We start from the raw sequence: 72,089 nt of genomic DNA, 5'->3' as shown, positions 1-72,089 counted from the left end.
ATCATATGCCGCTATGGGGTACCTCATGAAATGATCAGTGATAATGGAACGCATTTCCAAGCCGAGTGTGCAGAACTATTAAAGAAATATCATATCAAGCATCACAGATCATCACCTTACAGGCCACAAACAAATGGTGCGGTTAAGTCAGCCAACAAAAATATGAAAACTATCATCGAAAAGATGACGGAAAATTACAAATATTGGCCAAGTAAGCTACATTTCTCCCTTTGGGGTTATCGAACCTCCGTTCGTACATCAACGGGGGCCACCCCTTTCTCTTTAGTCTATGGAGTTGAAGCTGTACAACCAATAGAGCTCGATATCTCTTCTCTCCAAATCGCGTTGGAAAGCCAACTAGATGAAGTCGACTAGATTAGAGCAAGATATGATACTAGTCTTACTTGACGAAAAATGCTTGGCAGCTTTGCATCATGTCCAAACCTACCAACAGCGTATGGCGCGACATTTCAATAAAAAAGTCAAGACTAGAAACATCAAGGAAGGTGACTTGGTGCTCAAGGCACTTCGCAAAAATGTGTTAGATCCAAGGGGAAAATTTAAACCAAACTGGTCAGGTCCATACATTGTTAAATCCATTTTGTCTGGCGGAGCGGCACAATTGGTAGACATGGATGGCAATGGTTTCCACAATTTAACCAACTTGGATCAACTCAAGAAATTTTATGCCTAGTTGCATGGGTTCATGACCCGATAGAGCTACGTTTGGCCTGATTCCTCTCTAAGGATACGTAGGCAACCCCTCAAGGGGGCCCGGCCACTTTAAAAAATAAAATCCTTCCTCCGTCGCCCAAGTAAACACACAAGACAGCAAAACGAAGCTAAAATCAAGAAAATCATACATTGCGCTAGCTCAGCATTCACCGCGCCACGGCAGCCGCCACCGTCGCACGACAGGATATCCCGTGGCACGGCAAAAAAAAAATATAAGCCGTGACACGGTGCCTTCTATGTGTCACGGGGGCTAATTGGAGCGCGTTTTTACCTGCAACAGTACTAGAGAGCCTTTCCTGATGGCTTTCCGGTCAGCTTTTTCTTCGTCAAGGCCACGCAAAGTTTCTCCAAGGCAAGTAGGCATAGGAGATCTCCCAGATTCAACATGTTCAAGCACAGACGCTAAACAAGCATGTCCTACCCTACCGTTTGCAAATAAAAGCTTTCTAAACATGCAAAAAATATAAGCCCTTCTACGGTATACATGATAAGACTCAGAGACAAGATAATTGAAGTACAAGTTTGCAAGATTTTCTAAATCTACTTCATTACCACACACAATTTTATTTAAATCTGGATCTGTCAGATTCAGATGGCGTTCAAAGTCTTGGTAATAATACTCACGTAGGGTAGGCATTGCAATGAGATTTCTGGTAGGAAAACCAAAGATGGCACCAAATTCCTCCGGTAGGGGACAAATTTCATCATAATCAAATTTGAAACAATGAGTTTCAGAACTCCAATAATCTAAAGCTGCCCTAAGAAAATCATGTTCAATTGCTACATGCCTTAAGGCTAATAAGCCTCTGACATGAAACAATTCCAGCTCTCTTTTGTCAGCATTGGTCAAAGAATAAGACCAGTCGCGCAATGTATTATCAAAATTCTGAGACATTATTATTGAAAAATGAAATTCTAAGTATTTTATGTTTCGTAATTATGCATATCACGATAAACTGGTCCTATTTTATAGCTAAAACGCTCGGAAACACTCAAATTATATCTTTCTATGCTCGCAGACTACACTGCTGCTAAACACACGCACCGTGACACGGGAAATCCTATCGTGTCACGGGAATTTGTGTCGTGTCACGGCATATTTTGCCATGACATGGTATTTACTGTCGTGTCGCGGTGTCCACGTGTTTTCATATTTTTATCCTTTACCCATTTTATCCGGATTTTTATTGTTTTTCCTTCATCGTTTATCTTCCAATCTTATTTTTCGAGAGTTTTATTCCTACTAAAATTCTCTCTTTTTATTTTCGAGAGTTTTATTCCTACCAAATTCTCTCTTTTTATTTTGAGAGTTTTATTCCTACTAAAATTCTCTCTTTTTATTTTATTTTTATTTTTATTTTTATTTTATTTTATTTTTCTTTTTGGGAGGTTATAAAACTTGTCCCATTTTTTTTGTTTATTGTTATTTTGGGAAGTTGTAAAACTTATCCCAATTTTCTTTTTATTTTATTTTATTTTTGGGGAAATTGTAAAATTTACCCCATTTTTATTTTGTTTTGGAGAAATTGTAAAACTTGTCCCGTTTTTATTTCTTTTGCGGCAATTGCAAAATCTGTTCCATTTTTCTCTTTATTATCATTTTCTTTTGGCGAAGGTCGGTACCCTCCACTTATGATCTTTGTTCGCGTCATTAAGTCACAAGCACACTAATAAAGGCATAAACTGTGAATAAAATATACAAAGTGAGTCATGATGCATAAACAGTGTCAAGTGTCATCAATCAAAGTACATAATAAAAACCCTCGGTCAAAACTCTCCAGAACCAGAAGAGCTTGGATCAGTGTCATCTCGAGCCTGCGAATACGAAAACGACGGACCAAAGAGTCCCTCCATCATCCGGGTACGAGGAGTAGTATCCCTACTAGTCCCTATAGCTCCAGTAGAAGACAAACTCAAAGCAAAACCTGTCTAGTTGGTAAATGGTGTAGGCTGACTCCAAGAGGTTGGAAGCGTCGATGGAGGCATTGTCCCAGACAATGGAACTGAAAATAGGCCCTGCAGCGGTGGAGGAAACGCCCCAGACTATGGAACTGAGTATAAACCCTGGTCCATAGGAGTAATGACTGGCCTTAACTCAAGCTGCGAAGGCTGGGAAGATGAAGGCCGCTGCCACTGATCCTGAAAGTGCTGGAATGGCTGAGAAGACTGAGGCTGCTGCCGTTGAGCCTCCTGAAACGGCTGAGAAGGCTGAGGCTGCCGCTGAGACTGAGAATGTTGAAGAACCTCAGGAGATCGTCTGCGGCGACTAGGCTCCCCCTCGTCCAAGTCTCTGTGCCTCGAGCGCGAGCGAGACCTCCGTCGTTCCTAAAAGACACAAGATGAAAAGATGTCAATAGTGCAAGATAGAACAAAATGGCAAATATGGGAAAACAGGTGAATATACCTCAAGAACATCGCCAAAACTGCCCTGACAACTCGCACCACGTCGAAGCTTGATGATGCAGTACTTCAAAGCATCGACCAACTTCATAAATCCTATCTTGTCCGCGTGCGCAGGCTGAGAACAAAGAAAAATCAGTAACAAGCGGTATTAAAAAGGGTGAATAACGTGTCAAAAAGCTTACCGGCTCTAACACATCAGGCATAGACTCCTGTGCCTGTCTAAAACCCTCAGGCACATCAGCAATATAATCCTCAGTAATACCGATCGGTCCCTAGTAACGGACAGATTGAGGCGGGACCTCAATCTTCCCCCTATGACGAGCAATCGTCTAAAAATATGATCGAATAATCAGGTTATTCGACGGTTTAAACAGAGACTAGCAACAAAATTCTCAAGAGAAATCTTAACTCGGGAAGACGGGGCGAAGGAGCCAAAATAGGAAGCAAATCCTGTGAATAATCACCCCCATACGCACAAGCTCCTGCCAAGGAAATGTGTAGCGCCCCCCCTGTTCATCAACGCCCCAAGCAAACGTGAGTCCAGCATCGACTCCGGTGGAGGCAAAGGCACCACAAAGCGGTCAGCGCTGTGCTGACAGACAACGCGCTCCCCAAGATACCAAACAAAACGTGCAGTACCAACAAAAATAGTACGGCACGCTGAAAGCTCCAAGGCCTCGGGAAGATCAGTCATCCCAGCCAAGGCCGATACTGGATCTCAACAGCAACCTGAAAACCATAAAAATTTGCAATGAATGCCGAAAAATAACACCAAGGTAGAGAATAACATGCTGCAAAATCAATTCTTACACCAACAGAAGAGGTGCCTCGGCGTAGCAGCCCGCGCAGCGTAGATACGGACTCCACTCGTGACTCACCTCGATCACGCCAGCGGACTCCGACAAGGAAATCATGGACCGCTCCGCAACACCGTCGAGGGGCCAATCTCGGAAAGTACTCATAGAACCACAACTGCAATGAAAATTAATCTCTAAGCACGTGAGTTAAACATGTTAAACAAAACAGAAAGAAGAAAGATCGTCACCTCTACAACTCTCCATAAGCCGTAGACAGTGACAGGGGCCTGGTCATTCAGCTGCCTACAGCCATGACGTAGCGACGAGAGTAGATCGGCATATCCAAGGCTGGCCCAACTATAGGATCCTATCTCGCCGATTCTAACTAAAGAAGGGAGGTAGCAAACGAGCGCGCGTGAACTCCTATCAGGAGAAAGAGTAACGGAAATGAGAATCAAAATAAAGATCCGCACTCGCTGCTTGGGTTTCGTCTCAGCCATGTCAAAGTCATGGGCAAGAACAGAAGCCAACTCTGATCGCCCACTCTTAGGACCACCTCGAGGCAACGACTGAGTCCTGATATGCTAAACGATCGGACCTAACAAATCTACTACCTCAGCCGCCCCTCAAGTGAGGTCAGGAATCTGTCATACGGCCCGCTCAGTGAAGCGTAAGCCACTGATCATGCTAAAATCCAGAGGGGTCATTGTCATCTCCCCCCAAGCAAAGTGAAAGGTGTTGTTAGTATCCCAGAAATACTCCAACAACGCACGAACAACTGTCGAGCCACAACCCCGGGGGCTGCGAAATCCTACGACCGCTGAATAGAAATCTCCTAAACCAGCAGACTCCCACAAGGCGTTAGTGACAGGATCCCTCGTGATAATCCCGTATAACCGAGGAATCAAATCTCCAGCTCCGGATCCATGATGGCAAAGCGTGCCATCGACTATGTCGGCAAGTGGACGGTGAGAAACGTGATTCTCACGACAGAAAACCAACTCGTCTGGTGTTCACGGAGGTGGAATCCACCTACCCCTACTCAAAGAAGGGCGAGGCTCGGTCTCTAGGGCATCGTCTTCCATGCCCTCAGGAACCGTGGGAGTGTCCTTCCGAAAAGCTTGACGCCGACCACGAGTAGAAAGATCGCGATCCCGTTGTCTAGGCATGCTATTACAAAAATAAAAATCTAAATGCTTAGCATCATTTCCTAAGTTATTTAGTTATTTATTCAAAAGCGGCTTAACAGCCACCTCAAGTTGCATTTTCTATTATACGCAAAATTTTTACCTCAAGGCTAAAAATTAGCAAAATAATAGAATTATTTTTAGTATTTAGTTTCTCCATGACGAACTAATACTAAAATTCTCCTAATTGCATGATACTATGTTCTCCATGATAATATAGTACCTACATAAAACAAAGCATATTTCAAAATTGCACAAGAACAATAGATCGACACATCATGGCATATTTTACAAGATCTACAACCAGTATATCACCATTTCAAATACAAAGAAATAACATGAACAACAAGAACACCATTTCACACAAGTAGTACCAAAAAATGGTGATTTACTCAATTCTACACCGAATCACACAAACTTGGTCTCAAATTGCTCCCAAACAAATATACATTCATATATAAATCAATTCATAGCATGAATTTCGACATGGAAGCTCAAAATCAAAAACCCCCAATTTGATTTTTTTTAGGGTTTCAAGCAAATATGGAATTTACACCAAAATTTGAGACAAAAGCAAAGGAAACTTACATAGATCCTTGTGAGAAATCGAAAATGAGGAAAATAGCAAAAAATTGGAGCGAATTTGGTGGAGGTTTGAGCTCCAAAAGCTCGAAAAACCGCGGAAATGCTATAGTGCAGTTAGCGCAACCACCGCGACACGGTGGACAAATGCCGCGCCACGGTAGAACTTCCCCATGACACGGTGAGACCCTAATGGCAGCGGTGGACTTCTGACAGCAGCGGCGAGAAACAACGACCAAATTGAAGCAAAAACAACGATTCAGAACAGCCGTGCAGCGGGAAAAGACGTCGTGACACGATAAAGCTCTCCGCGCGCCGGTGCTGGGCTCCGTGGCATGGTGATCAGAGAGATTAAAAAAAAAGGAAGGAGAAGTGAGAACAGAAAGAGATCGAGATTGAAAATGGTAGTAAATGGGGATGCAGCACCTTGAATAAAACCCAAAAATATAACCGTTACACGACCCCTTTCCCGTGCCACGTAACCCATTACCGCGTAACGGCATTCGCGCGCAAGGCTCGGTGTTGTAATAGAGGTGCGTGGACAATTTCAGCAGAAAAATAATCTCCCGCGTCATGGTGTTGTCCACCATCTGACGGGGCTAAAGCACCGTGTCGTGGGATTTGTCCACGTGGCGCGGTGCCCATCTTGTGTCCTGCATCTTTTTTTAAACCTCCTGGCGAATATTTTTGGTATTTTTAACTAAATTAGAATGATTTTCCGCAACTTTTGGGCAGTTATTTTTCTCACCGGAATTATGCGGAAAATTCTAATTGGTATTTAAAAGGTTCCAAAATTACCGGTTTGTCCCTAACAAGCATTAGGGATGCATTTTCGACATTTTAAACACCTAATACAGTCGGATAGTCGACTTGAAGGTAAATCATCTGCGGCCCATGTTCGGGGATAATCAAACCATCATACACTTGCAAATTTCAGCGATTATATCAGTTGTCAGTTTTCCTCAAGTATGGAAAGCGTTATCAGTGGATTTTTCTTCAAGTATAGAAAACCGCCAAGTCGGCTTTCCTCAACAAGGAAAGCGTTATCGGTGGATTTTTCTTCAAGTATAGAAAACCGCCAAATCGGCTTTCCTCAAGCATGGAAAGTATTATTCGGTTGATTTCTTTAAGCATAAAAAGACGCCAAAATCATATGCCGACTTTCCTCAGGCATGGAAAGTATCGTCCGGTAGGTTTCTTCAGGCTTAGAAAGCTACCAAGTTCATCAGTCGACTTTCCTCAGGCATGGAAAGTATTTCAATAAAAACGTCATCCGGTGGATTCCTTTAAGCATAGGAAGCTACCAAACTCATTTGTCACCGATACACTGGTGTTAGATAAGCATTCTATCCCTTTACTCTTTTATCTGCAGAACTAACACTTTTCTTCAGGCATTGGCGTATACAGAGTGATTTAGGATCGCAAAACGTCTTAAATCATTCTCCGTCCCAATTGAATACTTTGACTATCGTTTTCAAAACTGACGTTTCTACAAACTCAGTCAAAGTGGGGGCTTCTGTAGACACCTAAAAATGTCTCCCCGAAACCAGACCCGATGATGAACAATCTTTCGCCGCGATTATTGGTCGGGTTCAGTATTTAATCTCGAGAGTGCTTAAAAAATCGCATTTAATTAAATTCAGTTTTTAATAGTCCATGGATCAGTCTTGATGTTTAGTCAAAGCATAATTTGTTTTTAATTTTGGCCCAAACCTTTTTATTTTATTTATTTTTCTTTATTTTATTATTTTGGCCCAAACCTTTTTATTTTATTTATTTATTATTTTGGCCCGATTGATAAATAATAAACCAGAAATGGCCCTAAATTATCAATCGACACTTAAAAAGGCTGAATGAAATTAGGGTAAAAATGAATTTAGACGAAAAATGGACGCACAGTTTCCCGCGTCACGGCAAAAAGCACCGCGTCACAGGGCTCAGTTCTGCGCCACGGTGTGAGTTCCCGTGACACGGTGCTAGTGCTGTGACACGGGGCATCTCCGTGTCCATTCCGCGTAAACCCTTCACGTGTTTTATCTCCCGTACCCTAATTATTTCCCGCGTCATTCTGTTTTCCACCGTGTCACGAGAGTTTGCCCCGTCTAACGGTGTCTGGAACCGTGTCACGGTGTCCTCTGTCATGTCGCGGTGTTATTTTTTAGGGTTTTCATCTTTTTAGGGTTCCGTGTGTTCCCTCTACTCATTTTCCCCATAAATACCCCCTCATTTCTGATGTATGGGGCATCGATTAATTCTCTTTTTCTCTCTTCTATGCTCTAGCCTAAACACTAGCCTACCCTTCTTCTTTCAAAATTCTCTCTTCAAGCACTCCAAGGAGTCCATACTTTACTCAAGGTTATGTTCTTAAACCAAGGCGTGAAAGGTAGAACTGTTTGCGGGTTTGGCCCCAAATCAACTCTATTTAATTTAATTTAATTTAATTATTGTTTGATTAATTTTCCTTGAAGTTACTAACTCGTTTATTATTTTATAGTTTCAGGAAAACATAATCAAAGTAAGAATTATGTTCCTTTTATTTCTATTATTTTTCTAACGATTTTATATTGTTGGATTTATTGCAAATTGCTTCCAATATTAATGCTTATTATTTATTTATTGATCACCATATTTCATGTTAAAGGGAATATGTAATTGAAAATCACGCCTAATAAGATATTTTGGACAACCGGTTTAGGTTCCTTCTTAATCTTGTTATTAATTCAAGTGATCACTAATATTTTAGAATTATATGCTGCATTAATATTCAACCAATTTAGCCTAATAATAGTTTGGAGCGAATTGAATCTTTGTTTGTATGCCTTTAAGATCGCAGGAATCACTTTTTACTATGAGAATCGAGTAGAGGCCAATATGGGCGAATGTGACTCCATGACTCACTTCGTACCATCATCCCCGATCCTCCTTTCGTGGTTCCGAACCATATGGAGTTAGTAATCTCATGGATTATGAATGGGGTGTAACCTTCACGGGTCAATCGTTGTTGCCTATCATTGTCCCTTATTCGTGGTTGCCTTTTATGATCCGTGAACGGTTTACAAGTTCCTTAAAAACTTGTTGGCGGCTCCCTACTTTATTTGTCCCTAATCGTATTATGTCAATTCCCACTTCCTATGAGTGCCAAGCATATTCACTACATGCTTTAAAGTAGGCGCACTTCGAGCGACGCTTACAACGGGGTATTGATTTTATGGGGCCATTCCCTTCCTCTTATGGAAATCAATACATCCTTGTGGCGGTCGATTACGTTTCAAAATGGATTGAGGCCATTGCCTCCCCAACCAATGACCACAAGGTAGTCATGAAGTTGTTCAAGAAAGTCATATTTCTAAGATTTGGAATTCCTAGAGCTGTGGTAAGTGACAACGGGTCACATTTCGTTCATAGTGCTTTTCAAATGATGCTAAGAAAACATGGAATTCATCAAAGGTTCGGTCTTACCTACCATCCACAAACTAGTGGACAAGCGGAAGTGTCCAACCGTCAAATCAAGTTAATCCTTGAGAAAATGGTTGCAAGGAATAGAAAAAATTGGTCGGAAAAGCTTGATGATGCTCTATGGGCATATAGAACGGCATACAAAGCCCCAATAGGCACAACTCCATATCGTCTAGTGTATGGAAAATCTTGTCATCTTCTGGTGGAGCTTGAACATCGAACTCAATGGGCCATTAAGAAGATTAACTTCGATTTGGCTAGTGTAGGAGAGCAAAGATGGCTTGATTTACATGAGCTTGAAGAGCTAAGATTGGAGGCCTACGAGTGTGTTAGCAACTACAAGAATCGCACAAAAGATTGCCACGATCGCAATATTGAAAAGAAAACATTTCTTGTAGGCGATAAGGTACTTCTCTACAATTCTAGGATGAAGTTGTTCCCCGGAAAACTTCTATCAAGGTGGAGTGGTCCTTTTGTTGTTAAGGAAGTGTTTTCTCATGGAGCCGTGGAAATCACGGATTTGGATGGAACTAGATCTTTTAAGGTCAATGGGCATCGCCTCAAGCTTTAATACGAGGAAGCTCATGTCGGTTTGGTTGAATCACTACAATGTAATCTTACCTCCTGAGTGTGGAGGTCGTCAAGCTATTGATGTTAAATAAGCGCTTTCGGGAGGCAACCCGAGTTAAAAAAAAAAGAGAGAGAGAGAAATAAAAAAATTGAATGAGTGAGATAATAGAGAAGAGAGTATTTTACTTCTGACTTGGCTAACAATTTAGTTAAATTTATGTTCTTGTTGCTTGTTATAGGCATTTGGAGCCAAAAGAAGCAACAAAAGGAGTAAGTGAAGCTGTCAATATCTTGGAGCGGGCGCTCTTATACACTGCACGCCCGCTCCAAGCTCAATCAGAAGAATCAAAAGACTTCACCCTAGGCAAGAGCGGGCGCTCCAAGTAACCTGCACGCCCGCTCCTAAAAGCTCCGTACAAAACAGAAGCTTCAGGTACCTGAAGGAGCGAGCGCTCCTCTAGAGCTGCACGCCCGCTCCTTACTAGAATAGAAGGCAGAGGGATTCAAAGCAGGTTGGAGTGGATGCTCCTCTTAAGTTGCACGCTCGCTCCATTCTAGGCTCTTAAAGTAGAAGCCAAGAACCAAAGTTGGAGCGGGCGCTCTAGCCCTTGAGCACACCTGCTCTAAGCCAAATGCTGTAGCTAAATTTGAAATTAGGAGCAGGTGCTCCAGGTGGTATGCGCGCCCGCTCTATATCGACTAAGGCAATCAGGAAGTATTTTCAGGATCGGGCGCTCCTACTGACTAGCACACCTGCTCCAAATGAAGAAAAAAGAGGCAGGAACTTTCAGTATGATTTGGAGCGGACACTCTAAGTAACCTGCACGCGTGTTCCAAACTGGGGAAGCAAAATAGGAGGAAAGTTCAAGACTAGGAGCGGGCGCTCCAAGATATCAGCACGCCCGCTCCTGCCCAATGCCGTAGCTAATTATATATTTGGAGCTGGCGCTCCTCTCTATCTTCACGCCCGCTCCATTCTGAGATGCTGAGTTAGAAAAGGAAATTAAGTATTGGAGCGGGCGCTCCAACGTAGATGCACGCCCGCTCCATTCTGGATCAGCAAAGTCAGAATGTTTTCTAAAGGCTTGGAGCTGGCGCTCCTAACCCCCTACACGCCCGCTCCATCCAGCCCGGGTAAAAAAAAATATTCTCCTCCACCTTTTTATCCTCTTTCACCCATTTCTCACCAATCATTCAACATTTACACTCTCTCTCCTCTTATCCATCTCCTTCTCTCTTTAAAAAAACCTCCAAATACTCAAACTTCTCTCTACAAATTCATCATCAAATCTCAACATTTTTCACCAAAAATTCACAAAATCCTATTCTCCTCTAAATTCTCTTCCAACAACACAAAATTTACCCAATTCCAAGAACATAAATTCCAATCCTAGAAGACCACCATTGATAATTTAAGAAAAGATTGGATTTTTCAACAAATTGAAGCTAAGAAAGTAGGAATTGATCAAAGCTTGGAGGTTTAAGAGTATTTTCATGCTCTTGTGGGTATAAATTCTCTCACTCCCTCACTCTTGTTCTAAATTCTTGTGATTTTTCTTCAAACTTTACATTTCTTGATTATTTTTGATAAATTGTGTGGTATGATTCATGATTTGTTGGGAATTTGAGAATTATTGTGTTTGAAATTAGGTTAAACTTGTGGTAAAATAATATTGAAATTTAAAATTGTGATTGTTGTGATTAAGGATTGTTGTGAGTGGATTGGAATTATTATTGGTTGTGAATTTTGTGTTGGAAATATTTGTTGGTTGTGTTGGAATATATATTTGAAATTGCTTAAACAGGTACCTGGATTTAATCGGGGGTTTGAAGTTAAGGAGGTTGTTGTGGTGTGTTTTGGTGTTTCTGTGAGGTGTGTTGAGTGACCCTTGTAAACCTATTCTCACATTTGTCAAAATGGTTCTTCGATTATTTGGAGGTGCGAGAGGAAAGAAGAGAAAGACTTCCGGCATCCAAATAACAGAAAATCGTTCCTCCGAAAACCAAAACCAAAACCAAAACCAAAACCCAGGCCAAACATAAAATCAAAACAATGCTCCTCCTTCAATTAAAATTCCCGAGAAATTCAAAAGGTATCACAAAGAGCTTTCAAAACGAAAAATCCTTCCAACAAGATTCTATGACCAAAAAGCTTGCCAACTCTTAGGTATAGATGATGGAATTCGGCGAGTGGCCGAGAATTTCGGATGGTTAAATTTCCTCAAAAAGAGGGGAGCTAACCTACGAATTGCTCACTCTCTAATTCCTTTCCACCCTTACCATGCGCCGAATCAATAGTGAGGGAGAGCCTATTGAGTGCGAAATTAAGTTTAAAATGTTCAATCAAGATAAAACTTTAAGCTTAACTCGCCTCAATGAGATTTTCGAGTGGCCCGTGTATAATCAAGTTGACAACCTTGATAGTTTCTACCTCTCTAGTGATGAGGAGTATAATTGGTGGAACACTATCGCGGGGTACCCCAATTTTACAACCCGGTCTAGCCACCCTAGCCACATTATTCACACCGTACTCCGTATATTCATGAGAATTATGGGGTATGCTTGCTTCTCGAAGCAAGACCTCGGGAAGCTAACCAAAGAGGAGATAAAATGCCTCTTCATAGCTTCACGATTTGAGGGGGATCTTGAGGGTAACGTGAACATGAGGTACATGTTTATCAAACGGTGCCTAGAAATAAAGATGAGTACGGAGTTGAAAAGGGAAATAAAATGTGGTGGGATGATCACAATAATTGCCAAGGCTTTGGGCTTCACCAATTGGGTTGACCAATTGACCCCGATGAACGGGTTCAATGTCCTTGACATTCCCGGACTTGCCTCAATGCACATGCTTGTGGAACTCCGAGGTAATGTGACCACCTACTCTTGGTTGGTCAAGGGTAAGCACCGTTGCATTCTCCCTAATGCGGCGGTAATGAACACCGTGGGGACCACTTGGCAAGTGCCAATTGAGCCACTCCCCGCGAATGTTCCCGACCTTGACCAACCATCTCAACCCTGCCGCCATAGCATCTCCACCATTCCTAGATTTATGGGCGGCCCCTCCTCCTCTTCTTCCTCCTTCAACCTTGAATCGACCTTTCACCATCTCAACCTAACCAACCAAAGAATTCTTCAAGAAAATGAATACCAAAGCTATGTCTCTCAAATGTCCTATCAAAACCAAGTTGAGAGGGGAGATTTTCTCTCCTATGTCAACTATCCTCACCGCCTCGTCCAAGAGGGGCCGGTTGCGGGTTAGAAAAACAACCAACCCACCTGCTCTTATTAGCAAGGACCTCGTAGCTCCATTTCGGAGTTACGATCCTTCCCTCCCTACGATTATACACAACCCGGGGGTTGTGATTTTAGGGGAGACCCTTCTTATTACCACGTCCCCGAGACATGTGGTAATATGACTTCCGAGGAGATCGATAACCACCTGTGGTACCTGGTTTTTAGTGGACAAAGATTAGTCTATAAAAGGTTCCACTTAAGTGTCTAATAAGACTTATAATTAAAGACTTAGAGTCGCCACATTATTTTTATCCGAATAAGGACGGATTTTAAAACAGTTAATAAAAAAAACCAACTGTTAACTCCATAAAAAGAAATAAGGCACAGGGTTCGGGGTTTAGGTTAAGAGAATCGAACGTCTGGAACTCGTCTTCCCTTCCGTTCTAAGGAACGGGCTCTTACTATTGCGTTGTTAAGAATCAAGTTTTAAGACATTTAAACCACATTAAAAAAAAAATTAATATAAGGTAGGTTTGAGCACCAAAGTTGCACTCTGTACCAATCATAGCGAGATTTTGAATTCACTCACGGATCAAAACCTTCGTAGTTCGGACAGATGCCATGTTTTAAATAATCAATTCCATTGGGTTTTTAATTTGGGTAGTTGACGACTTAGTGATCTTAGTGATCTTTGACGGATTCACTCATAAAAGTAAAATGAACCACCTTGGTTGAGGAAAATCACCCCAATTAGTGATCACCAAAAATGTATTTTTGACAAGGGAATAAACGCGTCGTCAATTGTCTATCCCTAGATCAAATACAATTTATACAACCTAAACAAACCTAATACGAGTATAAGGCAAGCATAAGGGTCGAACCACAGAGAACGGATAAACACCACCAAATGGTATCGACAATTAGGCTAGTCCGGAATAGGAGATAAATAACTAAAGACTAAATATGCTAAAACAAGAAATAAAACATTAAGGGAAATGGTTTAGGAATAGCATTCACTTGAACATAAACAAAGGCATAGAAATTGAATTAATTATGAACTAAACATGCTCAAATATCGAAATAAAGGATCCAATCTAGCCGCCTTCCGGGGTCAATTGAATTGGCTTCTCCTAACATAGCCTCTATGCTTCCACATTAGAACCATATACTAGGAGGTACTATTAAATAACAATCGATAATAATGAACCTTAGCTAAGTCAACTTCCGTTCCTTGTTAGCAAAGATTCACCTTTAATCAACCAACAATGTGCACTTGCAAGAAGATTGAAGAATATCAAGCACATAAAGACTTTAATCACAAATAAATCAATTCTAACCTAGAACATGCTCAAGATCCAACTACACCACAACCATCCCCTTAATGGGGAAATTACTCACTAATCATGATAACAACAAGATTAATCAACAAATAATCAAGAATCAACATGATTGACAAGCAATACCAACAACAAAAACAATAATCAAGAGAAAGCAAATAAAAATAGAGGAGAGTGAGTTAGAGATTCTCATTGATTGAAGATGAAAGTCTACAAACAAGATGATCAATCTTCTTCTTCAAAATCCAAGCTCAACAATGGTGAAACCCTCACTTTCTCTCTCTAAACTACTCTAATCCTAAGCAAAACCTAGAGAGAGAATCTCTCCTAAAACAAGGGAAAAAAAATCTAAAAGAATGAAGTTCTCCCGTATAAAACAAGGCCCGCAATATATAAAGAATCGCGCAAAAACGCTGAACAGGACCCGCTGTGCGCCCGCGCAAGGATCTGTGCGCCCGCGCATGGTAGTTGTGCGCCCTCGCAGCGGTCTGTGCGCCCTCGCAGTGGCCTGCGCTCCCTCTCAGCGGCCTGCGCGCCCGCGCATTTGTGGGTTGCGCGGCTTGTGCTTGGGTGTGCGCGCCCGTGCTGCTGGATGCGCGCCCGCGCACCGTAGCTGCGCGCCCGCGCGGTGTGGGTGTGCGCCCGCGCACATGTCTCGCACAGGCCGCGCAAAACTTTATGCCTCGATTCTGCAATTTCGCCAATTTTGCGCGGGTTCTCACAGGGCTGCGCGCCCGCACATTATTCGCGCCCTTGCACCTTGCTTTCTTCGATTCTTCTCTCATGCTTCCTTGGCTTCTTCTTTGCAATCCAAGACTTCAAATACCTAAGCACAAACACCAAGGGAAGCAATAAGGTATAGGGAACGGTGCAAACACGCAATGAAGGCAAGCATTCAACAATATACGCGATTTTATTAAAAATACGTCGAGACATGTATGCACGCATTATTTGAACAAAACAACTGCAGAACACCCTAAGACAAGCTAAAACAAGGCATAAACACTATCCTAGGAGTGACATAAAATGTCACTCATCAAATTCCCCCAAGCTAAACCTATGCTCGTCCTCGAGCAAAGCTAGAGCAAAAGAGAACAAGACGAAATTATTGGAAGCAAAAGAAACAAAATAGAAACAAGGAGAAAGAATGTACACTAACTCACTAACGTAGGAATCACGGTTGTTTTTAGCTACAACAAGCCCTTAAAACCCCAAAGTCGCCTATGAGGACGAGTGAGGTCTCGTGAGGGTTTCCTAAGAGCTTAACCCACAACTCTTGACAAAAACCAAGGCAAGGCAACAAAAGGAAAAGAAAAAGAAACATGAAAAGAAAGAGCAAAACACAAGTTCATATATGGACAAGAGATAGGGACAAGTACTAGTGAATGCAAACCTTTCTAAATAGACAAATGTATGCACGTTCCAAGATGTCAATGGTTGATTGAAACATAAGACATGCTAAGCATAGAGAACTACTTAGGACTCAATCCACCCTAGCCCCAACCAATCGGGCCACGTTCTCTCCACTAGCTTCAAATCAACCCTTAAGCTAGCTTCTCAAGATTCCACGAAGGAACCGGAAAAAGATAAAGAAATGAAAAACTTTGAGAAGGTAATCCCGACGTCTCAACTATGCATACTCTTTCCATAGGTTTGAAGTCTATCTCCCTCCACCGTTCTTTTGACCTAACCCACTAGAGTCTAAGGGTCTTTTTATTGGTTGTAACGTAAGGCTAAGGGTTAAGGCGGGGTAAAATTTTAAATTTGGTGATAATTCCTAAGTGAAGCAAAAAGTGCGGCCGACACTCAAAAATAACTCAAGAAGTCTCTAAATATCAAGCAAAAATACCACTACTGCCATTCCCCCAAGCTTATTCAACACAAACACACAATATTCCCCCCAAGCTTGTTCAAAGCATTGTCCTCAATGCTTAAACTAAGGAAGAAAATAAATCCATCTAAAATATTTTTGTTGTTTTGCTTTTTTTTTTTTTCAAATTTTTTTTTCTTATTTTTTTTTATTTTTTTATTTATTATTTTTTTTTAACTTTATTCATTGTCTTTGCCTTTTTTTAATTTTGGACGGCTTTTTCTTGAAACTTCACTTGATTTTCATAAATTTGCATATTTCTTTACAAGCTCAACTCTAACCAAATCTCAAAATGCATCTTGTTTATGATCAAAAACTCAAAACTCAAACCTCACATGACAATGCTTCACAAACTAAAAGGGTTGGTAAACATAGGCCATTAGGTTTGTAACATGGTTTAAACAGGAGCGGGAAACATAGGCTCAAATTGGTTAGCAAGTAGGTTTATGCACAATAGAAAATCAAATTTGTAACAAAACAAAAAGAAAATAAAGAAAAATGAGAAAGGGAGCCCTTTTCCTCCCCTAGAGTGCTTTGGTCACGATCTTTGGAGCTATAAGTCAAAACAAGGATCAAGATATGCATAGCTAAGGATCCAAATGCGCCACACAATAAAGTGATGAAGGCTAGAACAATGTTACCTCACACGGGATTATAACTAAGCAAATACCAACTAAGGGTGCCAAATCCACTATAGAGAGCAACACCATCTTACCACATACCACGTGAACTAGGGCTTCATGGATTCCTAAAAGTTCTTAACCCGGCTACCTTAGCATGTAATATCCTAGAGTCAACCAATGACACTCTCAAACCGTGCACACATTAACCACTTAGGAAGAAAGGCATTCAAGAGTAAACAAATCCAAAAGATATAATGTCCAATTAAGAACAAACAAAACACAATTTTGCTAAACTTGCCTAGAAGTAAACCAAAAATCTTTTAGGATTTTCCAAAAGCATGAAAAACATGGAAATGCATATACTCAAGTGCATGACATATATGAATCAACATCCCACCAAACATGATAGAATACCCTCCCCCAAGCTTGAATGAAACCAAGCTCTCAAATCATAAACGATGAAACCAAGGAGGGGAAAACAAGGAAAAATTAATCCAACATTACCAACACATGATCTTCAAGTCACAATAAGTAAGAGAGAGAGGGAAAAGAAGGATATTACCGGATATGGGATAAATGCTAAATCACAAAAAAAAAAACCCGAAATAACCTCATATGAGCCACAATCTCTACAAATAAGGCTTGAATTCCACATGATAGGTAAGTTGAGGCGCATTTCCTTTATTCTTGATCATCACCAATGCGCAAGAGTATATCAAGTTGTGTACCTAGCAAGGAACACAAACACGTCCATGAGAGAAAATTTAATCTAAAAACAAAAGAAAATGAAAGCAATAAAACACGGGTTACTTCCCGCAAAGGCTTGCTTAACGTCCAAGCATGACCAATCTAGTAAATAACCCGACAAAGAACGCAAAAGCTTGTCATATGCACCGGCAAACATATCAAGAAATAGAGCATACGCGATGCTCATATGACAAGCAAACATAAAGTACAAGGAGACTTTATGTTTGAGAGAAGGGGGAAAAGAAAAAGTAAAAGAATCAAAAGAAAAATCAATAAAATAAGAAGAAAAAGAAAGATATGGAGGCAAACTATCCTCACAAAAATGTTTTTGGTTGGCATTATAACTCTTTTCCTCATCAACAATAAAAGAGTTGGGGGCTTCGGAAGCATGGATAGGAAGAGGATTCCTAAGCGGTTCTTTGAGAAAAGAAGGGAGGAACGTAGGATAGTAGGGGATATGGTTAAACCTTTGGGAGAAAGGTGTATGAGAAAGGGGAAAAGGGGTAGCTATTCCCTCACCAGAAGGTGTCACATCACTAATGAAGGCATGGAAATCAATCATGGAATCCTCAAATGAAGAACCCTCACGATCTACATCTCCCTCAAGCTCAAAAACTCCAAATGATTCAACCTCAACCTCCTCTTCGTCATCTTGAACAACATCTCCCATACATTTCTCAAGTCCTACCATCTCAAATCCAAGAGTGAATGGGGGCAAATTCCTCTCAAACTCATCTCTTTCTAATGAAGCATTATCAATGAACTCACTCAAAAGGTTATGGGCTTTCGTTTGAAACGCAAGAAATATTTGGGCCATAATCTCAAATGAGTCCAAATCATCATGGATAGACGAGTCAAAAGCTTTCTCATTGGAATCATCCAGGGAACTATGGGACACACCTTTAGAATTCATGCAAAAATCGGATGCAATATGAGAAAGAACATGCACTTCATCATCATTAGAATGTACCTCATTACATTGAGCTATAGAGGGAGGGGAGTTGAAATCATGCATTACATGGTCACTATGGGGAGCATCAAGCACATCATGGGAATTCATATTAGACAAATCATGACAATTAGCATCAACATTAAAAGCATGAGAATCCCGAACATAAGTCTCATGATTGGCCCTCTCCCAATCATAATTATCCCTAGCTAACCATGAATAGAAATCCCAAGCTTCATCCGAAGACATAGTTTCAAGATCACCATTTAACATATTATCAACCACTCCTCTAAAATGCTCATTTAATCCCAAATTAACGATTTCACAATAATCACCCTTGGTAAAACCCTTAACACCATCCAAGAAATCCTCAAGTCTATTAAAATACACCCAAAACGGCTCATTATCAAATTGAGGAATAGAAATACAAGCCATTTTTTTTTTCAAATAAAGAAACACAAATAAAAACCAACAAATAGAAAGATAAATATACACAATGGACTAGTCTCAATAAGATAACACAATGGTAATGGAAGCCGTTCCCCGGCAACGGCGCCAATTTGACAAGGGAATAAACGCGTCGTCAATTGTCTATCCCTAGATCAAATACAATTTATACAACCTAAACAAACCTAATACGAGTATAAGGCAAGCATAGGGGTCGAACCACAGAGAACGGATAAACACCACCAAATGTTATCGACAATTAAGCTAGTCCGGAATAGGAGATAAATAAACTAAAGACTAAATATGCTAAAACAAGAAATAAAACATTAAGGGAAATGGTTTAGGAATAGCATTCACTTGAACATAAACAAAGGCATAGAAATTGAATTAATTATGAACTAAACATGCTCAAATATCGAAATAAAGGATCCAATCTAGCCGCCTTCCGGGGTCAATTGAATTGGCTTCTCCTAACATAGCCTTTATGCTTCCACATTAGAACCATATACTAGGAGGTACTATTAAATAACAATCTATAATAATGAACCTTAGCTAAGTCAACTTCCGTTCCTTATTAGCAAAGATTCACCTTTAATCAACCAACAATGTGCACTTGCAAGAAGATTGAAGAATATCAAGCATATAAAGACTTTAATCACAAATAAATCAATTCTAACCTAGAACATGCTCAAGATCCAACTACACCACAACCATCCCCTTAATGGGGAAATTACTCACTAATCATGATAACAACAAGAGTAATCAACAAATAATCAAGAATCAACATGATTGACAAGCAATACCAACAACAAAAACAATAATCAAGAGAAAGCAAATAAAAATAGAGGAGAGAGAGTTAGAGATTCTCATTGATTGAAGATGAAAGTCTACAAACAAGATGATCAATCTTCTTCTTCAAAATCTAAGCTCAACAATGGTGAAACCCTCACTTTCTCTCTCTAAAGTACCCTAATCCTAAGCTAAACCTAGAGAGAGAATCTCTCCTAAAACAAGGGAAAAAAAATCTAAAAGAATGAAGTTCTCCCGTACAAAACAAGCCCCGCAATATATAAAGAATCGCGCAGAAACGCTGAACAGGACCCGCTGTGCGCCCGTGCAAGGATCTATGCGCCCGCGCGTGTGCCCTCACAGCGGTCTGTGCGCCCTTGCAGCGGCCTGCGCTCCCTCTCAGCGGCCTGCGCGCCCGCGCATTTGTGGGTTGCGCGGCTTGTGCTTGGGTGTACGCGCCCGTGCTGCTGGATGCGCGCCCGCGCACTGTAGCTGCACGCCCGCGCGGTGTGGGTGTGCTCCCGCGCACATGTCGCGCACAGGCCGCGCAAAACTTTCTGCCTCGATTCTGCAATTTCGCCAATTTTGCGCGGGTTCTCACAGGGCTGCGCGCCCGCACATTATTCGCGCCCTTGCACCTTGCTTTCTTCGATTCTTCTCTCATGCTTCCTTGGCTTCTTCTTTGCAATCCAAGACTTCAAATACTTAAGCACAAACACCAAGGGAAGCAATAAGGTATAGGGAACGGTGCAAACACGTAATGAAGGCAAGCATTCAACAATATATGCGATTTCATTAAAAATACATCGAGACATGTATGCACGCATTATTTGAACAAAACAACTGCAGAACACCCTAAGACAAGCTAAAACAAGGCATAAACACTATCCTAGGAGTGACATAAAATGTCACTCATCAATTTTGAACAAGACAATTCAACAAATGCGTCCCAATTGACGACTTTTTAGAGGGTCAAGGTATTTTTTAGAGTGAAACTGTAAGGGTTCACTATATAATCTCACTTTGGGTTTAAAAACACTCAAGGGTAATTTTTGTAAGGTTTTAAGGGTTATGTGTTCTAGGCTTAATGGAATTGACCAAGTAAAACACGACACCTGTCAAGGCCTTACTTCCAAATAAAAGGGAACAATAAACTATTTAATCATATCCGGTTGTCAATTAATTAATCGGGTAATTATAATAGGACATAAGCTTATTTTTTTGGAGATGGATAATTGTTACAACCTTATACAACTAAATAATTAATCTTAACCTCATGTTTGGAAATGAGGCCATAACCTTATATTAACTATCATTAATTATTAGAAATAAACAAGCAAAGTTATGATTTATTCTTGTGTCACAAAAGGGTTTGAAATAAAAAGGTTCACGAAATTATAAAATAAAATAATGTTTGTTAAAACTTTATTTCTGAAGTCATCTTAAAATAAAATAAAAGATTCTTAAAATAACACTTAGAATTAAGTCTGGTTAAAACTCTTATTTCTAAAGTCATTTTAAAAATAAGATTAAAGACATTCTAATTAAAACTCCATAAGTTAAGAAGTATATATATAATATAGTGTAATATAGGTTTCATACCACCATTAGTTCTTTAAAAATAAATTAATACAATTTTTAAAAAGCAATTAAGAGAAAAACGTGCATATTTCATCTCTTTGATAGCTTGAACTAAAAAAATCATTAAAAATCATAGAAAAATCGAAAAAATTATTGTGAGAGATGGTTGGAAAGATCTTGAAAAGTTCTAGCACTTGAGCGTAAGAAATGGAACTGATTCTAGTCGTAAGGGTTGTTTCACAGGCCATCTTTGGGTCGTGGTAAGTAATTCTTTACTCTTGAACAACCTTTGCTTAAACTCTTAATTCCTTAGGTCTTTAAGCTCACTTTAAGAAATAAATCATTCTTTGAAATATATATTAGGCAGTCACATGAATGTATTAACCTTTCATATTTAAAATGCATTATAAAGAGATGCAATGCAAAATGCAATTAACCCCCCTCTTTGTAACCTATCACCTCACCAATAGGCTTGGCTTTCTAATGTGGAGTAATGAGAGATTTAGGGCTAATTTAGCACCTAATATCGTCATTACCCCTATTGGTAACATCACATGAAAACAAACACATTAGTTAGCATAATAATAATAATTAAGGAAATTAAGAAAGGAATAAAGATAATATCTCGAACTAGATGTAGCAATTTTTTGGATAAACCTTCTTACTTATCAAGGATGAAAAGATGATCACTCCTTAATTAAAGTGCAATAAAAGAGACTAAGTGATTTTTTTTGGAGTTTTGAGATATTAAAGGAAATTAATGCAAAAATAAAGCTAAAGAACTTTTTTTGATTTTCTATTAGAGAAAATAAACTTGAAAAATAAAGCTAAATCTTGAGAAACAAACCCCTTTTTTTTTTGGTTTTTAATATAGACTTACTAATATTTTTTAATAAGGATAATAAAAAAATAATGCTTGAATTTGAAATATTTTTTGTTTTTTTATAGGAATTAAAGATGATAACAACTCTTAAATAAAAATAACAATATCAACTTAATTATAAGATGCTTTTAATAAGCTAATAACTTAAGAATAAAGCTAAATTAGAGAGATTTTAACTAAAGCAAAGATTAGAGGAGAAAATTTTTTAGAGAGAATTTGTAGGAATTTTTGGTGTGTCCTAAACTTGAAAATTAGGGGGGTATTTATTGGAAAATAAAGGGATTAATTTGTAAATAAAAAAAAGTAAATAAATTAAAAAAACAAGGATTATTTTGGTAAATATCAAGATTTTGATAATAATGAGAATCTTGATATTAAATTCTTTCGTTTTATATGTAACAAACTTACTTAATCTGTTTTGCAACACTTAAGCTGATGAAATAAAGAAAACCGTAATAAAATCAACTCTAATATTCACATAATAAAAAGGCTCTAAAATGCCATGGTATTAAAAAAAAAGAAAATATATGATCAAGTTATGTCACAACTCAGTAATACTCACATGGTATACGATAGCAGAGTGCCTAAATTTATTTAGTGACTATTATACTTAGCAAGGTATTAAAACAGCACTTATAAAATAAATATCAGCTCTGAGATGTCAGCTCTATAAGTTACACAAAGACATTAGATTACAATATTAATAGGATTGGACAAAATATTTCAGAGCTTATATAGAAAAAGTAAAAACAATAACCCCTGCCCTTATAAGAGAATACATATAAATTTACCCAAGAACATCTAAACATACGGCAAAACCTTAAAAGTACGAGCATTAAAAATAATAACCCTTACTAAAAGTATAAAGTAAGGTAAATCATATAAAATCATAAGATTGACATGGTCAAAGTGAAAATACACCATGTAAAATCATACAATATTAAGTCATACGACATAAATTTCTCAAGAGTAAACTATATTCCCTTGACCGAATGACTTTAAAAAAGGGTAAACCCTTATCTTGCTTTACTCTACTAAAACACAAATTTATATTTATCATAGTCGTAAAAAAAAAAGATAAAAGATACAAAACTAGATCAAAACAACAGGAAAACAAATAAAACAAAAGATCAAATTCACGTCGGCAACGTAAATTAACATAACGGAAATTACTATTTGGAATAGTGTCAAATAGTGTTTGCATAGTGAAATGCAATATATGACGCGTATGAAATCCAGCTATCCCAATTAGCGTAAGATAAATATTGATACAATTGATCCAAATTGAAATTTATTGGATACAATATTAACCACGGGGGATAAAAAAAAGGTAACGTTAATTCACTATTGACGATTGTACATCAAAAATTGACAGAAGAATACACTAACTAGACTGAATAAGCAAAACATAATGATTGAAAAAAAAAATAAAAATTAAAAAAAAAGGAATGTCAGAGCCATTAAGTATGTGGAGAGCGAATAGAGGTAAGATACCAAAACTGAAGATAATCATGCAACATCATTCACAGAAACTCAATACACGATCCGAATTTTCAGCTGTCTTTACTATCCATACATACTTCATTACTACGCGTTATATTCACAAATATTTCCCGTTTACTCTCGTCCATACAATACTCAATTATCCTTAGATAAATATCGATGGGTTTGGTCCGAACTTATATTTATCGGATTAAATATTAACTGCGGGACAAAAAGACAAAGACATTATAACAAGCGTACATAAAAGGAGGTCCCTTTAGCACTACATCATATAGTACCCATTTAGGTGTGGGGATGTTTGTCATTTCCCTATATTGGTTGGGCATGAGTCTTTAGAGTTGTGGACTTTACAGCTTAGGTAAACTGGTCATATAATAGAGTAGTGCACAAATCGCAAAAATCACTAGATAAAATAAAAAGAATAAAACTTACTCTAGTAGTTTAAGTGAACATACGAATACTTATTATACTCTAAAGGAGTAAACAACGCTTGTTTATAAAGAAAATGACATATTCCCTTGGCGAGACAAAAAATATTGTACTTTATACTATACGATTATTATACATATACGTATAAAAATACGGTCTAAAATACTCACTTTTTACTATAAAAAGAAATTACCCTTATCCAAAATCTGCACTCATTACTTAATTCTTATCTTCTTCCATCTTCCTCCTTACTCGAAAAAACCAAAAAAAAAAAACACCATTAAACTCGGCCACCATGTTTCCAGAAAATCGGGAAGATCAGCCTGTCTTCACCTTTGAAGAAGACATGAGGATGATAAGGGTGTACTTCATGTACATTGTGGGGCTAGTGGTCATCCTAATGGCTGTATTAATTTACTTGTTAATCCACAAGTAAAGCCCGAAAATTACTTCGGTGGAGTAGGGTAAAAATACATGTAGTTTTAGCTGTACTTCTATATTTTGTAATTTAGTAGTTTAGAAGTACAAATTGTAACATGTATTTTGGAAATTATAAATAAAAATCATTATTATTACTTGTTTTCTTCGTTTTAACTAATAAAACAAACGTCATTAAGTTTATAAAATATATTTAGCAAAATAATAATAATTATTTGCAAAAAACGATAACTATAATAATAAAAGATAATTAATAGTGACAATTACAAAAGTAGGATCAAAATTTGGTGTCTATAGATTGCCCCACATTGATTGAGTTTAAATAAAACGATAATCAATGTTTGAGAAAAGACACGAAATTTTGATGTATGTTTCTGATAAAAAAGAAGGAAAATCCCAAAAGATTTTCATTTAAACATTGGCTTTGGTGCAGTTGAAAAACTGGCTGAAAAATAGAGTGAAATTCTCACTCAATTGCAACACTAGTGTTGGCTTGGGTGCAGTTGAAAAACTGGCTGAAAAATAGAGTGAAATTCTTACTCAATTGCAACACACATGTTGTCTTAGGTGCAGTTAAAAAACTGGCTGAAAAATAGAGTGAAATCCTCACTCAATTGCAACACAAATGTTGGCTTGGGTACAGTTGAAAAACTGGCTGAAAAATAGGGTGAAATTCTCACTCAATTGCAACACAAATGTTGGCTTGGGTGCAGTTGAAAAACTGGCTGAAAATAGAGTGAAATTCTCACTCAATTGCAACACAAATGTTGGCTTGGATGCAGTTGAAAAACTGGCTGAACCTTGCTCTAGTTTAATTTAGATAGATGTTTAAAAGATCAAAATTCCAATTTTCACGAGCTTTAGGGAAGATAATAATCATAGTTTATGGATTTCGGATGCAAAAATATCAGGTAGTTTGTACTGAGTTTTCAGAAAAGTAAACTCCTTCGACCTTTTCTTCCTAGCACCATTATCACCACCACCCCTATAAAAAGGGAGGTGATACTCATACCAAATCAATTCCCTCCTTCTCCTTTCAAGCTTCTTAAGTCTTATTTCTTCTCTCCTTAATTTTTCCAAGAAAAAATGAATGCAATGTTTCAAGAAATCAATGAAATCAGTGGAGCTAGAAAGCTCCAACTAAAAGGGGTGGTAGAAAACATTTCTCCACCTCGTCTTTCCCCTTATACAAGTGTCTTTACCAGAACCATCACCCCTCTCCTATCTATTCAGCCTCGGTATGATATGATTCATGCTGCTGTTGAATTTTATGATGAAGAACGCCATGTTTTTCGCTTTGGAGAGATGGAAATGACCCCCCTTCTGGAAGAAGTGGAGGGTTTATTAGGTCTTCATAAACGAGGCCGTGTGATTACACCTGCTGACCCAAGGGCAACTGATGCAGTCATGAGGGATTTGCTAGGTATACCATTAAATATGGAAAGCAATTATCGCCTGCTTGACATTTTAATGTTAGAGAATTTCCTTGAAACTTTCTCTTTACCTCATTGGGAATTTGCCAACAATGAAAATTTCCAAAAGTGCCAAGAAAGAGCTTGCATCCTTTTATTGCTCGGCCTTGTTTTACTCAAGGAATCATTATTTTCCTGTCATGTTCGCTGCCTTTCTTTGTTGTCACAGATTGAGTCAGGGAACCGTTTAGGGCCTCTTATCCTAGGGGAACTTATGATGGGGCTTGACCATCTGAAACAAAATCCAGGGGGTTTTGTCAAAGGATGTCCAATCATGCTTCAACTCTGGTTATGTGAGAAATTCAAGCTATCTAGACCACCTATTCTAATCCTTTACCAAACCCGACATATTCGGGAGAGAGGTTTTTTTTTCTATATTCCGTCAATGTTGCAACCATGGTGCATGGACAGACCTTTTCGCCGCAGCTGATGTGGAATGGATCATTTCATTTCTCAACATAGATTCCATAACAATTAGCACTAGCAGGCGCAGAGGTGTCCAACTTCCAAGATTGTGTCAAGTCACCTTTTATCTTCCTTGAAGATGCTTGAGACAAGCGGGCCAACTCCAACGACTCCTAGAGCTCCATGGGCTCCCAGTGGTACCTTGTACCACCTATGAAATTGGGAATGTGGAAGCTCTTAGGGCATCATCTTGTGTATGGCAATTTGCACGAATGCTCCCAGCATTTTCAGTTCTTAAGGATAATGTTCCAACCGTGTCCTACGCAACATGGTTGTTGGAAGACCTCGAGGGTGATGCTTAAATAAATCCTTAGAAGGATTTCCTTATTGTATTTCAATACTTGTACTTGTGTTTCCCTTATTTGTGCATTTTCAATTCCAAAAGAAGAAATCATATCCGAAGGCATTGGTTTTTCGGAAATGGTGTATGTGGTTGTTGTTTTCGTGGGTTTTTTTTTTTAAAAAAAAGGCTGTAACCTCGCCAAAAAGCGAGAGAGTTTGTGTTATATTTGAGTAAAAAAAACTGTTTGTTTGTTGTAATCATATTTTGTTAAGTATTGATTTGATCATGATCTTTTAATAATAATGAATATTTCTACATGACCCTCAAGCATGCAATGCAAACATGAATGAAATCTAAACTTTAACATGATACACATATACCTATCTAAAGCTAGTAGGAGATTCACGTTTTTTTTTGTTTTTTTTTTTTGCGAATCTCACAAATACAACACTGTACCAATCAAGCATAATACTTTTTCAACTGATCAAGGTTGGTGAAATGAACAAACTCATTTCCAGCAAGATCCATTAATTTTAGTGCTCCTGCTGGTGTAAGATGTTTGACCAAGAAAGGACCAGACCACTTCGGCTTGAACTTTCCATGTGGATCATGAATCGGTGCTTGATTTTCCTTAAGTACCAAATCTCCTTCTTGTATATTCCTTTCCCTGACCTTTTTATTAAAAGCCCGAGCTATGCGTCTTTGATAAATTTGAATGTTGTAAAGGGCCTGTAACCTTCGTTCACTTGCCAAAGAAAGTTCATCGTATCGTTCTTTAAACCATTGTTCTTCAAATATCTCGCTTTCATTCATTACACGAAGCGATTGAATCTCTGTTTCGATTAGAAGAAGTGGATCCATTCCATATACCAAAGAATATGAAGTAGTCCCAGTTGGCGTTCGAATGGAAATTCTATATCCCCAAAGTGCATAGGGAAGTTTATCAGGCCATTCTCGAGCCCTATCTGTCATCTTGGCGATTATCGTCTTGATAGTTTTGTTAGCTGCTTCAACAACTCCATTGGTTTGAGGAAGATATGGCGAAGATTAGTGATGCCTGATTTTGTACTTCTCAAGGGTTTCTTTAAGATGGCCTTCAAATTGTGAACCATCGTCAGAGATAATTTCAAAAGGTACCCCATACCGACATATAATGTTATTGATTACAAATTTTGAAACTTGTTTTGCCCCTAGTTTTGAATATGATGATGCCTCCACCCATTTCGAAAAATAATCAACAGCAACTAATATATATTGATGCCCATTCGAAGCTTTCGGATGTATTTTCCCAATGATGTCTATGCCCCAGTTGGAAAATGGCCATGGCGAAGTAAAATTATTCAGCTAACTGGCGGCATATGATTAAGGTTTGCAAATAGCTGACATTTTTTGCATGTTCATACAAAATGGATGCAATCACTTTCCAAGGTGGTCCAATGATACCCTGCTCGAAGAATCTTCCGAGCAAGCATTCGTCCATTCATATGAGGCCCACATTCTTCCCCATGTACTTCTTCCATGATCCTTTGTGTCTGTTCCTCACCAATGCATAATTGCAAGTTTCCATCGAAACTTTTATGATACAACAAACCTTTTAATATTGTGAAATGAGAAGCTAGCCTTCGAATAGCCAACTGATCCTTCTTATGACTTCCTTCAGGATATTCTCCACCGATCAGATATTTCTTAACATCAGTATACCAAGCATCCTCATTGTCTTCTTGGGTTAATAAAGCAATTGTTGGTTCAAAATTAACCACTGGAATTTCTTTTTCTACAATCATTACTGATTGTACCTTCACATCATCGTCCCAAGTCAAATTTACCGCAAGATTTGCCAAAGAATCGGTGAAGCTATTTTGCTCACGAGGGAGATTTTTGAACTCTATTTCTTCAAAGAATGGGATAAATTGTTGAAGATACTCCGTGTACATTTGCAACCTTTCATCCTGAACTTTCCAAGCTCCAATAGTTTGGGAAATTATGAGATAAGAATCACCGTATACTGTGAGATTTTTTGCACCAGCTACTAATGCTGCTTTGATTCCATAGATGCAAGCTTCATATTCAGCCGTGTTATTCGTCGTTGGGAAACTAAGCTTCACAGCGAAGGGAATATGTACTCCATAAGGATCAATCAATAATACTCCTGCACCATTGCCCCTCCTGTTAGAGGCTCTGTCGAAAGACATCTTCCATTGTGACGTACTAAAACAGAAAATATGTTCATCTGGAAAATCATCATCAAATTCATCACCCGATATAGGTCCATCAACCAAAGCTTCAGATATAGCCCTTCCTTTGACAGACTTTTGATTCACACATTGAATGTCAAATTTTGACAATATCGCATGCTATCTTGCTATTCTTTCACTCAAGATTGGCTTCTCAAAAATGTACTTAATTGGATCTAACCTCGAAACCAGATAAGTAGTATGTGCTTGCAAATAATGTCGAAGCTTCTTTGTTGCGTAAATAAGGCCAATGCAAGCTCTTTCCAAAGGAGTGTATCTAGTTTCATACTCAAGGAACTTTTTACTGAGGTAGTAGATAGCTATTTCCTTCCTTGTACCCTCTTGGTATTGTACCAAAAGAGTTCCCATAGCCGTTTCCGTGATAGTAAGATATAATATCAAGGGCTGCCCCGGCTTTGGTGGCATTAAAACCGGAGGATTGGAGAGGTATTCTTTCATTGAATTGAATGAAGCCTGACATTAGTCATTCCATTTTGTAGGAACATTTTTCTTAAGTAACTTGAATATAGGTTCATACCGGGTTGTCAATTGTGATATGATCCTACTAATATATTGGATTCTACCAAGAAATCCCCGAATCTCCTTTTTTGTTCTTGGTGGAGGAAGCTCTTGTATGGTCTTTACCTTGTCAGAGTCGACTTTAATTCCGTCTTTACTTACAACAAAGCCCAGAAGCTTTCCTGAAGTTACTCCAAATACACATTTTTGAGGATTCAATCTCAAATTGTATTTCCTAATTCTGTCGAAGAATGATTTTAAAGCATCAATGTGTGTCTCACGATCATGACTTTTGACAATCATGTCATCAACATAGACCTCCACAATATCATGGATGAGATCATGCAAAATCGTCGTTGCAGCCCGTTGATAGGTTGCCCCAGCATTCTTTAATTTGAAGGGCATTGCTCTATAACAAAAGGTTCCCCATGGGGTAATAAAAGAAGTTTTTGACATGTCCTCTTCTGACATGAGTATCTGATTGTACCCCGAGAATTCGTCCATGAATGAGAACATGGCATGTCCAGCAGTGTTATCAACCAGAAAATCAATATGGGGCAATGGAAAATAGTCTTTTGGTGATGCTGAATTTGAATCCCTAAAATCAATGCATACTCTGACCCTTCCATCTTTTTTGGGCACTACCACCACATTCGCCAGCCATTCTGGATGCTTAATTGGTTTGATGAAGTTGGCATCAAGCTGCTTTTGAATTTCTTCTTTAACTTTGAGACTAACTTCTGGTTTCGTTCTACGAAGCTTTTGTTGCTTCGGCTTGCTATCGGGGTAGAGTGGTATATGATGTTCAGTAATATTACGATCGACACCAGGCACATCAGCATAAGACCATGCAAACACATCCACATATTCTTTAAGTAAAATAATGAACGCATTTTGTTCATTGAGGGAAAGGGAAGACCCTATCTTGACTTCTTTTACATCATTATCCGTACCTATGTTTACAGTTATAGACTCTTCCATGGGGGTCACACATGATTTAGTTCATTGAAAAGTTCATTATTAGAAAATGCATCATGATCAAGATCAATTTCTTGTACGCAAATATGTTTACAAGCAACTTCATCGATATCTTTATGATATGAGATATCAAGGAGTATATGGATAGATGATTGGCTAGATGATGAGTTATCGGTTTCATAACCATCTGAGGTAGAGGATTGAAAAGGATATAGTTCGGGGAAAGGAAGGAATTGTTCTTGAGCTTTGGGTCAGATATTGTTTTCAACTTCTGTTTTTATAGGAGTGATAAGTGTAACGGGGTCGAATTGAACTTCATAATCGTAAATTGGTGAAAAAAGCCTCTTAGAACTCCTTGCTTTAGATGGTCAGCCCAATCAATATCTTTCTTAAATACCGGTTTCTTATCAAACCATTTCTTAATAAGTTCTTCATTCCTTGCCTCTACAAAGAAAATTTCTAACCCAGGGTGAATTTTCTCTTCATCCAAGTCACACCATGGTTCAGGAAACACATAAAATGGTTCAGTGTCGTTTTGCAACACAAATTGCCCATTCAAGGTGAGAGACTTCCTTTTCATAACTTTAGAACCCATTTTCTCATCAAAACCCAAACCATGACGATTTCGCTTATCAATTATTGGGATTGGGTGCCTCATGCCTTCACCATTTCGTCCTAGACCAGCTCCTGGAACATAACCCATTTACAACATCAATTGAAGTCCTCTAGAAAGTGTTTGTGGTATTGGATCTTGGATTTCTTGAATGGAATCCGAGGGTAGAGTAGATTTTTTAGTTTGGTTGGTCATCGGTTGGCAAAGGATACCTAAACATTCCATACTCGAAGTTAGGATTTCCTCCTTTTTTTTTTGAAAATACTAAAAAAAAAGTAAACGACGAATGCAAAAATGCATGCGGGAAGAAGATTTTGGTAAACATTTAAAAGACGTCTGTTAAGTTAGATAAGTTAGCGGGGTGTTCATTCCAAAAAATCTTTTAATTATTTCGGGTCGCGCCACAAGGCTGCCTACGTATCTCTAGACAGATTTTTTGTTTTTTTTTTCTTTTTTTTCTTAGAGAATCAGACCCGTCGTAGTTTAAAATGGAAGAATATTTTTTTTTGAAAAAGTTGCACTCGATCAGAGTTGACTACGTACCCCAATAACAATGTGCGTGTAAGTACAATTTTTGTGTATGATCATGAAATAGTGCTTTGGGGAATCAAGCTGTACGTAGTTCTTTGTACCAAAAGAAAACATAAAGAGAAAGGAAAAAAATATGTTTGGTTTACAATGCTCATACTACCCCTTTCATTCACCCTTCTTGATGGAGGGTAAGATAGAAGTCACCATGTTATTGTGGATACTTCCTTTCCCATGTAGAGATTCCTTAGGCTTCAAGGTTTTCAACAGTCTTTCTCGTAGTCTTGATGAGATATCTTTTCCGAATAGTGACGAGAAATCAAAAGAGTGGGATCGTCTTCGCGTGTTAAAAGGGAAAGGACATTTATGGACACTTTCTGATTTGGGCAGGAAATCCCAGTTGTGCGCTTTATACACCAATGGAGGGCGTGGCATTCGTTAGTATCATGGCCATGTAACTGATGATAGTGACAATATTTGTTGAGATTTGGTCCAACAGGATCAGCTCCTGCTCGACGAGGTAGTGGCTTGATACGACCTTCTTCGAGTAGTTAAAGGAACAAATCAGCTTGAGAGGCCTGTGGCTGTGCCGGGCTTGTCTCTGGTGCGCTAGACTTAGGATGGGCCGAAGCGATGATCCCACGATCAATGAGATCCTGGATTGCACACTTAAGGTTGTAACAAGTATCTATTCTATGCCTATATTGATGATAATAATTGCAATATTGTCTCATATCGGTTCCATGTGGTGGTAATGAATACACATAGCTTTTTGCCCGAAGAATACCTTTTTTGCTCAAACGATCGTACACCACACTCAATGGTTCGTCGATTCGAGTGAATATCCTCCTGTTAGCTCTTTCACCTTGAGGGTGCACCTTAGGCCTTCTTTCCTGTAGTCGATAGGCATCAATTTCATAACCACGTCTCTCCATATGCGAGAGGTTGGCGTATTTGATGGAGACCATATGTCGATAATAAAAATCATTTAACTTCCTTAGCAATATCAACATAAACTCCCGATCAGTAATGGGAAAACGAAGTTGAGCCTGATTGTAAGAACATCTTGAAAAGAGATGTGAAAATGATTCCCGGTCACTTTGCTCCATATTCACTAGCTTCAGTTTTTCGGTGTCAGTATGTCGAAATTCAAATGCCCAGTCACTGAATGCTTGAGCTATTTCTCCCCAAGAACCTTTACTTGTTACCCCTAAGGTATAGTACCAGGATAACACAGGTCCACCCAGACTTCTGTTAAACAACATAGGAAAATGTTCTTCTGGAACATTTAAAGGATATAAGGTGTTCACAAAGTTGTATAAATGGAGAATGGGATCTCCCAACCCATTGAACTTCTCGAACTGGGGAAGATTAAGATAACGTTCTACATGCCTGTAGTTAGGGAAAAGAATTAACTCCTCCGGGTATACTAACCTTCTATAACACAGGACATCAAAATCCAAATCAAAATCCTAGGCCCTAGACCTCTTCCAAGATCCCTCATCATGACCCTGTCTAAAAGAATTACTTGTCCAAGATTCTCCTCTAAAACATGGGTCGTTGTCTTTTGGAGTTTTAGGCTCTCTTTCTGCCTCATCTTCATTGGACCAATTTGTTCCACCCCTAACTTTTTGAAGTTTAACCTCAGAGTTATTGTCATCTTCTTGAAGCCCTTCTTCTGGATCTTCCCCAATTCCTACTTCTTCCGGATCTTCCTCAGTTTCTTCATCTTCCTCTAAGTCCTCTTCCGGATCTTCCTCGGTTTCTTCTTCTTCCTTCCATAAGCCAATTGAATCAGATCCAATATTATGAATAGTGAATCCGTCTAATCGACTGCCCTCTTCTTCATCTAAGTGGAGGACCGATTTTCCAACACTAGAAACATTCATAATTTCTAGATTACCCACAAGTGTTACTGCACCATGATCCATGAGCAACTTCACCTTTTGGTGTAAGGTAGAGGCTACCGCCCTGTTTTCATGAAGCCAAGGTCTTCCGAGCAAAAGGTTAAAGCACGCTTCAAGTCAATTACCACAAATTCAAAATGTCTAGCCACTGGCCCATATTCCAAAAGTAACTCAATTGACCCCAAAACATCTCTTTTGGAATTGTCATAAGCCCTAACAACCTGGCTTGAAGGTGTCAAATCTTCTTTTTGATAACCCAGCTTAGTCATAACTCGATACGGGCATACATTGATGGCAGAACCATTGTCAATAAGTACCCGAGGTATTATCCACCCATGACATTTCACAGTTATGTGCAAAGAGTTATTATGGTTGACACTTTTTGGGAGATCATTGTCGGTAAACATTAAAGTGCGGTCGGCTCCATGAATAAGTCCTACCATTTGATCCGGTGTTATAGATGGATCAATTGAAACTTCATTGAGATGTCTCAGAACATCAGCCCGATGGGGTTGTGAATGAGTCAATAACTTCCATATAGAAAGCTTTGCATTAACCTCCTTCATGCGCTTAATAGCATCATGTTATTCCTTATTCTCCTATGTCAATTCCTTGTCTTTCCCTTTCCTTCTCATAGCTTCCACGGGGTTCTCATCTTCAAGATATGAAGGTTTAAAGTGACAACCTGCGTGAGTTAAATGAGCCACATGTAGATTTTCATCATCACTAAGATCGTCAAGGTTGATCGGACATTGAAGATTACTAGGGGTATTAAGGTGTGCCCCAACGTTTTTCTCAGTAGTTGACAACAACGAGAAAGCATCCTCTTCATCATCTATTAGGCAAAATGCCCCATTATAACCCATAGTGGCACAGACATCAGAGAACAGATCCTTATTAAGGGTAACACCGGAACTCTTGCATGGCACAAGCTTGACCTTTTGCTGAGTGGAGTGATCATACACAACACACACATAATTCTTGGATAATTTCATCTCATACATTCGAGGGGCATTTCGAACCATTAATAATGTTGGATCAATCTGGTTACCAGAAGTGGAGATGATGTTTATAGAGACAGGAGGCTTATGATTGGGGAGAGGATTATTAGTGATGCTTCGTTGTGTATTTTTAAATTTATCAGAGGATGCCCCAACTAAAAGCCTTCCTCCATCTACTAGATCTTGAATACGGTGCTTGAATGCTGTGCAATTTTCAATGTCATGCCTAAGCCCTTGATGGAATTCACAGTGTTGGTTTGGGTTGTAACTGGGAGGAGGGTTTCTTAGGGGTGGCCTTGGGTTTAAAGGTTGAACAAGGTTGGCCTTTTTTAGTTTGGAGAAAGCTTGAGCATAGGTCATGTTCAAGGGAGAAAAATCCCTCTGTGGCCTAAGTTGGAATGCTGGTGCGGCGCCAATATTGTATATCAAGTTTGTTGGTTTTGAGGGTTTTGAGTCGTTGTTATTGGTTTTCCTGTTGCCCCTAAACTTAGGATTGTAAGAAGTGTTACTGTTGCTCCATTCATCCTTCTTGATATCTCCCTTTTTTATGGCATCCTCTACCAAGGTTTCTGTTGATATAAGAGCCTTGAATGACGGAAAATACTTGAAAGCCATTCGTCCTTGATAGACGGGAAGAAGATTCTTCACTATCATCTGTAATTGTTCTTCCTCATTCGGCCTATTCACCATCTTTGCAGCCTTGTTTCTCTATGTAGTAATGAAGGCGGAAAACGTCTCATTAGGATTTTGCGCAGTTGTCTCCAAATTCCTCCTTGTTACATCGATCTCTTCATTATATCTGTATTGGCTAGAAAATTCTCGCACAATATCAGCCTACGAAGTTTTCTTTGAATTTTCCAGATTAAGAAACTAATGAGCGGCAGCCCCATCTAAATATTGTTGAAACAATTGTGCCAATAAAGGTTCATCAACACCCCAAGGACTCAAAGCCCCTACATATAGTTTTAAGAAATTGGTGGGACTTCCTGTACCATCAAATCTCGTGAGATTCGGCGTCTTAAACCCAGGTGGCAGTCGTGATTTCGGAAATAAGTGAGACCATGAATATCCAACCAAGGTTCCGCTTTGGTCATACCCTTCAGTACTTCCTTGATCCTGAGAATATCTTCCTCAATTTTGGTAGGAGCTTCTCTATCACCATTTCCATCATCTAAATGCAATGGTGAAGCTACCTCTGAATCATGGTGAGGAGGAGGAGCACTTGCACTCTTTCTTAACAAACTCTGTATTGTTTGTTCCATAGTATCTTGACGATCAAGGATAGCTCGCATCATTCCTCGAAGATCATTAGATGGATCAGGGTTTAGCGAACTTTCATGGCCAGGAATCTCAGACATTTTTCTTGGTGGTGGAGAATGAATTTCCCTTGGCGTCGAATGACCCGGTGAGAAGGCTACTGAATCAGATTGTAAACTGTGAGAAGAGATTTGCCGGACAAGCCTAGATCCTATGCGAGTCCAGGTAGATTTCCTGGGGTAAAAAGGGAACATTACAAAAAACTTCTTCAACAAGCTAAAAAAAAAAAAGTAAATAAAAGATTTTTTTTAAAAGAAATGAACACCCCTTTTTTGAAAAAAAAAATCAAAAATGACTTGGACCCTATTACAAAGATTCCTTGCATGTTGAACACACCATTGGTCCTCGGCTTGTAAAAAACTAAAACTTGAACACATATACGTATAAAAATACGGTCTAAAATACTCACTTTTTACTATAAAAAGAAATTACCCTTATCCAAAATCTCCACTGCCACTTAATTCTTATCTTCTTCCATCTTCCTCCTTACCCGAAAAAGCCAAACAAAAAAAAACACCATTAAACTCGGCCACCATGTTTCAAGAAAACCAGGAAGATCAGCTTGTCTTCACCTTTGAGGAAGACATGAGGATGATAAGGGTGTACTTCATGTACATTGGGGGGCTAGTGGTCATCCTAATGGTTGTATTAATTTACTTGTTAATCCACAAGTAAAGCCCGAAAATTTCTTCGGTGAAGTAGGGTAAAAATACATGTAGTGTTAGCTGTACTTCTATATTTTGTAATTTAGTAGTTTAGAAGTACAAATTGTAACATGTATTTTGGAAATTATTATTACTACTTGTTTTCTTCGTTTTAACTAATAAAACAAACGTCATTAAGTTTATAAAATATATTTAGCAAAATAATAATAATTATTTGTAAAAAACGATAACTATAATAATAAAAGATAATTAATAGTGACAATTACAAAAGTAGGATCAAAATTTGGTGTCTACACCATCCCTTAAGGGGATACTTCGGGTTTCCACTCGGGTATGATGGTGGTTGGGGTGCTAGTAGTGCACCGGACTTCGGTCACTACCGAAGTAGCCCCAACTATGATCTTCCTCTATACGTGGATCAACCCTCCTATTCCGGCGATGTAGACCCAAACTACAATTACATGCCATCGCCGCCTAGGGGGGGATGATTGGGAGTAGGTATTAGACATTTGTTTTTACTGTTCCCTTCTCTTCCTTCCCCTCATTTGTAACACCGAGGCCGGTGTCGAGTTTTAGCTTGGGGAGGAGATGTTTCTCATTGTATTCACTTTTTATGGGAATGGTAATCAAATGTCTATCTTAGGGGAGGTCTTGAGGTCCTTGTGTATAGGGTAGTTTTCGGTTTTGATAGGATATGTGCTTTCATGTGATGCTTTTGTGCAATGTATGGAGAAGTTTGATTTTGTATGTGGAATGTTTGGCATGAAAGGCTTAGTTTATCCTTTGGGACTTGTGGTAGGATTCATGTTGTATTTATGTTCTAGATTGCATGCCTATTTTAGGTTGGTTGTTGTTCTATATATTCACAATGATATGGCATGTCTAGGCTAGAACGATTACATATTGATGTTTTTGTCTCACTTCTCCATTATATGTGTGCTTTGAAGCATCTTATTTCTATGATTAGCTTTGGTATATATTTATTGGTTGGATAGTGTGATGATTGAATGCATGGTATGATTGGTTTGCTCTTGGTCTCTTTGATAATGCTTTTATGATGATTTGTGATGATTGATGACGTTGGTTTTTCCCTAATATCCAAATTTCTTCTTATCTTCTTACCCCTCTAATATCCAAATTCCCTAACATCCAAACCCCTAATATTCAAATTCTTTAATTAGTTTTCTTATCCCCCATTTTCAGCTTTCTAAAAAAAAAAAACGGATTATTAAGCTTTGAAAAAAAAAGAGTTTATTTTGCCTTTTATCGGGTTGCGATGATGATATTGGATTGTATGTGGTGGATACTTGTTTTCTTTTAGTAATAAAATTTCGAGCATTGTTTAGATGCCCTTGGTTGAACATAAAATTAGCTAGTTTAGGCTAGTGTGAGAATAACCTTACCGAATGTACGAGACATAAAGTCTAGGTTTGTGGTAAGATGGTGTCACCTATCTTAAAGGAATTTGAACCCCGAAAGGTAGTTGTATAGGATAGCTCCAGCTGAGCTATCACCAAGCTCCCAAACTAGCCCCCGGGGTGCGCACTCACCGTTGGAAGAATAGTCGAATGGGCTCCTCGGCCCGATAGAGTCAGCCCGCAGGCTAACCAAGTATGACTCTCCACAAAGGAGATCGTACGCCTATAAATAGAGGGCAAAGTACAACGGAAAAGAGGTTAGAAACACAAGTTATTACACTCTCTATATCTCTCTAAGTACATTTTCTATCTCTAAACTCATTCTAACTTAAGCATCGGAGGGAAGGTCCTCGAGCCACCCCCGAGGGCAGTTCACGTGTGTTGCCTTGCGCAGGTCATCGACGAGACCCTACTCAGGCCAGCAGAACCCTTGGATCCACACCTGGAACAATTGGCGCTAGAAGGAGGGGTAGGATCATCTAACCTGAGGTTCACCAGCTGAGCAAGGGACTAGTTGACAGACCGCCATGGCCGGAGAGGAAGCTGCACAAACACCAGTCATTAAGACCAACGAAGCTAACCAAACACCATAAAAAACAGCATCAATAACTCTTGATCCAAAAGGATCAACTAAAAAACCCAAATCCAATATCTCCTAGAAATCTAATCCCACCGAATCGACGTCTGTTGCAACTAAAGCGGCGGCGAAGCCAATAGATACGATAGGGTCTAGTTCTTCTTTTAAGTTCGGAATGCCATTGATAGGCGCGAACAATGAATCCATTATTTCAACACTAGTAACTCAAAAACCGCAGCCCGTCAATATGCCAGCCATTCTGCAGAACCTCTCTAAGTGCAGTAAAGAGCAGTTGGCAGCCATGACAGTAGTCCTTACCAACTTCGGTAAAGGGACAAGCACCCCACCAGTAGCTACAGCTACAGAGTCAGCCATAAAGAAGCCGACACCCATAACTCTCACCCCAGAGTAGACAAAGCTGGTCCAGCTGAGGAAGAAGGTGCTGGAACTAGAAGCTCGAAACCTTAATCGAGAGTGGAGTGTAGATAAGGCAGCCCAAGAAAAGGGCAGCCCGGAGGCTCGAGTCGCTCGCAGCAGGTCACCAGCCTCTGAGCGAGGACCAAGTCTGGACAGGGAGAAGCGAGCACGAATCCAGGTTATTCCAGATGATTCCCCATTTTGCAGGGAGATTTTGGAGGAGCCGATGGAGAAAATAAAGATGCCCAGCTGTAAGTACAATGGAACCGCAACACCTAAGAACCATGTTTCGGCGTTTGAGAATCACATGGTGATGTACACCATGACAAACTTAGTCTGGTGTAAGGCATTTCCACGGACACTGGAAGGGCTGGCGGCTGAGTGGTACGGAGCCATCTCAAAAGGATCCGTTTACTCCTATAATCAGCTGAAGAGAATATTCATGGAGCACTTTGTCACCCTGGTGGATCGTACAAAAATGACCACCGAGCTGATGTCACTGGTGCAAGGAAAAGATGAACCCCTAAGAGAGTTCATCACTAGATTCAACAAAGAAGCAACAACCATCCCAAATTTGAGCCAGGAGGTAGCGCTGCTAGCAATGCAGAGCGGCCTGCTGCCGGGTTCACCGTTCACAACGTATATGGGACGAAAGAGTCTCAAAACGCTGGCTGAAGCGCTAGGAAAAGCGCACGAGTTCATAAAAGCAGATGAGACCGACAGGGCAATGCTGAACAGAAAAGCACCAAGTGACCCAGTTAAGCAGGCTGAAGTCACCCGGGCAGAAAATACAGCCAGGGTGGATAAGCCCAGCAGAGCTGAACAAGATCGCAGGAATGCAGATTGGGCGGTGGGAGTAAGAAGATCAGACCAGAAACGAGGAGGCATGCCTAGAAAGTTTGATCAATACACTCCGTTCACTCATTCAAGGTCCTATATCTTCAGCGTGAACAAGGCTGACGATAAGTGACAGAGACCACCCAGAATGGTGAATAGAAACCGTGATCCTAGCAAGTGGTGTGACTTCCACTAGGACTATGGGCATACCACTGATAAATGTACACACTTGAAAGATAACATAGAGGACATAGTTCGGAGAGGATATCTGAACCAGTTCAGGCAACATTCTGACTCCTCTAGGAGAAGAGAAAAGGACAGGTCTGGCCATGATTGTAGAGGAGGTCACAGAGGCCCGACTGAGGGTAGAGATCGAGACAGGAAACCAGAGGGCAAGGTGTATGTAATCAATGGTGGACCAGTGCATCGTGGAACTGTGAACAGAACAAGGGTTGATTTGCGAGCAATGATCAACCAGATAAATTACAATGAGAAGCGCAGATGGCCGCCACTTCCCCCGCAGCCACGAGCTACATTTGATGAGTATGACCAGAAAGGCATAATTTACCCTCATGATGACCCTCTGGTAGTGACAATGAGAATTGCAAACTGGGAGGTAGACAGAGTACTAATAGATGGTGGCAGCTCAGCCAACATCATATACATTAGTGCATTCAAAGAGCTAAAGCTTGATAAAAAAAAGACCTAAAAAGGGTGAGCTATGAAGTCACTGGGTTTAATGGGTCTGGACTGATTCTGGAGGGCATAATTGAGCTCTCAGTTCGAGTTGGAGAGAGATCAAGGCGAAGAGATGTTCGAACAAAGTTTTTGGTAATAGACTCCCCATCACCGTACAATGTGATCGTGGGAAGACCGCTCATTCACAAAATAGGCGGGGTGGTATCAACTTATCACCTTGACATGGCATACACAACCAATGATGGGCGATCTGCAAAGCTCAGGGGAAGCCAAAAGACAGCCCAACAATGCTATATCATAGCCCTAAAGCAGCCAACTAGGACCAGGAAACAGCCAGGCTTAGAGCCAAGGTTTAGTGAGCATGCTGAAAGGAAATCAAGAAAAAGGAAGCGGGAATAGTATCACAAAGAAAAGGATAAGTAGAAGTTAGCAATGGAAAACTTTGATCCCGCAAAAGAAGAGGCAGCCAGGCTGTTGCCCAGTGGGGAGCACATAATTGTTGAGCTTATAGAGGGCGCAACTCTAGAATGGTAAAAATTGGGAAAGATATTTACCCTGGAGTGGAAGTTCACCTCATAGAGCTACTGAGAGCAAATAAGGATATTTTTGCATTTTTAGCAGACGAGATGCCAGGAATTGACCCCGCAGTTATGGTTCACAGGCAGAATGTGAAAGAGGACATCAAGCCAATTAGGCAGAAAAAGTGAAGCTTCTCCACAAAGAAAAATCAGGCAATCCAGGAAGAGGTGGACAAGCTCCTAGAGGATGGATTCATAGAGCCTTGTGATTATCCAGAGTGGTTGGCCAACATGGTCATGGTAAAAAAAGCGAATAGCTAGTAGAGGATGTTTTTTGATTTTACATATCTCAACAAAGCATGTCCAAAAGACTACTATACGCTGCCACGGATTGACCAGCTGGTAGACTCAACCAGCGACCACGCCTTGCTAAGCTTCATGGATGCCTTCTCAGGATATCACCAGATCAGCCTGCACAAGCCAGACAGGCAGAAGACCGCGTTCATCACTGAAGGGGGAGTGTACAATTACATAGCTATGCCTTTCGGGCTGAAGAATGCGGGGGCTACTTTTCAGAAGACAATGGCTAGAGTGTTCATGCACCAAAAGGGGAGAAATGTTGAAGTATACGTTGACGACTCAATTTTCAAGTGTGTCACGCAAGCAGGGCATATCATGGACCTAGAAGAAACATTTGCCACGCTGAATAAGTATAATATCAAGCTCAACCCAAAGAAATGCGTTTTTGGGGTGAGCTCTGGGAAGTTCCTAGGTTTCCTGGTCAATGAGAGGGGAATCAATGCCAACTCAGAGAAAGTGGAGGCAGTCCTAAGCCTCCTAGAGCCAAAGTGCACTAAAGATATCATGCGGCTAACAGGAAGAATGGATGCGCTGACTCGATTCATCAACTAGTCAGCTGACAAAGCTCTACCATTCTACCAGCTGCTGAATGGAAATAGAGAATTTAAGTGGGGTGTTGTAGAAAAAGAAGCCTTCGAGGGGATCAAGGAGCATCTGACCAAGCTCCCAACCATGATCAGCCCGGAGTTGATTGAAAAGCTACAGTTGTACATCTCCACCTCAATACAAACAATCGCGTCAGTTCTCCTGGTTGAAAGGCAAAAACAACAAAAACTAGTATACTTTGTAAGCCACTTGCTAACAGAGGCTGAGCAGAGATACCCATTGGTAGAAAAGCTGGCCTTCGCAGTGGTAACAACAGCAAGGAACTTGAAACCTATTTCGATGCGCACACAATTCAAATCCTTACAAATCACCCGCTGGAGAAGGCCTTGCAGAAAATGGACGCCTCAGGCAGGCTCCTGAAGTGGGCGATAGAGCTCTCTGAATATGAGTTTGAGGTTAAGCCTAGGGCAGCTATCAAAGCTCAAGCCTTAGCAGACTTCGTAGTGGAAGCCTCTTACGAAGAAAAAGAAGATGAAATTGGAGTTTGGAAGGTGGCAGTGGATGGATCTTCAGCCTAAACAGGAAGCGGAGCAGGTATAATAATAACATCGCTAGAAGGCAATGTATTTGAGTATGCCATTAAGTTCAAGTTCAAGGCATCAAACAACGAAGCAAAGTATGAAGCAACTCTAGCAGGCCTGAGAATGAGTATTGCAGCAAGAGCCAGAAAAGTGCACCTACAGACTAACTCCCAGCTAGTAGCTAGCCAGCTGAAGGGGGAGTATGAGGCTAGAGAGCCTACAATGCTAAAGTACACAACCAAGGTGAAAGAGCTGGTGGCTCAGCTAATGCATTTTCAGATAGACCTGGTCCCCAAAGCAGAAAATTCCCAAGCTGATGCATTATCAAAGCTAGCAAGTTCCACCCTGCAAAGCCTCTCAAGGACAGTCATGGTGGAAGTTCTAGAAGAGAGCAGCATCGCAGAAAGCAAGCAGGTGAATTGCACCAGGTAGCAGCGAGCATGGTTCACAGATATACTGACCTACAAGGTACATGGCTCGCTGCCAGATGACAAGGCATAAGCCAAGAAAGTCAAAAAGGATGCCAACTAGTACATGGTGATGAATGGGGAGCTCAACAAAAAGGGCTTCTCCAAGCCACTGCTGAGGTGTATTCTAGAGTGGGAGCAGGAAAAAATCATGGAAGAAGCACACCCAAGAATCTGTGCCAACCACATTGGTGGAAAAGCCCTAGGAGTTGAAGTGCTAAGAAAAAGAGCATACTGGCCAACCCTGACGCAGGATACCTTAGCATACGTTAGAAGGTGTGAAAAGTGCCAAAATTACACTCCAGTTATAAATCAACCAGCAAATGATCTGGCCCCAATTCTAAGCCCGATCCCGTTTGCTCAGTGGGGAATGGACATATTAGGACCTTTCACCACAAGGTCAACAGGCAGAAAATATCTCATAGTGGCAGTGAACTATTTCACTAAGTGGATCGAAGCTGAGCCCACCAAGTGCATAAAAGCAGTCCAAGTGAGAACGTTCATATGAAAGAACATCATAACAAGATTTGGGGTGCCACTGTGCATAGTCTTTGATCATGGGTGCCAGTTTGACTGTGACACCATCAAGGATTACTTGGAAGAGATGGGCACCAAATATGCAAGCGCCTCAGTCTGCCACCCGCAGAGCAATGGCCAAGCAGAATCAGTAAACAAGCTGATCCTAACAGCCTTGCAAAGGAAGTTAGAAGAACATAAAGGCCTCTGGGCTGACCTAGTCCTAGAGGTATTATGGGGAAACAGAACAACAAAGAAGCAGTCTACTGGAAAAAGTCCTTTTACCCTAGTTTATGGGGCAGACGCAGTAGTTCCAGTAGAGGTACAAATCCCCGGCCTGAAAATCCTGCACTATGAGCAGCAAGGAAATGAGAAGTGCCTACTGGAGGAGCTAGATTTCCTGCCAGAGATGCGGCTAAAAGTAGCCCTTAAGCTAGCAGCCCAAAAAAGCAGAATCTCAAAGGCTTTCAACAAGAGAGTCAAGCACTGAAAACTGCTGCCTGGAGACCTGGTTTTCAGAAGGACAGCAGCAGTAGGAAGAGGAAACCAGCATGGAAAGCTGTCAGCCAACTGGAAAGACCCTTTCATCATCCATAAGCAAGTAGGGTCAGGCGCCTTCCTCCTTGCAGATCAAGAAGGTCAGGTATTAAGGAATAGTTTCAACGCAGATGTGCTAAAGAAATATTTTGTTTAAAAGGCAAATGGCTAAGTAGAAATAAAAAAAAAAACTTAGTTTAAGTTATGCATGAACTTTGTTTAAGATTATGTTATGTTAATCAAGGCACCTTAAGCCATTTGAATTCAATGAAATACAAGCCTCTACGTGAGGAGTATACCATATGATCTTGTTTAAACATGTTTATCTGTTGAGTTATGCTTTAGCATTACACACTAACATGTAGGAAATGCCATAGAAATATGAAAGGCAGAAAACATCACAATAAGGTGCAGCAAGACATCATTAGGCAAAAGAGAGAATATTAAGTTCAACTTTCCTGCTCAAAGAAAAGCAGGGCACCACCTCGAGGACGCCTGAGGGGGAGGCCTGGCACGTTCAACTTGAGCAGGGAAAGGCGAACGAAAAGCAAAGGGGCAGGCTGAGCGGGTGTAGACACCTAAAAATGTCTCCCCAAAACCAAATCCGATGATGAACAACCTTTCACCACCATTATTGGTCAGTTTGAGTATTTAATCTTGGAAGTGCTTAAATCTAGGTTGAGACTAATGGCAAGATCACAGAATTTAGAACTTTGCTCTTCATTTTCAACTAAAGCAAAACACAAGAGTTTCTTAGCTTTATTATACTTGGACAAGGCTTCATCGTACATATTTTTCTTAAACAAAAGGTTACCCTCTTCTTTCATATTTACACACATTTGCAAGAGATCGTCGGGTTCCCCAAATGCATCATAAAGTTCAAAATATCAAAAATCTCCTCTCCCACCCTATCATCATCTAGATGAAAACCAATTAACGCAGTTTGAACACCCACAGGGTCCATAGTTACTCTATAGTTCTAAAAACTTATGACCCCAAGCAAAGAAATCCCAAAAGTCACAAAACTAGCTAAGGTCAACCAACAACAAAAAAAGGAAAGAAAAATACTTCAAACTAGTAGACAAGGTAGAATACCAGCTATTACCTCATAGTAAACGCTCGTGAGAGCGAGTAGTAAGCTCAAGATCACCGGGGTGAAGACTTGCCGGGGACCAGAGGAGCTGGAGTGGCCGCCGGCGAGCTTAACTAGGTGGGCTTTTGGTTGTTGCGGAGTTGTTGATGAGAGATAAATTTTAATACAGTTGCCAGCTACTATCCTAATTAACAAGAATAGGAAAAGTTCACTTATAAATAAACTTTGTGTATGTATGATGATAACAACATCTTTGATGTACTTTTAGAGTTCCTGTGAAGTCTGGCCTCTGTAATCAAGAGAAGGAAACGATTGATCACATTGTTGAATTTTGTGATCTTGAGGCTTTTAATATTTGGTTTTCAAGGCATTTTGGAAATGAGTCTTTTTAAATGAAGGCCTTTGTAAGCTACAATCAGATTATGCAAAAGATTGAAACTAATTGTTAGGTGCAACAATATTCTCCCGATGGACCATACATAAACTTGATAATTTTTTTTCTAAAGTCTAGGAATCCCAAGTAAAATGACCTATAGAGCCATGAAATGCATTCAAAGAGATTTGGATTCTAACATCCTACAAATTACCTCTTAAGTTGTCGATGACTTCATCAACTTACGAGCATTACAATAGACAAACGAACATCTCTTATAGTGAATGTCATTGTCATCTTTGGGATGCCTTGATTTGCATCTTACCGTCTTGTCTTATTGATGTCGATGCTTAAGCTTGATTCTTCTTGATTGCTGACATGTGAGCTTGTTTCTTTGTTGCTTTATGTTTGTCTTTGATAGAGAGTTGTCTCTTTGAAATTCTGGAGGTGAGCTTTGAAGAAGTGCTAATGTTTCTTGGGTCTTTGGACTTGCTTCATTTTTATCGGCATTAGCTTTTGTTGTAGCTTGAACATGCTTCCTTTTTGGCTGGGAGCTTGCCTTTTCGTTGCAACAAGGTTCGAGGTACCATCATTGATTTTTCTTTTGCAGCAAGGTGTTTGATGTTGCCTTGTCTTGCAGCTCCATCACTTATATTTATGGGTGGTTAATGCGAGGTTGTGTCTTCAATGTTGCTTTTTGTTGCGGCTTCATCACTTGCATGGCTGATAGGAAGTGACATTTTTTATTTTGTTTTTGTGGGAGTTCATGTATTACAAATGAGGCATGTTTGACCATCTATTACAAGTAATGCGAGGAATTTCAATTGCTTTGCTAGCACGAAGAAAATTCATTCCGGCACCAAGTTGAAGTCGTTCATGGTGATGATTAAGAAGTTGTATTTTGTTTTCCATTCTCTCAACTTCTTGTGCACTTTTCTTGCCGCAAAATGTATCAAAATAGCTTTTGAGTTAATGAACTTCATGTTACATCCTATTTTTCTTGGGTGCCGATCCAAGTGTTTTGCTACTTGGGCAATTGTGAGTGCATGGTGGTTGGTGTCCACCATGGCATGAGCATGAGCCTTCTTGCCCTCTACATCAAATTTGTGGAACAATCCTAGTTATTTTATAATGAGTCCAATACAAATAGTAAATGAAAATAACGAACAAGAATAACAAAACAATCTTACTAAACAATGGAGGAAATTTGTTTTGGCGTGATTTAATCACTGACTTGAAAATGAATTCCAATACGACCACAGTGCTCAATTGTATTCGCCGGAATTTTTTCAAGGTTCATATACCACACCACACAAATGTACTTTTGGGTGAGAGGTTGGAGTTGAGTAAAACTTATGTCTAAAGAATAATATATTTATAACTTTTTTGTATATGTATTTTGATTACCTCAACAAAGGAATGTATAGAATTCACAAGGTAAATGAAGAGATGAGGAAGCTCAAAAGATTACGTGTTTATTCAAATATTAAGGCTAATAATAATCCATAAACATCCCATTAATCATGGGTGTTAAGAGGGGGTTACGAAGGAAGATGAAGAGGAAGAGGAAGAGAAGGAGTCGCTAGTCTGCTGACGTGCACCCATGCTTGATCGAGCGACCCTCTCTTGATTAAGAGGTAGTGATATGGAATTTCAACTTGCATGCGTGCTTGATTCGATGGTTGAGCCTCCCCTGACCAAGCAAGCAAACAACATAAATCAACTTTGCATTTGCGTTCAACGTAGCAATCCCATAATAATAAAAAAAAACAAACCGGGTCAGAGTGTAACGACCAACTAACTTTCCCCTTTTCACTCCTACACTCCTTTGTATATGGGCTTTTTTGTCTACTTGCATGAGGCATCACCGCCATGTATTAAAACGTTAAGTCTTATCACCGTTTATGTGTTAAAACATTAAGGCTTAACAAAATATTTCGAAAGATGTAACAATAAGATAGGATGTATGACCTCTATTTTTTTTATGCTATATGCCTATATTAGAGGTGATCAATGGGGCATGCCAGGCCAAGGTAAAAAAAATGCTCATTTATCAGGTCGGGTCGGGCCGGGCCAAACATCAAGCCAGAAAATGTGTGTCCTGTAGGACTTTAGATACTCTAAGTGGAATTGCATGAATCATATTCATAAGCATCTAAATACCAAGATCAATGCATAACACATAAAGAACATATAATTGTACCTTTGAAGCGTGATTCCATGTGCGATCAAGCAAGAATAATGGGAGATAAAGAACCTCAAGCGTAATTCCTCTACTTGGTCCACGGGCACAGATTAAACCTCCACTAATGTTACTTAGTCGTGATTTAATCTTTTCAATCAACCTTCTACGGATAATAGACACATGAACTAACCACGAACCACCACGACGAACACCACACGCCACCTAGGGTGGCCGGCCGTACTGAGGTGAGAGAGAGAGATAGGGGAGGGACGTGAGATGAGAGAGAAAAGGGAGTTTAGGGTTTTGGGTAAACTGGTTGCCTTGTCACAATTCACTGATTGTTAATTGTGTCATGTTCAACCTTCATGCATGGACTTTATTATAGATTACATCTCTAAATAAGAGTCCATGTCAAGCCCAAAATCCTAATCCTAATCAAACTCCTCTTGCCCAACACTCTACATGGTATGTCACAATTTCATGAGGCCCATTAATGGGCCTCTTACTTGTTTAACCCAATACCCTTGTTGTGTGACCTCATAGGATCCATTCTATTGGGTTTTGGACCATTTGACTAGCCTTAAGATCATTTATCATATCTAGAAACAGACAATGGCGATCCAAAAGAACGAACTTATTATCTTCATAATAGTGATCCTTGATATATCTAGTAATTGCATTTATTCAAGACATAATTCCTTCATGCCCAAACCCGCCCAAACTAGACGGGTCAAGCGGGGTTTTCGGGCCAATTTTGGGCCAGGCCAAAATAAAGAACTAAAATTGCATAAAATTGATTTCCCAAACCCGCCCAAAATTTTTTTAAAATCGGGCCGGAAAAAGTTGTCCAAAGCTCACCTAAAATTGGGTCGGGCTCAACTTGATCACCTCTATCCTATATCTATTTAGTTTTTGTTTTCATAATCTCCAATGCGCATATTTTATATTTCCTCTGTTTTATTTTAATTGACACATCAATACTATTATTTTAAAACAGAAAGTTGGAAGAACACTTATCCTCTTCCTATTTTTCCTATTTTAAAATTATTTTGTTTAATTACAAAAAAATAAAAAATAAAAATAAAAAAATAAAAATAAAAAAATAAGAATAAGAATAATAATAATAATAATCATACATCTTTTCCATCTGAATCCCACAATCATGCCTATTCAAGAAAATAATTAAAAAATAAAATAAAATAAAATTCATACATCTCTTCTATCCCAATCCCCTAATCATGCATATTCAAGAAAAAATATTTTTTTTTAATCATATATCTCTTCCATCCCAATCCCCTAATCATGCCTATTTAGAAAGTAATTTTTTTCCTCAAAAAAATTATTTAAACAAATATAGTGTTTTATCTCAAAGGAAGTTAATTGTTCATAAGCCCACCACTAAAAATAGTAAATGCCTTTCTATTTTCATTTCACTATGCATTCATATGTAAAGTTTCGCATATGTATGATCAAAATTTGTTTTCTACATTTAAAAGAATTGTTATGTTTGATTTGCAGAAAGGTCATTGTGGACTAAATGACTAACAGTGAGTGAAGTTCAAATTGGGTTATAAATTCTCTTTTGATAAGCATGTTTCTTCTATTTTACGTATATTGCAGAACAATGAATTAGAAGAATAAATTTGTATCCCTTATATGTATTTATATTGTATTGTGGAGTACAAGATTTCCTTATAAATTGTCGAAGAAACATTTATAAATTGTAACTATTATAGATGATAAATTGTTTAAATTTGACGGACTTTTAAGTGTATTGTACACTAGAAATGCTAACCTAACACTATTGTTGTAATATTGCCTATTACTATAAGATTCAATAGTAATGTTTATCCCTAAACCTATAAAAGCATCAAGCATCAAAATATAAATGGTTCCTTATGAATAGTGCACTGCCCATATTGCCCCTAAATTTTAACTAGCATTTCCTTATGTATAGCGTTCCTCCCGAATTGCCTTAAAAAAATTGTGCATGTGAAAGGCCATGTGGTCCCTTAGTTGCACTGCGCATATTGCCTCTAAATTTTAACTAGCTCTTCCTTATTAAAAGTGTTATTCCCGAATTGCCCTCATAAAATTGTGCATGTGAGGGCCTATGTTGTCCCTCAGTATATTTTGCATTTGAATTACACATGGCTATGAGATGGGGTCATGGTTACACGTGTGGGAGTCACTTCTCTTTTTGCTGACCTTGACAATGAAGCTAATTTGGAGCTCTTATTTCATTTTCTCTCTCTACAGATTTCCTCTCACCTCACTTCTCTATCCTAAATCATGTAAGCCATGATCTTCATCTCACCTTTTCATCGAAAGGTATGCGAGCACTAAGGTAACTTCTTCCTCTTTCTTTTCCAAATTTCAGATTTTCCAAGCGTTTGAGATTTTTTTTTCACCCAAAATTTATTATCTGGGTTAATTTGGGCGTAGAACGATATTTTGTTTAGTTAATTTGGTTTTTTTTGGGTTTTTTTTTTCAGCCGGAGATGTGTTGGAATTCGAGAAGTCCGTTAATGATTCCGGCGATGGAAAGGATGCTTGGGTTTTCGATCATACAACAATCCCTCGCCTCTAATGGCTGGGGTTCTGCTCTTTCTGACAATATCTCTCGCAAGGTTTTACTTTTATTTTCTTTCTCAAATTTTTTTTGGACAATTCTCTGATTTTTAATTTTTCTATTTTGATTTCATCATTTTAAGGAATTAATTTTGTAGGCCGATCTAAATCGAGGCTATGGTGGGTACAACACCAGATGGGCATTGTTTCTCCTACATCACATTTTTCCACTGGTATTTTTCCCAATGATTCAACTCTCTATAACCAAGATCAAGTTTGGGTTTCTGTTTTTGTAAAAATTTTAATTTAATTTTATCTTTTGTGGATCATTTTTGTTTGAATAATCTGATAAAACCAATAAATGGACATTTTGATAGAGAAGAATAATTGTGATGATGGATATATTAATTGATTATCGCTCCATTAAATCTATATTTTGTTGGATTATTTAATTTTTATGGGTGTTTGTTGAATTTTCTTGGGCAAAAAGTGAAGAAAATCCTCAAATTAAATGGAGGAAAGAAAGCTATCAATTACAAGTAAACAATCAATCATATGGAAAATGCAATTGATAACCTAGGATGTGGAAGATTGTCACGGCAGAACTGAAGATGGCTACATCACCTTCGATGATGTTCCCTAGGATGTGGAGGATTGTCACAAACAATCGAGGATAGCTACAAGCAATGGTCTTCGACGATGGCGTTCACGAAGCACTGTGGGGATCGTCACAACAAAAATGCAGCAACAAAATCGGTTACCGCAGAGACGTGTGCTCGACGGTGCAAGATACGCGTTTCTTAACTCTCTTATCTATTTAACTAACGCTAGTTTACAGGTATCGGCATTACAAGAATGATTTAGGGTCGCAGAACGTTTTGAATCATTCTCCGTCCCTATCGCTACTTTGACTTTCGTATTCGAAACTTACGTTTCTCCAAACTCAGTCAAAGTGGCGGTGTAGGCGTCGTTCGAAGTGCGCCTACGTTAAAGCATGTGTGAATATGCTTGGCCCTCATAGGAAGTGGGAATTGACATAATACGATTAGGGACAAATAAAGTAGGGAGCCACCAACAAGTTTTTAAGGAACTTGTAAACCGTTCACGGATCATAAAAGGCAACCACGAATAAAGGGACAACGATAAGCAACAACGATGGACCCGTGAAGGTTACACCCCATTCATAATCCATGAGATTACTAACTCCATATGGTTCGGAACCACGAAAGGAGGATCGGGGTTGATGGTACAAAGTGAGTCATGGAGTCACATTCGCCCGTATTGGCCTCTACTCGATTCTTATAGTGAAAAGTGATTCCTGCAATTTCAAAGGCATGCAAACAAAGATTCAATTTGCTCCAAACTGTTATTAGGCTAAATTGGTTGAATATTAATGCAACATATAATTCTAAAATATCGTGATCACTTGATTTAATAACAAGATTAAAAAGGAACCTAAACCGGTTGTCCAAATTATCTTATTAGGCGTGATTTTCAATTACATATTCCCTTTAACATGCAATATGGTGATCAATAAATAAATAATAGAATAAACATTAATATTGGAAGCAATTTAACAATAAATCCAACAATATAAAATCGTTAGAAAAATAATAGAAATAAAAGGAACCTTATTCTTACTTTAATTCTGTTTGCTTGCAACTATAAAATAATAAACGAGTTAGTAACTTCAAGGAAAATTAATCAAACAATAATTAAATTAAATAGAGTTGATTTGGGGCCAAACCCTCAAACAGTTCTACCTTTCACGCCTTGGTTTAAGGACAAAACCTCGAGTAAAGTATGGACTCCTTGGAGTGCTTGAAGAGGGAATTTTGAAAGAAGAAGGGTAGGCTAGTGTTTTTTGCTAGAGCATAGAGAAAAAGAGAATTCCTTGATGCCCCGTACATCAGAAATGAGGGAGTATTTATAAGGAAAATGAGTAGAGGGAACACACGGAACCCTAAAAAATAACACTGCGACACGGCAGAGGACACCGTGACACGGTGCCAGACACCGTCAGACGGGAAACAATCCCGTGACACGAGAAATAATTAAGGCACAGGAGAGAAAACACGTGAAGGGTTTACGCGGAAAGGACACGGAATTGCCCCGTGACACAGCACAGGCACCGTGTCACGGGAATGCACACCGTGGGGCGGCATTGAGCCCCGTGACGCGGTGCTTTTTGTCGTGACGCGGGAAAATGTGCGTCCATTTTTCAGTCTATCTTCATTTTTGCCCTAATTTCGTTCAGCCTTTTTAAGTGCCGATTGATAATTTCGGGCCATTTCTGATTTATTATTTATTAATTGGGCTAACATAACAAAATAAATTAAAAAGGTTTGGGCCAAAGTAATAAAAATAATGAAATAAAGGAAAATAAATAAAATAAAAAGTTTTGGGCCAAAATTAAAAACAAATTATGCTTTGACTAAACATCAAGACTGATCCATGGATTATTAAAACTGATTTTCAATTAAATACGATTTTTTAAGCACTCTCGGGATTAAATACTGAACCCGACCAATAATGGCGGTGAAAGATTGTTCATCATCGGGTTTGATTTTGGGGAGACATTTTTAGGTGTCTACAGAAGCCCCCACTTGACTAAGTTTGTAGAAACGTCAGTTTCGAAAATGATAGTCAAAGTATTCGATTGGGGCGGAGAATGATTTAAGACGTTCTGCGATCCTAAATCACTCTGTATACGCCGATACCTGCAGAAAAGTGTTAGTTCTGCAGATAAAAGAGTAAAGGGATAGAATGCTTGTCTGACACTAGCGTATCGGTGACAAATGAGTTTGGTAGCTTCCTATGCTTGAAGGAATCCACCGGATGACGTTTGTTGAAATACTTTCCATGCCTGAGGAAAGTCGACTGATGAGTTTGGTAGCTTTCTAAGCCTGAAGAAATCTACCGGATGATACTTTCCACGCTTGAGGAAAGTCGACATATGACTTTAGCGGCTTTCTATGCTTGAAGAAATCAACCAAATAATACTTTCCATGCTTGAGGAAAGTCGACATATGAATTTGGCGGCTTTCTATGCTTGAAGAAATCCACCAGATGACACTTTCCATGTTTGAGGAAAGACTTGTCTGATTTTGGTAGGTTCGATTGTCCCCGAACATGGGCTGTAAATGGTTCGCTTGTCCCCGAACGTGGGCTGTAGATGGTCCACTTGTCCCCGTACGTGGGCTGTAGATGGTTCGCTTGTCCCCGAACGTGGGTTGTAGATGGTCCGCTTGTCCCCGGATGTGGGCTGTAGATGGTTCGCTTGTCCCCGAACGTGGGCTGTAGATGGTCCACTTGTCCCCGGACGTGGGCTGTAGATGCTCCGCTTGTCCCCGGACGTGGGCTGTAATTGAGACCTGCAAAATAAAATTTTCCAAGGGACTCGTATAGACTATGATTGACTTGACCAACTGACTTGACCAAGCTTTGACTTGACATGACATGACATGTGTATGACTTGTGATTGTGAGTGTATAAGTATGATTTGAATGTATAAGCAGACACAAGCAATCAACAATGCAAAAAGCAAAAATTTTCCGTCATTTTTGTCATGAGACGAGTGGAGGGTGCCGACTTTCTCCCGAAAAAGAAAGACGTGATAACTGAACTTTTATTTTCGAACTTCCCTCGATGAGAAAAAATTTTGAAAAAGTTTTTTAACTACCCCAAAAGAAAAAGATGAAAAAGGGAAGAAGTTTTGAACTTCCTCCTTGAGGAAGATGAAATTAATCGCATGGATTGTATGCATGATGCATGTTCTTTGGCTAGGAGGCTAAGGACAATTACATCATGTGACACGATAGATGAATGAACTTAGGTCATGGAGCTAAGCATCATATATGGTGTAAAGAAACGATCTTGAACGTCACTTAGGTCTGGAAGCTAAGCATGTATATAGATGAAGTGATTGATGAGTATTGCATAATGAATGTTTCTTAGGTCAAGGAGCTAAGCACGATATGCTTTGTATGATTAAAAATCATTGATATATAAATGTTGCTCAGCACATTATGCGATGCGTGAAACAATGAACATTGCTCAGGTCAGGAAGCTAAGCAAGTATACAATGTTTCTTATAATGAATGTTGTCTTGAAAGATGATGAAGCATGCACGGTAGGGAAACAAGATTTCATGATAAAGGGTTCCTAAGGGAAAGATGATATGACTATGTATGTGTGCAAGAAGTATGTGAAAGTGATACTAAGGCTGGCTATAAAGGTTATGGTGATGGAAATATATATGAGAAGAGTCAAAGATGATGACTCTTTAGGCTGGGTAGGCTAAATGATGTGGGTTCAAGCCCCCAAGTCTAGGTCTAAATGGGTAGGGGTAAGCATTGGATATTCTTTGACTCGATCATGCATGGATATGAATATGAATGTGGCCGTATCTCGATGTGAGGTTGCCTACGTATCCGTTAGGAATCAGGCTGAACGTAGCTCTAACCGAACTTTGCACAAGTGTGTGTACACCTCAAAGAGGTCTTTCAAGGGTTGTAATGTGGTTAAGCTGAAGGTTTAAGGAAGAAAGGGGTAAAAGGCTCAAGACCCGAGAGAAGCCCCCAAGATATGCAATTGTGTATTAGATTTTGCAAGTTTTATTTTCAACATTTTTTTTTTTGAATTTCTTCTTTTTTTTCATTCTTTTTTTTTTGTTCCTTTTTTTTTTGAATCAATGTAGGAAATCTCAGATCATGCGGTCCATCACTCACTTAGCATTCAAGCACTCGATAAGAGACGCAATTCGAGACGTGTTCGTATCAAAGACATTGGAACACTTGCCTTTAGACATTGTTTTATTGTTGCTTTGCTGCTTTTCTTTTTTACTTGCTTTTTGAATGTTATACAATTACACATCTTCCAATCCCAGGGTTAAGTGAATGTGGGTTAAAGAAATGAAGGCCAAACATTAGACGAGGCTCAAAGTGGTTGATGAAGAAATGGAATGTGATTGAGCAGTTAACAGGGAATGACAGGGTTGCAAAGGTGGCTCAAGTCATTGGTGTACCTTGTGTTCAATTCGGTAATTGATTTTGATTTTTTTTTTTAAATGAATGAATGAAAAATGCTATAAAGGAAATTTGCTCATTTTATTAATGGAAAAGGTGTACAAAACACATGAAACATATGGAAATTCGAAATGGAAAACTTATGCTAGACATGAATGGGGGAATGGAGATGAATGATAAAAAAAGAAAAAAATGAAATCATGAAATCTTGCACGAAGGATCTGCAGTGCGTCCTGTGTTCATTACCTCTTGCCGCCTAGAGGAACAGGAAGTTTGTTTACATCCACCAAGTCTTGAATGACGTCCTTCAAATTCCAACATTCCTCGGTAGTGTGGCCCCTTCCTTGATGGTACTTGCAATGGGAATTGGGATTCCATTTGGCGCTCCTTTCTTCAGGTTTTGGCTCTGGAAATGGCCCAATAGGTATGATCAAGCCTTGACCGTAAAGGCGATCAAAGGCCGCATCATAAGTCATTCCTAAAGGAGTGTAAGTTCTTTTCTTCTTGGGCAATGGAGCATCAAGAGCTAACACTTCATTGAGATCAACTTGGCTTATATTCTTGGTAGTATTTTCTTGCTTAGAAGACGAAGAAGAAGGATGGTCGTTCTTCTTGTTTTTCCAAGTGTTATTATTGTTACTACCAGCAGTCTTTATTAGCTCATCCTCGATATTGATGTCGATGTCGTATACAGCTTCGAAAGTGTTCAGTGGAAGAAATTTGAGATGTTCCCTATACTTATGAGTCAGATTTTGAATAAAGAGGCGAACCATCTCTCTTTCTTTGGGAGGATCTACCAAGAGTGAAGTCGTTTCCCTCCACCTGTTCAGATAAGCGGTGAAGCCTTCATTCTCTTTCTGTTTGAGAATGGAGAGTTCACGTTCAGAAGTTTTAGTTTGAATATTACACTTGTAACGATTCATGAAACTGTCGGCGATATCTTGCCAAGTCGCAGTACGCTTGGCATCTAGGGAATAAAACCATTGTTGGCAAGCACGTTCTAAGGAGAGAGGGAACACCGTAGGGAAGAGTGTTACATCCAATCCCTTAAGAGCCATGGTTGTAGAGAACGCCTTCAAATGGAATATTGGATTGTGATTAGGATTGAACTTTGGAATATCAGCAGTGGAGAACTTGTCAGGAGCCTGTCCTTCACATCCAAAGGAGTGGGAAGTTGTTCCACATAAGTGAAATCCTCAGAAATCTTACTCATTTGTTCCTTCAATTTGTCAAGGGTAGAAGCAGTGACCTTGTTTTGTTCCATGGTAGTGACCCTAGTGGTAAGGGTTTCCATCATGGTAGACAGTGCCTCGATGGATTTGTTGATGTTCTCAACATCTTCCTTAGTGGCCATTGAAAGGTGATAAGTAGTGTGGAGATGGCGAAGTTCTCTTTGAACGCCTCTTGGATTTAAGAGATTGTTGCGGTAATGACTCAAACCGTATTAATCTACCCCTGCTCCTTGACCAAGTATTGTGAAATAAAAGAATTCACTTAATTGTTTGACTCATTGCTCAAGATAGGAAAGGAAGGGAAAAAATAGACATTTGAAAATAGGTGACAAAAACTCCACTCATTTTTTTATTATGACGAAAAAAAAGGTGCATGAACCTAGTATACGATCATAAACGACCTGGTGCACGATTCGAGTCGGAACATAAAGAAAGTGTGTGGACTATACTTGACTCGTGAGTGATTAAGTGATGTTATAAGACTCATGGTATGATCGTATGGCTAGACATGTGAACAGTATCCAAAATGACTGACACGCGGACCAAAATTAGCACGGAAGACCAAAATAGGGGCTGACTGGACTTAAACTTGGGCACCGTGTCGCGGCGTAACTGTCGTGTCACGGCAAACCTGCACCGTGGCGCGGTACAGGCCGCCATGACACGGTACTGATTGCCGTGACGTGGCTTTTTTGCCGTGTCACGGTAATCAGTTCCAGTTTTTTTTTTCCAATTTTAGAGTTTGTGCTAATTACTAAGTGAGTACGATCCATTGGCAATTGTTACTCATAAAATAATCCACCATAGAAAAAGAAAGATCGTTAAGGTTAGGATCAAAACGACCAAATATACACACATAGGACACGTAGGCACAATGATGCAAAGAATAGTTCGCAACCTAAGGTCCAGTTCTATATTCTATTATGGTCAGGTTTTATTTGGTGTCAAAAGGGTACCATGGTTAAGAGTTTGGACGCGTTAGCAAGGTAGCCTCCCTTGAGGGTGTATGCCAACGGGCGGCTCCGCGAGTTCGTGATGAAATTGAACTCGACTCCATGGTTTGGGTGGATTTAATAACTCGGATGAACCCTTATTGCCATGAGCGTTTTTGGGTTGATAGAGCTTAAATCCCCCGGGGCTAAGACGTATGTAGAACACACATGTTTTTTCAGAAAAACCGAAGGAAGTTGACTGTGAGAAGAGAAATAAGCCACTGGACTGATTTAAGGAATGTCGTGACACGGCAGAGTGCACCGTGTCACGGTGCTGCACACCGTGTGATGGTGTACGGCACCATGACACGGCAGTATCTGTTGTGGCGCGGCAGTCAAAAAATCTGACTGGTGCCCTATTTTCCTTGGTTCGCAATCAAGTTATTCGATTTTTTCTATGGGACAGACCTAAATGCGACGTTAAAACGTCTATACTTATGCAAAAATGCCAACTTAATCACAGGAATATTTTTCAAGAATCTTTCAAGTCTCATCCACTCATCTTAATTAAATACCGATCACTGAAATCGATAAATAATCAAGAATCCTCCCCAATGGAGTCGCCAAATTGTAGGCGTCGTTCGAAGTGCCCCTACGTTAAAGCATGTGTGAATATGCATGGCACTCATAGGAAGTGGGAATTGACATAATACGATTAGGGACAAATAAAGTAGGGAGCTGCCAACAAGTTTTTAAGGAACTTGTAAACCGTTCACGGATCATAAAAGGCAACCACGAATAAAGGGACAACGATAAGTAACAACGATTGACCCCTGAAGGTTACACCCCATTCATAATCCATGAGATTACTAACTCCATATGGTTCGGAACCACGAAAGGAGGATCGGGGTTGATGGTACAAATTGAGTCATGGAGTCACATTCGCCCGTATTGGCCTCTACTCGATTCTTATAGTGAAAAGTGATTCCTGCAATTTCAAAGGCATGCAAACAAAGATTCAATTTGCTCCAAACTGTTATTAGGCTAAATTGGTTGAATATTAATGCAACATATAATTCTAAAATATCGTGATCACTTGATTTAATAACAAGATTAAAAAGGAACCTAAACCGGTTGTCCAAATTATCTTATTAGGCGTGATTTTCAATTACATATTCCCTTTAACATGCAATATGGTGATCAATAAATAAATAATAGAATAAACATTAATATTGGAAGCAATTTAACAATAAATCCAACAATATAAAATCGTTAGAAAAATAATAGAAATAAAAGGAACCTAATTCTTACTTTGATTCTGTTTGCTTGCAACTATAAAATAATAAACGAGTTAGTAACTTCAAGGAAAATTAATCAAACAATAATTAAATTAAATAGAGTTGATTTGGGGCCAAACCCTCAAACAGTTCTACCTTTCACGCCTTGGTTTAAGGACAAAACCTCGAGTAAAGTATGGACTCCTTGGAGTGCTTGAAGAGGGAATTTTGAAAGAACAAGGGTAGGCTAGTGTTTGAAGAGAGAAAAAGAGAATTCCTTGATGCCCCGTACATCAGAAATGAGGGGGTATTTATAAGGAAAATGAGTAGAGGGAACACACGGAACCCTAAAAAATAACACCGCGACACGGCAGAGGACACCGTGACACGGTGCCAGACACCGTCGGACGGGAAACAATCCCGTGACACGAGAAATAATTAAGGCACGGGAGAGAAAACGCGTGAAGGGTTTACGCGGAAAGGACACGGAATTGCCCCGTGACACAGCACAGGCACCGTGTCACGGGAATGCGCACCGTGGCGCGGCATTGAGCCCCGTGACGCGGTGCTTTTTGCCGTGACGCGGGAAAATGTGCGTCCATTTTTCCGTCTATATTCATTTTTGCCCTAATTTCGTTCAGCCTTTTTAAGTGCCGATTGATAATTTCGGGTCATTTCTGATTTATTATTTATTAATTGGGCTAACATAATAAAATAAATTAAAAAGGTTTGGGCCAAAATAATAAAAATAATAAAATAAAGGAAAATAAATAAAATAAAAAGGTTTGGGCCAAAATTAAAAACAAATTATGCTTTGACTAAACATCAAGAATGATCCATGGATTATTAAAACGGATTTTCAATTAAATACGATTTTTTAAGCACTCTCGGAATTAAATACTGAACCCGACCAATAATGGCGGTGAAAGATTGTTCATCATCGGGTTTGGTTTTGGGGAGACATTTTTAGGTGTCTACAGGGGGCTTCTGTAGACACCCAAATGTGTCTCCCCAAAAACCAAACCCAGTGATGAATACTTTTCACGTTGCTTGATTATCGAACGAAGTGAAAGTGTGAAAAATCTTATGATGCGTTGTTTTAATAAAAATCTTTCTTCCTGTTTTCGAAAATCTACTCTATTTTATGAAAATAGCCAGTTCAATTTAGCTTGGTCCATGACAAAGGTCTAATAATAGTGTATTTGGGTCAGGCTCAAAAAGAGCTTTCCAATGATGTATTATAAGCCCAATTCTGATGAATAATGAGGAAGTTATGGCCAAAATACTAAATTGGGCTTGGAATGGTTTTATGACCCAATGATCTAGTGGATGGCCCATTAATTATTATTCCTAAATTTATTAGGATTGATTTTAATCTTCTACAATAATTTATAAGGTTGTTTTGAGTTCTAATAAAGTTAGGATTGATAATTATCTAATTAGAAGAATAGTTATATCTTTTGAGAATAGTGAATTTGGTTTGAAATAAAACAACTGTTTTATTATGATAAAATCTGATTTAAAAACTGATAAACACGGAGTTTAATTATTTAATTATGTTAAGGAAAGGATTCCGTACAAAAAGCGCGTTTTATCTTTTAATTAGCGCCAAACGACAAGGCTGTCGCTAAACCACAGAGCATGTCGCCATGCGTAATGCTTGTCATTTCGCGCTGGATCATGTCGCTGGCGACAGGAGCCAGTTTTATTTTGATTCAAATTTTGATTTTTTTCTATCGTTTCTGGACTATTTTCTCTATAAATAAGGTCGTATTTCCTAGTTTTTTATTCATTCACAGTCATCAACAATTCAAAATCATTCACAATCATCAATCATCTTTCTATTCTCTCAAGCAATAACTTGTTCTTCTCCCTCTTACTACCTTTCCCTTTTACAAAATTCCGCATTCACGAGTTCTAGACACACCTAGCCAAGTTTGAAGTTGCCTTGCACCCTAGACATGAAAGGTTGATAATTTCTGAGGGTTTGGTCCCAAATCTTATTTCAATTCTTTGATTAGATTTAGTGTTTAATATTTTCCTTGAAGCTACTAACGCGTGTATTGTTTTGATAGAAAGAGATACGAGTCAACAAAGTAAGTAATTTAATTGCTTAATTATTCTTTTGATATAGAAATCATGCTTAGATTGTATTAATTCCTAATATCATGTAGTTTCTAGTATCATGTTTAGGTTGCTTCCTATTTCTTCTATCATGTTAATATCATGTTAGGGATAAGGTTTTGATCTTTATTGTTTAGTGACATGCTAGGATTTGTTATTAATCTTGTTAGTGTCATGTCTAGGATCTTGCTATTAATATTATGCTTTATTGAGATTGTTATTATAATGATTGTTGTCAATATTATTATGTTGCTTGATATATTATTACTATTGCTTGATCACGCCCTCTCTTGCAGGATTAAAGGGAATTTGTACTTGTAAACACACTTAATAAGATAATTAATAATTTTATTTAGGCTAATATGATTATAATTCAAGTGAGGCCAATAATAGTTTTGTTTGTGCATTAATTATCAACCAACATAGATTAAACAGGTTTAGGGATAACCTAATGATTGTATGTTAATTAGAAAGCGCACATGAATATAAGAAGAATAAAGTAGAGGCCTATTTAGGGCAGGTTTAGTCTCTTTTAGGTTGGATTTATACCTTCATCCCCAAATATCCAGTCATAGTTCCAGACCACTATGGAATTATCGATCTCATAGATTGTGAAGAGGTGTAACCTTTACCCTGTGAACGGTTTACAAGTTCCTAAAACTTGTTGGCGACTTTTTCGCTCTAGCTTCCTTCCCTTTGGACGCCACCATACTTAAGTGTATGAACACAGTGCGACTCAAGTGTGGGATGCTTGAAATATTCCCTACAAAGTGTCATCAGGCTTAGAGATCACCTTATCAAGAGCACCTTTTAGAACCCGAGAAAATCCCAAACGACATTTGGGAGGGATAGACTTCACAATGCGAAACCCCTTTGAGAACAAACAATTAAGGAGAGCCACTTCAAAACCACATAACTGATCTCGCACTAAACCATCCACAAGTCCAATATGAGCCGGAGAAGAGGGAGCTTGTGGCTTGGAGAAATTATAAAGCACAAAAAGAACAATACCATCTCCTTCATCAGGGGGTGACACATCCTCACCCGCACTATGACGACACTTAGCACGACCCGTATGAGTTTTGTAACAAACCCCGCATAACCAAATCCCCATACGGGAAAAAGTAACTTCCGCCTCAGTATAAACGGCCAAATTAGAAGTAAGAGAATGCAGTGTGATATCCCGCGCACCAATACAACAATGGCGTTCATGAAGATGCTTGATTAAAGAACTTCTAATAAGGTCATTTCCATTTCCATCTTGACAACCACTAAGACCCATAAAGGGAAAATGAAACTGCACCATGGCAGTAGGGAATATTTCAAGCCATTAACCCCAAGCTTGAACCCCACTGTGATCATACACTTAAGCATGGTGGCATCCAAAGGGAAGGAAGCTAGAGCAAAAGAGTCGCCACCAAGTTTTAGGAACTTGTAAACCGTTCACAAGGTGAAGATTACACCCCTTAACGATCCAGGAGATCGTCAACTCCAAAAGGTCCTGAACCAAATAGCGTTCGGGGATGAGGGTACAAATCCAACCTAAAAGAGATTGAACCTGCCCTAAATAGGCCTCTACTTTATTCTTCTCGTATTCATGTGCGCTTTCTGACTAACATGCAAACAATAGGTTAACCCTAACCTGTTTATCTATGTTGGTTGAATTTAATGCACAGATAAAACTATTATTGGCGATCACTTGAATTATAACCATATTAGCCATAAACAACATTATTAATTATCTTACTAAGCGTGATTACAAGTACAAATTCCCTTTAAACATGCATAAAAGGCGTGATCAAGCAATAACAATAAATAAGCATCAAGCAACATAACAATAATCATCATAATTATAATCATAATCATAATAACAATCATAATAATCATAATTATCATAGTCATGTTAAAGCATAATATTAGCAAGATCCTAGGCATGATACTAACAAGATTAATAACAAACCCTAGCATATCACTAAGCATTAAAAATCAAAGCTTTAGCCCTAACATGATACTAACATGCTATTAGGAAAGAGAATAGGAAGCATCGCAGGAATCATAATAAGCATATTTGATATTATAACCTTTTCCCTAAACATGATATTAGGAATCAAAATAGGAACCTAAACATGATTTCTATATATATCAATAAACAATTAAAGCACTTACTTGGATGCCTCGTATTTCTTTCTAATAACAAAATGCACGCGTTAGTAACTTTAAGGAAAATAATAAATCAAACAATTAAATTAAATAATTGAAATAGAGATTAGGGACCAAACCCTCAGAAATTATAACCTGGCTAGGTGTTTCTAAATCTCGTGAATGCGGAATTTTGTTTGTGAAAAGTTAGAGAGAGTTTAGAGATAGATGATTGATTGAAGATGATTATTGTCGATTGTAGATGCATAAAAACGGAGGTTCAGGACCCTATTTATAAGAAAATAGTCCGGAAATAGGTAGAATTTGAAAAGGAATAAAACTCCACTCTGTCGCTGCAAAACCGACCTTGTCGCCTAGCGACAGGGTCTGTCGCGTGGCGACAGGCCTGTCGTTTTGCAACAGCTTGGATTCCCATGCGCTTCAAAACACGGAGTCCACATATGAATCAAAATTGATTTGTAAAGTCCGTATGAAAACTAAAATCGTATTTCTCATAAAATAATATTTCATTCCAAATAAAAATATCAAAATATAATTATTAATTCTAATTTTATTAGGACTAAAGAACCTCTCTAGAGAATTCTATAAGACTATAATTGTAGACACCCATTTGTGTCTCCCCAAAACCGAACCCAGTGATGAATGCCTTTCACGTCGAACCATAATCGAATGAGGTGAAAGTGGTTGAAAGTCAAGTGTTGCGGTTTAGTTTTTAAAATTCTCTTCTCTCTATTTTTGAAAATAACTCTATTTATTTGAAAATAGCCAAACAAGTTTAGTTTGGTCCGTAATTAAGGTCCAATAATAGTGTAGTTGGTTGGGGCTTGAAAAGACCTTTCCAATATATATTTTAAGCCCAATTCCGATGAATATTGAGGAAGTTATGGCCAAAATGCTAAACTGGGCCCGGTTAATTATTAACATACGGCCCAATGATCTAGAGGAGGGCCCAATGTTAATTATTATTCCTATTATTATTAGGATTAATTATAATTTTCTAGAAATTTCTAGAAGGTTCTTCTTAATTCTAATATTATTAGATTTAATAATTATTTATTTTAAAATGGAGTTTTATTTGGAATATAACATTATTTTATTATTATTATTATCTTAAAAATACATATTTTTATCTTCTGTACGGATTCCGTAGATCAAGTTGATTAAAGATCGGATTCCGCGTGGAAAAAACGTGCTAATACAGGTTGTCGCCAAACGACAAGTCTGTAGCCTCGCGACAGAGTCAATTCCTGGCGACAGCGTGTAGTTTTATTCCTTATCAAATTCTGTATTTTTTCTGGACTATTTTCCTTATAAATAGGGTCCCGAATCTCTGTTTTCATTCATCAATTCTTCTCATCAATTACTATCAATTCTCTCTATTCTCTCTCAATTCTTTCTTAATTCTTATTCTCTCTCTCTTTCTAAACCAACCTTTTTTACAAATACAATATTTCGCATTCACAAGACTTAGAATCATCTAGCCAAGTTCGAAGTTGCCTTCGCTCTAGACGTGCAAGGTTGATAATTTCTGAGGGTTTGGTCCAAATCTAGTCAAAACTTTGTTTAATTTAATTTTGATTTAATTTTTTAATTGTTCTTTGATTTTCATTGAAGTTTACTAACACGTGTATTTTGTTATTAGAAAGAGGTACGAGGCTTCAAAGTATGTAATCTTATTACTCTCTATTTCTTTCAATGTAGAAAGCATGTTTATTATTGTTTAATATTTCTAGTATCATGTTTAGGATGTCTTGTTAGTATCATGCCTAGGATCTTGCTGTTATATTTAAACTTTATTCTGCCTTATCACGATTATTATTTATTATTGTTTATTATTATGTTGCTTGATTTATTTTATTTTTTATTGCTTGATCACACCTTTTATGATTGCTAAAGGGAATTTGTACTTGAAATCATGCTTAATAAGATGATTAATAATTTGGTTTAGGCTAATATGATTTTAATTCAAGTGATCGCCAATAATAGGTTTATTTGTGCATTAATATTCAACCAACATAGATAAACAGGTTAGGTTTAATATAATGTTTGTATGTTATTCGAAGAGAGCACATGAATACGAGCAGAACAAAGTAGAGGCCTATTTTATAGGGCAGGTCCTTTCTTTTGTAGATTGGATTCGTACCCTCATCCCCGGACCCTGTTTGGTTCAAGACCTTATGGAGTTGATGGTCCTTTTGGATTGTCTTTTGGGTTTACAAGTTCCTAAAACTTGTTGGCGACTCTTTTGCTCTCTTTTCTTTCCCTTTGGAACGCCACCATACTTTAGTGTATGATCACAGTGGGGTTCAAGTTTGGGATAATAATGCTTGAAATATTCCCTACAGTTTTTGGCGACTCCACTGGGGAAGATTTCTATTTATATTCCTGAAATTTATTTTGGCAATTATTTAGAATGAGCGGATGAGACTCGAAAAATTCTAAGTATTTCATGTGCGTGATTTGATTAACATTATTGTCATATGCATTAAAAGGTTCTCATGGGAGAGCCCCATGAGTCAATACATAGGAATTTTACACGTAGGAAATTTGAGAAATATCTTTCATGACTAGAATCGAAAAAACGATGCAAAATCTGGAAAATTCTAAGAACACAGAAACTTGCCAAGGCATGTAGGAACTAGCGTCTAGAAAACAGGGCTTGTCGCCCGTAAAAAGTTTCTGTCGCCTGGCGACAGTTCTGTCGCCTGGCGACAGAGGCTTTTTTGCGGCGACAGTCCCTGTAGTCTGGCGCCAAGTTCTTCCAATACCGAGCCAGGGGTCTGCCTTCTTGCTTTGACCATTTCTAGCATTGTTGGCTCGATTTTACTTATTGATTGAGTCCTTTTCTCACTTTTCTGAACCCATATGTGTTCTACATATGGACATAACCCTCTGGGGGTTCCTGCTTCACCTGCCCAATTGAATATCCACTATCATGTGCAAACAACGGGTACGTGCAAAGTTTGTGAATCCACCAAACCATGGAGTCGAGTTCGATTTCATCACGAACTCGCGGGGTCCCGTCCATTCGCACCAACCCTCACGGTAGGCTTGTGTGCAATGCATACGGATTCATAACCATGGACCCTCTTGACTTAACCCATATCCTTGAACTTTAGAGAACTAGAGCCATGTTTAGGTTGCAAACTCATCGCATCATATTGTGACTACGTGAACTACTTGTGCATCCTTGTTTGTGCATATTATATGTGTTAACCGTTTGTTTGACTTGTGATTAAGACTAAATAAATTGCCTAATGACTAAAAGGACTTTGTCTAATTAATTAATTTTGAATTAATTAAAGGCTAATAAATTAATCAATTTGACTTAGTACGACTTTAGGCATGTCCACTTAGAGTAAAATTACTGGAAACAGTCCAGATTGATGTTCCAGCAATGGCACAGAAATTTGGACTGTGGCGCTGCAGTTTAATGTCTGTCGCCTGGCGACAATTCTGTCGTCTGGCGACAGGCTTTAAACAGTGGCGACAGTCCTGTTGTTTTAGCGACAGTCCAGTTTTCTTGCTCGGGTCATCACGACGAGTCTAATTAATAGTCTACTAATCAGTTTATCAATTTATCAATGGTCCAAACCACGTTTAAGTCTTTAATTGAGTCTAGACACTTAAAGTCCAATGGTCATACACTAAGAGTCAAAGCATGTCACTCACACACATTTATAAAGCACACACATAACATGTTTGTCACATTATGACCATGTCTAGAGAGTCTTGCATGCGTGTTTTTAGTCATTTTTTTTAGGGGGGTAAGTTGGATATTATTCCTCCAAATTTAAAACTTCATTAAATTTTCCCTTAAAATATATACCCTATTTTTGCCTTTTCTTTTTAATTTTTAAACCATAAAGTCAAGTTAATTAGAGTCGAGTATTAAAACAAATATGGTTTAACTTATAGCGCGTGAACGAGAAAGGAAGGGCGTTTGATCAAGGACAACACCTTCGTGCAAATCTTACTTTTTGACAAACCGGTTAGTAGGAAAAGGAAAGCTAAGAAGGCAATGGCTAATCAAGAAGAACTTAATGAGGTCAAGGGGCAGGTAGCCAACTTTGCTGAGACATTACAAAACTTATCTCTGCAAATAAGTGACCCTGCAAGACAGAAACAAATGGACCTAATCCAGGAAAGCTTGGGCAAGCTGACCAATGACTTTAGATTCCAAGGGATTAGCTCACAAGGGGTCTCAGTGGATAAGGACCTTCTCCCGCAGAAGTTCAATCCCAATGACATCCCTAAATTTAAGGCTATGGATAACCCTTATTTTCATTTAAGAGCATTTGAAACTATAATGAATATTAAGGGGATAGATAAGAAAGCATTTCATTTTGTATTTTCTTTGTCTTTAGAAGCTGTATGTCAACAGTGGTACTTTTCACTTGATAAAGAAAAGACCTCTAGTTGGGAGTCTATTGTAAGTGCTTTCATTGAAAGGTATAAATGCAATATACAAATTGAAACTGATCATAGAGAGCTTGAAATTTTAAAGCAAAAAGAAAATGAAGGTTTCACTTCCTTCTTTAATAAATGGAGGGAAACCGCTGCTAAAATGGTTGAAGTACTTAGTGAGAAAGAATCTGTCAGGATGTTCATTAAGAACCTCCAAGAAAAATATTCTAAGCATCTTAGGTACCAAAGCAATCTACACACCTTTAAGGCCGTCTATGATATTGGTATTAATATTGAAGATGACCTCGCTAAACAAAAAGCTGCTAACAATAATTCAAATAGTGGCTGGAAGAATAAGAAGAACGACAATTCTTCTTCATCTAAATCCACCCACTCAAACAATGTTAGCACCTTTAATCTAAATGAAGTCCTAGCAATGAATAACAATCAAGGACAAAAGAAACCATTCAGGAAGAACTATACCCCTATTGGTATGAGTTATGACACCGCATTCGACCGCTTACACGCAAAAGGTCTTATAATTCCCATTGGACCATTTGGGGACCCACCTGACGAAAGGAGAACGGCTAGCTGGAACCCGAATGCACATTGTAAATATCACCAAGGCAGGGGCCATCTTACGGAAAATTGTTGGAGGCTAAAGGAAGCCATTCAAGACTTAATCGATAGTAACAAGCTTTCATTGCCCCCTGCAAGCAAGAAGCCAAGCATCAACACCGCACCACTGTCGGATTCCTTGGCTATTTCTGACGAAGAAAATCAAGTGGATCCATCTAGCCTCATAGAGCCTATCGAGACCATTGAAGAAGAAATCTTCGAAGATGCTCTTGAATCTCATGACCAAGAACCTGCAACTAAGCAAGACGTTTATGTGTTAACACTAATACTGTCAGAAATGTACAAGTTGTTGTTCCAAACTTATGAGGCTTTAAGAGAGAAAAATGAGTTACTCAAGAGTAGACCTCCACCCAAGGAGAAGAAACCCTTTTCTCTCCGAGTAATTGACACTCCCAAGAAAAATAACAAATGTTATACTCCAATTGGGACGTCATACGCTAATATGTTCAAAATGCTCTCCGAGAATGGTAAAATTCAACCTCTCGAACCGAGACCATTTGAGTCACTAAAAAGGATGGAAAAATACTATTGTTCATATCATCAATCAGGGGGACATACAATAGATAACTGCTTCAAGTTCAAAGATTTGGTTCAACGTTTCATTGATGAAAAGAAACTGGTTCGACTTCCACAAGATGCTACGATCAATGGAGTATGGGAAAGTGATGATGAGGATGTCTACCTCAAAGATATCGAAGAGACTCCTCTATCAACAATATATCCAGTAAGTGACATTTGGGACGAGGAAGATTCGCCCATAGATGTCCTTACTAGGTCCGGGAGAGTGCAACCTCCCATTTTAACACAACCTATGCCCACTATCCAGCAAATTCCCATACCTATCATAGAAGACAACGATGTTGTCAAACAACTAAAAAAGACTAAGGTTGAAATGAACGTGTGGAAGCTCTTAGCCACATCCCGAGAGCATAGAGTTGCAGTCATGGATGCCTTGGCTAAAGTAGGCATAGATTCGGACACCACTCCTGAGGGACTTGCTAACTTCCTCACGAGTGATCTTCCAAGTCCAATCAACTTGGTCACTTTTTCGGATATGGATTTACCACCGGAAGGTGACAAACACAACAAAGCTCTAAACCTCACAGTAATATGTAAAAGGATGAATGTTCCTATGACTCTTGTGGATAATGGTTCAGCAATTAATGTTTGCCCGCTTAGAACCGCAAGAATGTTAGGAATAAGAGACGAGGATTTATCCCCATCAACTCAAGGGATAAGGGCTTATGATAACTCACGCCGTCAAGCATTAGGAACAATCACCATGAACATAACGGCGGGTGCAATTGAACATGCCACTACGTTCCAAGTAGTGGACATTAAGGTATCTTTTAACTTACTATTGGGACGCCCTTGGCTTCACGACCTAAAGGCCGTCCCTTCATCTCTTCACTAACAAGTGAAAGCCATAGTTGGAGGAATTCCAATCACCATCGATGCTTCATCCATGAGGATCAAAACGGTGGAAAATCCACTAATCAATGTAGAGCACGATGAAAATGATGAAGATTTGTGGGGCTTTAGCGAAGAGGTCTCCTTAATAGAGGAAGATGAAAGGACCCCTCTTCATTACGACCTCCACTCAATTATGGTAACTAATGCTATTCTGAGAAAACAAGGACACTTTCCTGGAATGACTCTAGGAAAGAAGAAAGGAATAGCTAAACATATGGGATTACCTGGCCTCCCTAAGTTGGATACTTTCGGACTTGGTTTTGAACCAACTCGAGAAGACCTCAAGCGGGCCCAGGAAAAATCAAGAGCACGGAAGAATGCTCGTGAATAAAAGAGGGAAATACCCATGGATCAATATCCTCTCACTCTAAATGGACAATTTATAAGGGAAGGAGAGGATTATCCTTGTCATGAATTTCCTGAACCCTTCGTTGTAAATGGCATAAGACAACCTGGGTTCGAGATCTTTTTGGATTGTTATTTCCTAAACGAGATCCCAGCTCCAATTTATAAGGAGAAAGCGCCCCCTTGCTTTGACTTTAATGTCATGGGACTCCTCTTTGGAAGAGAAAAGAATGAGCCAAGATATGCGGAAGATGACTCTTCGCTTATTCAAATGGTCCTTCAAAGTGAAAACTTTGATCCCTCGAAATTCATCACTCCAATAGAAGATCAAGAGCGAGGATGGCGCAAAACAGTGAAGATAACCACTACAAATGGAAGGAAGATTTCAGTAACTACAGGACAAGGGCCAATGTTCGAAGAATCGTCTGAGTCAGAGTCTGAGTCAGAGTCTTCCCCTATCGAGTCTTCCAAATCTTTAGTTGTAGCACCCTCACCTTCTATTTCTACTCCTAGGATAGTTAGCAATCAAGTCCCAACGGACATCTCTTTATTCGATGTAATGATTTCAAAATTCAATAATATGTCTTCTTCCCCATATTCCTCTTGTTTTTCCTTATCTAAATATGATGAGCATTGCTTAACTAATGATGAAAATGACAAAGAAATAATTAAAGCAATGGAAACACTTGAGAATAAAACGCCAATAATTGAGGATACAGAAATGGTTGACATCTCAAAAGATCCAACCATTAAAAGAGAAGTTAAAATCGGACTAACACTAAGTAAAGATGAAAGAACCGACTTAATTAATCTACTTCAAGAATTTATTGATGTATTCTCTTGGTCATACGAAGATATGTCAGGCATAAATAGAGAGATAGCTCAACACACGATACCATTAATTCCAGGAATGAAACCTGTAAAACAAAAGTTACGTCGAATGAAACCCGACGTAGCTCTTAAAATAAAGAAGAAGTACAAAAATAAATAACTGCAGGTTTTATTAGGGTATCTAAATACCCCGAATGGGTCTCCAATGTCGTCCCAGTTCCGAAAAAAGATGGTAGAGTTCGAATGTGTGTCGACTATCGAGATTTAAATAAGGCAAGTCCAAAGGACGACTTCCCTTTACCACACATCGATATTTTGGTAGATAATACAGCAAATCATGCGCTTCTCTCATTTATGGACGGATACGCGGGATACAATCAAATCCTTATGGCTGAAGAAGACATGGAAAAGACAACGTTCATAACACCTTGGGGTACTTACTGCTATACGGTAATGTCATTCGGGTTGAAAAACGCGGGTGCCACTTACCAACGAGCAGCGACTGCCCTACTCCATGACATGATGCATAAAGAAGTGAAGGTTTACGTGGATGACATGATCGTAAAGTCCAAAGACCGCCCGGGACACCCAATAGCCTTAAAAAAGTTCTTTGAAAGGCTAAGAAAATATAACATGAGGTTAAACCCTTCCAAATGTGCTTTCGGAGTAACCTCATGAAAGCTCTTGGGATACGTCATAAGCTCTAGAGGAATAAAGATAGACCCCACCAAAATCAAGGCAATCATGTCCATGCCACCGCCCAAAACCGAAAAGCAAATTCGGGGATTCATTGGCCGGTTGCAATACATAAGTAGGTTCATATCTAAGCTAACCACAATATGTGAACCAATATTCAAGAAGCTTAAGAAGAATGTACCAATTATATGGGACGACGAGAGCCAAAAAGCCTTTGAAAAGATCAAAGCCTATCTCTCGAATCCTCCCGTATTAGCTCCAGCACTCCCTAGAATACCCCTAAGGTTATACTTAACCGTCACAAAAGAAACAATGGGAGCCATGCTTGCATAAGAGGTAGAAAATAAAGAAAATGTTATTTACTACCTAAGTAAGAAAATGCTCGAGTATGAGACACGCTATACACCACTGGAAAAGTTGTGCCTCGCATTGGTGTGGGCCACAACTAAACTAAGACATTACATGCTTGTACATACCATTTACGTAGTCTCACGAATGGATCCTCTCAAATATCTATTCGAAAGATCTACACTTAACGGGCGCATCTCAAGGTGGATAGTAAATTTGGCCCAGTTTGATATAAGATTCATGCCTCAAAAGGCAATCAAAGGATCAGTGGTATCGGATTTTCTGGCGGATTTCCCAATAGAAGATTCGACACCCTTGGAAGAGAACGAGTTTCCAGATGAAAGTTTAATGATGACAG

At 39.1% G+C, this 72,089-nt stretch overlaps 2 protein-coding genes across 2 annotated transcripts; both read right to left on the bottom strand.

Annotated features, from left to right (window-relative positions):
* Positions 1-27,242: 27,242 nt before the first annotated feature.
* Positions 27,243-27,755, bottom strand: LOC145578020 (uncharacterized). Its single transcript, XM_081635426.1, has one exon. The coding sequence runs from the start codon at positions 27,753-27,755 to the stop codon at positions 27,243-27,245; it is 513 nt and encodes a 170-aa protein (XP_081491552.1).
* A 425-nt stretch (positions 27,756-28,180) lies between these two features.
* LOC145578018 (uncharacterized) lies at positions 28,181-29,386 on the bottom strand. The gene is made up of 2 exons (XM_081635425.1): positions 29,207-29,386; positions 28,181-29,092 (listed from the first exon to the last, which is right to left on the bottom strand). The coding sequence occupies exons 1-2, from the start codon at positions 29,384-29,386 to the stop codon at positions 28,181-28,183; spliced, it is 1,092 nt and encodes a 363-aa protein (XP_081491551.1).
* Between the last annotated feature and the right edge of the window lie 42,703 nt (positions 29,387-72,089).

Source organism: Chenopodium album, chromosome 14 (genome assembly GCF_948465745.1).
Source record: "Chenopodium album chromosome 14, dcCheAlbu1.1, whole genome shotgun sequence".
NCBI lineage: Eukaryota > Viridiplantae > Streptophyta > Magnoliopsida > Caryophyllales > Amaranthaceae > Chenopodium > Chenopodium album.
This window is presented reverse-complemented; position numbering and strand designations above follow the sequence as displayed.

Excerpts from the sequence above, each read along its gene's own strand:
- LOC145578018 (XM_081635425.1), bottom strand. The coding sequence starts at position 29,386 with ATGGGAACTCTTTTGGTACAATACCAAGAGGGTACAAGGAAGGAAATA. Across the intron at positions 29,093-29,206 it reads AAGCACATACTACTTATCTG|TCTGTCAAAGGAAGGGCTAT; the intron begins GTTTCGAGGTTA and ends GTGAATCAAAAG.
- LOC145578020 (XM_081635426.1), bottom strand. The coding sequence starts at position 27,755 with ATGACAGATAGGGCTCGAGAATGGCCTGATAAACTTCCCTATGCACTT.